At 37.5% G+C, this 71,374-nt stretch overlaps 1 protein-coding gene and 5 pseudogenes across 1 annotated transcript; all 6 read left to right on the top strand.

Moving 5' to 3' along the window:
* LOC127159969 (calcium-activated chloride channel regulator 4-like) overlaps nt 1–1,325 on the top strand; it is a 15,109-nt pseudogene extending 13,784 nt beyond the window's left edge.
* Nucleotides 1,326–6,700: 5,375 nt separating this feature from the next.
* Nucleotides 6,701–13,856, top strand: LOC127159968 (calcium-activated chloride channel regulator 3A-1). Its single transcript, XM_051102649.1, has 14 exons — nt 6,701–6,850; nt 7,022–7,159; nt 7,262–7,412; nt 7,538–7,643; nt 7,719–7,887; nt 9,943–10,173; nt 10,319–10,543; nt 10,642–10,822; nt 10,933–11,039; nt 11,134–11,349; nt 11,524–11,788; nt 11,969–12,133; nt 12,268–12,492; nt 12,637–13,856. Exons 1-14 carry the CDS (start codon nt 6,701–6,703, stop codon nt 13,140–13,142), a joined length of 2,835 nt encoding a protein of 944 aa, XP_050958606.1. The 3' UTR covers nt 13,143–13,856.
* Nucleotides 13,857–19,398: 5,542 nt separating this feature from the next.
* On the top strand, nt 19,399–21,900 carry LOC127159973 (calcium-activated chloride channel regulator 4-like; annotated as a pseudogene).
* A 4,775-nt stretch (nt 21,901–26,675) lies between these two features.
* On the top strand, nt 26,676–31,650 carry LOC127159971 (calcium-activated chloride channel regulator 3A-1-like; annotated as a pseudogene).
* A 9,024-nt stretch (nt 31,651–40,674) lies between these two features.
* Nucleotides 40,675–46,931, top strand: LOC127159970 (calcium-activated chloride channel regulator 4-like; annotated as a pseudogene).
* A 7,017-nt stretch (nt 46,932–53,948) lies between these two features.
* On the top strand, nt 53,949–62,148 carry LOC127159967 (calcium-activated chloride channel regulator 1-like; annotated as a pseudogene).
* Nucleotides 62,149–71,374: the final 9,226 nt, after the last annotated feature.

Here is a 71,374-nt window from a genome sequence, read left to right as displayed (position 1 = left end):
ATAAAGCTAATTATAAATAAATAAATACATACATACATACATACTGATAATAATTCAGGTGGTTCCTCTAATTTCAATTGTAGTGCAGCTGAACCCACTTGAGGTTAAAAACTTCACCAGAACAGACACCGGAGAGAGTTTTGTGGTGACAACTTCAGGTACTCTACCGAACTTCCCTCCTAACAGGATCACAGATCTGAGTGCTGAGATCCAGGAGGACACTGTGCTTCTCAACTGGACAGCTCCTGGTGAGGACCTCGACCAAGGGACAGGTAACACATAAAATTACTATACCAGTATTTAAACGTTTTTTCATTTGTTTAACATCTTCGCTGACTAAATAAAAGTTCTTTTAAAGTTACATCATGAAAAAATCTATCTTTAATTGTCTTGCACTGCATGTTTTTTTTTTTTCTTCTTTAAGCTAAATCCTACGAGATCAGGTGGAGCTTTGATCTCGATATGCTTCGATTCAACTTCAGCAATGGTCATGCAGTCAACACAACTGCCATCTCACCTCAGAAGGCCGGATCAGTTGAACAGCATTCATTCAATCTCAATATCACAATCCAAAATGGTACCACACTCTTCTTTGCGATTCAGTCAAAGGACAAGCTAAATGCAACATCTGAAACCTCCAACATTGCTCAAGCGTCAAAGATCATCCCTGGTCCAAAACCAATATCAAGCCAAGAAATCAATTTAATAGTTATTGTGAGTTCTCTGTGTGTGGGAACTGTGGTCATATCCTTTACTACTGCTGTAATCATATGGGCAGTGAGATGCAAAAAACGCTCCACTAAAAGTGATAAGGCATCAATAATCACAAATGAATTTCAAATAAATTCTTTTGCCTAATTTAAACATAACTATATACATCCAACAGCTTTAGAACATTTCTTAAAACAATCAATTCTATCAAACAGAATTTTTAGTTTCTGTATATTTTTGCAGCATGTGTAATCAAATCCTCTTTAATAATCTTTTTAATAATCTGTCTATCATGCATGGTTTTCTGATTGACTAGAATTTCATGATTATTCAGTTGTTTGTACAATTGTCCACTGCAATATTAAAAAAAAACCCTGAACTCTCTTCACATCAATGATTAATTCTGCTTTCAAGCACCACTGGTGGAAAACAACCAGTTTATGTTTAGGAAATAGTAACCTTTGCTGCCTCGTGAGATTTCTGCTCCTGCTTGTGGTTGAATAACATTTAATTGTGACCTTGTTACCTAGTGTACTACCTAGTGATGAATCCCCCCATCCCCTGCCCCATCTCAGTTCTGTTTTTCTTTAAATAATGGTTTTCTATATTTTTCTTTAAAGATCACCTTTCAAGTCATTGTTTTATGTAGATGTGCAGATGTTACAGTAGGATTATGAAAAAATAAATAAATGAATAAAGTGCATACTCTCTCAAAATGCCTCACTTGCTTTTTGTTTTGCTGTACTGGAACAAAAGCATCGTTATATAATGACATTTAATGTCATTAGTTTATGATAAATAATATGTTGTGAAATGTCCTCACATTGTCCGTTCTTACATATTTTTTGGCGTTCTTACCATGTAAATTGGAAACCAGTTCTCCAATCTCTCTTGAAACAGAGAACAGCTCCCTTCAATGTCCCTTGCAATTTTATCAATTTCTGGGCGAAACAGTTAGGCAAATAGTATGACTAAATAAAATGACTGATGATCATAAACTACCAGACTTTAAAGTTGTTCCAATCACAACAAACTAATGCAGAAACGTATGCCTTGTTGCTATAGGAGATGCTTGACAAATGAAACAACTTGTGTTCTAAAATTGCTAGAAAATATCAAGCATGTTTGATCTCCTCCAACTGGGTGGAATCAGAGTCTAAAGCTAAAAAATCTTTCGACCATCATTTTCTATGGAATCTGTCAACCTAAATCTACAGGCTGGCTCTGACTTTCAGCAACTTCAGACCCCACCGTTCAGGATGTGATTCGCAGATTAATATGCTAATTTACACCTTCAAGCTATTTAAAACTTCAAATAGCTGTTCTTGCACACACCCGAATCATGCACAAGCACAGAGACATTCATCTTGATTCATCTTTCATGTCTCCCTGTGTTTAAAACACATACAAGTGCATCTAAATAAATTAGAATGTCGTGGAAAAGTTCATTTATTTCAGTAATTCAAATCAAATTATGAAACTTGTGTATTAAATAAATTCAATGCACACAGACTGAAGTAGTTTAAGTCTTTGGTTCTTTTAATTGTGATGATTTTGGCTCACATTTAACAAAAACCCACCAATTCACCAGTCTCAACAAATTAGAATATGGTGACATGCCAATCAGCTATTCAACTCAAAACACCTGCAAAGGTTTCCTGAGCCTTTAATATGGTCTCTCAGTTTGGTTCACTAGGCTACACAATCATGGGGAAGACTGCTGACCTGACAGTTGTCCAGAAGACAATCATTGACACCCTTCAGAAGGAGGGTAAGCCACAAACATTCATTGTCAAAGAAGTTGGCTGTTCACAGATTGCTGTATTCAAGCATGTTAACAGAAAGTTGTGTGGAAGGAAAAACTGTGGAAGAAAAAGATGCACAACCAACCGAGAGAACCGCAGCCTTGAGAGACTTGTCAAGCAAAATCGATTCAAGAATTTGGATAAACTTCACAAGGAATGGACTGAGGCTGGGGTCAAGGCATCAAGAGCCACCACACACAGACGTGTCAAGGAATTTGGCTACAGTTGTCCTATTCCTCTTGTTAAGCCACTCCTGAACCACAGACAACGTCAGAGGCGTCTTACCCGGGCTAAGCAGAAGAAGAAATTGACTGTGGCCCAGTGGTCCAAAGTCCTCATTTCAGATGAGAGCAAGTTTTGTATTTCATTTGGAAACCAAGGTCCTAGAGTCTGAAGGAAGGGTGGAGAAGCTCAAAGCCCAAGTTGCTTGAAGTCCAGTGTTAAGTTTCCACAATCTGTGATGATTTGGGGTGCAATGCCATCTGCTGGTGTTGGTCCACTGTGTTTTTTGAAAACCAAAGTCACTGCACCCGTTTACCAAGAACTTTTAGAGCACTTCATGCTTCCTTCTGCTGACCAGCTTTTTAAAGATGCTGATTTCATTTTCCAGCAGGATTTGGCACTTGACCACACTGCCAAAAGCACCAAAAGCTGGTTAAGTGACCATGGTGTTGGTGTGCTTGACTGGCCAGTAAACTCACCAGACCTGAACCCATAGAGAACCTATAGGGTATTGTCAAGTGGAAAATGAGAAACAAGAGACCAAAAAATGCAGATGAGCTAAAGGCCACAGTGTCCGCAGTGCCACAGACTGATCACCTCCATGCCACGCTGAATTGAGGCAGTAATTAAAGCAAAAGGAGCCCAGCCAAGTATTAAGTACATATACAGTAAGTGAGCATACTTTCTAGAAGGCCAACAATTCACTAAAATTTTTTTTTTTTTTTTCTTTTAATTTGTTGAAATAGTGAATTGGTGGGGTTTTGTTAAATGTGAGCCAAAATCATCACAATTAACAGAATCTTAAACTACTTCAATCTGTGTGCATTGAATTTATTTAATACACAATTTTCCCAATTTGAGTTGAATTACTGAAATGAACTTTTCCACGACATTCTAATTTATTGAGATGCACCTGTAGCTACGCTTGAGGGTTACGTCACAATATTGGAAATATTTCTGTTTTAAACCACAAAGGTGAGCCAATGGATATCACACAAGCAACGTGCAAATTTTGAGCAAGTTATGCCGGTGAATGTCTTAACTTCAGTCAATTCACTATACAGAAAGTGAAAGTAAAAAATTAAAAGTAATATTATTAAAAAAAAAAAAAAAAAACTTGCTTCCCTCATATTTATATTCCAGTGAAACAGGAGGTCATGGGTGGATAATTTCATGTACCTAGTCACCCTGGTGTGCTAAAAGAAAAATGCAAATATGAATGTGAATATACTTCAGAGATATTTTACTAATAAGACTTTCTAGAGGTGCCAATAAGGAGTATATTAGGGGTGTATTAAAGAAAAACAACAAACAAACACTCCTTGGTAGAAAATACAAAATAGGAAATCCAAACTGAAAAAGCTGTCTTTAAATGTCAGGCCAGAGAGAAATCCAAAATATGGTTGCTCTTTAGGAGTTAATACAGGTGTGAGTGCTACAAGTCTCTAACAACAAAGAAGTGATCTAGGGCAGAATTTGTGCCATCCAGTGGTGAACCCAGGGAGTCTCAGGCATAACACTATGAACATATAAACATTCTGTATACTTATGTAGCAAACAACATTTGAACTAATGAGCTGATGATCTGTATCAGGTATGTTTGATTAAGGAGACATGGAAAATGTGCAGTGTTGGGGGACCTCCAGGAATGTGGTTGGGAACCACTGCTGTAGACATGCAGTGTTTTGGCGGAAATGTATAGTAACACTTTACAGTTAGGTTCATTAGTTACCATTAGTTAATTGTAAAACGTGCCAAATCGGCTGTGCGGATCACTCCGCTGTGGCGACCCCTGATAAAAGGGAGCAAGCCGAAGGAGAAAGAGAGAGTTACCATTAGTTAATTACTTTAGTTAACGTTAACTAAGAATGAACAGTAATTCTACAGCACTTATTAGTTAATGTTAATTTCAACATTTACTAAGGCATTATTAAAATTGAAAGTTGTGTTTAACATTATGGAATGTTATTGTGTTACCAAATGTATTTATAAAAATGTTGCTATTATTACTTAAATATTAGGGAATATAAATAACTTTTATAGAGGGTTTTTTTCATAGTTTACACTAAAAAAATAAATAAAAATTAATTAAAAAAATAAAAAGTTTATTAGTATTTGGAAACCTGTAATGAGGAGCATGGTGTCATGTTTTGTTTCTATGTGCCATGTGATCCTCTGTGCAACATATGCTCATTTGAAATATGTGCTTTCATACATTTTTGCAATACTGAAGATAAAAAAACAAAACAAAACAAAACAAAAAACATACCTATATGTACGAATCACTGCAGTTTCCAGTTGAAATGAACACTAGAGGCAGTAAAACTCTAACAACTTTTATTTCTTTTTACACAAGAAGCCTAATTTTACACATTTTATTTCCAGAATATTATGTTATGACTTCAAAACAATTTTAACATTCTGCATGATTTGAAAACTGATGCTTTTGAATGTTGCCGTCATATAAAAAGCTTCATGTGCATCTGTTTTCTAATTCAATAGGTTTGCTCTGTGGCTCCGGTACAAACCCTGTGAAACTATGGTGCAGAAAAAAACAGCTGAAATCCGTATAAGGAAGTTATATTAAATAGCACAGCTGCATCAACAAATGCGTATTTATATCAATTTTGAATAAAGTAACACTATTGGGTAGGTTTAGGGTTGGGTTTGGGTTTGGTGTGAGGAATATTTTCAACATGATAGAGCAGGGGTCACCAAACTTGTTCTTGGAGGGCTGGTGTCCTGCAGAGGTTACCTCTAACTTTCCTCAACACACCTACCTGGAAGTTTCAAGTATACCTAGTAAGACCTTGATTAGCTGGTTCAGGTGTGTTTGATTAGGGTTGGAGCTAAACTCTGCAGGGACACTGGCCCTCCAGGACCGGGTCTGGCAACCCCTGCAATACAGCATTAACCTTTAGCAACACTTCCCAGATATTTGACTTCTGAACCGCGATACATACCTCAAGCAACATCGTAAAAATGCAGCATATTTTCATAAGCCTGGGTTGCCGCTATCAATTGTCTTAACCCTGCCCTTTTTGTTACCTGAATTGGTTAAATTGCCTCACCTGCCCTTCCTCATTACCTGCCTCATTTTATATGCTATTTATTCCTCTTGTGTTCTCGGTCCAGGGCTGGTTTTTCTGTGGATGGTTTCCTGTTGTGGACCGTTTCCTGGTAGGTGTTGTTGTATATTGTCTTGTTTTGCAGTGCCATGTGAGCTCCAATCCTGCCACTGCCTGTCTGGATGTCTATCTCATTCCTTGTAAATGTTGTTTGTTTGTTTTTGAACTCTAATAAAAAGCCTGCTAACCTCTGAATCATTGAGTCATTTCCCCCTTGCTTCACCTGACAGTAAAGTAGCCTAAAATATATTCAAAATAAATGTGTTTTCCAAAAGTTAATTTTTTATATCCCATATAGTTATCAAAAACATATTTTGCATACACTTCATTTGTTCTATGTAGAATTCATACTAAGACCTTTTGACACATATATTAATGACATATGACACATATGCCTAATGACTAAGACATTTTGTATATTAATAATTATATGAGACAAATATTTTTAAATATGTATACATAACTGTATATATTATATAGTATACATTTATGTCAATTTTTGAAATTGTTCCAATTTCTAATAGGTTTCGTATAGAGCTGTACATATATGTACATTCATGTTTTTACTCTATGAGCATATATGCATATACTTATGTAAAAAAAAATAATGTAATGCAAGACTGATAAAATGATAAGTGTCGTAAGCATGCTGCGTTATGCCTGTGATGACATGTTGTTTCCTGATTTCCTGTTTCCTGACAGAAATTTTATTGTTACCATCAGTCCATGCCAGTAAAGCTTCCCTCTTATCTATAACATTTAAGTTAATTTTTGACTTAATATTGTTTAAAATGGCTTGGGAGTTGCTGTTCATCAACACTTGACACTGCAGCTATGGACTCACGGACAGTGTTTGTGTCATTATGGATGTTGCTGTCATCCACCGCCAGTGGAATCAGACTAGATGGAAATGGTTATGTTGACATTGTCATTGCAATCGGTTCAAAAGTACCACAGGATGACACACTCATTGATAAAATCAAGGTGAATATGTACTTTTTTGTCTATTTATAAATTTCATGTACTTCAAGGTTTAGAGGTCATTTATTTATTTATTGATCAATTGATTGGTTGATTGTGGAAAAAAACAACATACGATTTGTATTTGTATATTCAGAGTTTTCTCATTTTACCTTTTCACTTTCATTCTGACAGGAGATGGTCACAGAAGGGTCGTTTTACCTTTATGATGCACTGGATGAAAAGGTCTATTTCAGAGAAGTTACAATACTAGTACCACCTGAGTGGAACGGTACGGACTTTACCAGAGCAAGAACAGAGTCCTTTGGAAGGGTAATTATGCCACGTAATCTTGCCTGACAAATATTACTGTTCAAAAATGAATTACTTCACTTGAATAGGATGTTTCTCCAACGATTTCTATGTGAAATGCAGGCCAAAATAAGAATTGATAATGCTAATCCATTTTATGGTGTTGAACCCTACACTAATCTGTATGGAGAATGTGGAACTGAGGGAGAGTACATTCATTTCACCCCAGAATACCTCCTGAATGATGATTTAATTGAGCTTTATGGAGCAAGAGGTGAACATTGTTTATCTTCCTTCAACCTTTATTTACTTTATATATCATAAAATAAAAGAGAATAGAAAGGTTTATTAATGCAGTAGTCTGGTTGTTTTATTAGCAGTTTGCTTGTGTGTTTGCAGGAAGGGTCTTTGTGCATGAATGGGCTCATGTGAGATGGGGTGTATATGATGAATACAATGGAAAACAGCCATTTTACCACTCTGATGGCCAAATTGAAGCTACAAGGTGATAAAAAAGAAAGCATATGATTAAAATATCTTTTGAAATGATCTTAACCATTGGTTTCCTGCTTATCCTTAGGTGTAGCAAAGACATTATAGGACAATTCCGTGAAGTAACTGCTGAAAGATTTCTTCGACCATGCCTCATTGATCCACAAACTTCACTATATACCGGAAACTGTACGTTTTTTCCAGACAGAAATCAAATCACAAACAGCTCCATTATGTACTTCCCAAGTCTGGATCCTGTAAGTACTGATTTCACATCTATCCACAGATTCCACACATTAATATTTTTTACCAGTAGTAGTAACAAATATCATCAAACTGTGAGTCATACATACATAAGTTTTGGTCATGGTGAGAGGAGGCAGATCCAAGTCCAAAAAAAGTTTAAAGAAAACAATCTAAAAGTAATAAACACAGAGAAACCAAGAAACACATATCAGGTGCAGCTACAGTGTTACACAACACAGGGGAAAACATATATATATATATATACACAGAGTAATTGACTGACAAGAAACACATGGGAACAAAAAAACTACAAACTGACTACAAAAGAAGCAAATTCCTATGGAAGCCAGTTTCCACCATTGAATAAAATTGTATCTCACAATTCTGCCTTTTTTCTTGCAATTCTGCCTTTTTTTGTTGTTAGATTTTTTGTTGTTGTTGTTGTTGTTTTATTCAGTGGCAGAACTGGAAACAACTTTATATCCCACAATTCTGACTTTATGACTCACAGTTTCAAGTTCATATGTCACAATTCTGAGAAAAAAAAAAAAAAATAATTCAAATGTAAACTCACAGTTGTGAGGGAAAAAAGGACGAATTGTGAGATAAAGTCATAATTACCTTTTTTTATATTCAGTGATGGAAACGTGTTTCCATAGATTCCAGATGATCAAATAAATAAACCTCTAAACAAAGGTCCAGGAGGAAGCAGAGAACCAGGGCAAATCTGAAGGCCACAAAGGCAGAGAAGAGCTCTAAAATCGGAGCTCATATCATGGAGGAGCTTGAAGCCATAGCCTTGACAGCAGCCTCCTTGGTCATGACAGGACAGGCAGAGGTTTCAGAGAAGTGGTCTCTGAAACCTCTGCCTGTCCTGTCATGGCCAAGGATATGTTACTGCCAGATTTGGAATTGCTGAAACCACTGGACTTGGGGCCACCAGATTTTGAGCACTGGAACTCATGGTGGGCCAAACTCCATGACCACTGGAGCCTGAGGTGCATAGCCTTCCCCCACTCCCACTGCTTAACTGGCATAATCCAAAAACTCAAACAATGACCCTCGAGGACAATCACAGGAAAATTGTGTCTGGAAATTATTATTTAGTCCATGGCAATAGAAATAAATGAAAAAAGATAAGTAATAAGAGGTCAGTAAGATAAGTAATGTTCAAACAGTTTCTGGTGTGGTCCTGAAAGGAATGACTAACTGGACTAACCTGACTGCCGGATCCATAATTTGGTCAGTTGTTCTGTTATACTAGGGCAGAGGAAAGTGAGAGGAGGCAGATCCAAGTGCAAAAAAAAAGGTTTATTAAGGAAAATAAGTTAAACAAAGTAATAAGCACAGGGAAATCAGGAACAAAATCCAACCAGGCACCTCAAAACAAGAGCAACTACAGTTGAAACAACATCGATTGACAAATGAACAAGGGAAAAACAGGGGTGTTATGTATAGTAACCGACAGACAAGAAACACCTGAGAACAATGAAGGGCAAACTAACTGAAAAAATAAAACTACAAACTGACTACAGTAGTAGAATGATGGTGGCAGCCGTCACAACATATTAACTAAAAGAAGTGCTCACCATCATACCACAGGTCTAAAGAGAGAACAAATGCACCAGCACGAATACCACGAGTGAAATAATAACAAGAAACAGAAACACTGCATAATCTGCATGATTTATTCAAGGTGCAGTTGTAGTCCAGATACGATTTAGACTCAATTAATCTGCACACTAACAAAGATAACCCAGAAATTATACGCGTTTTAAGATGTAGATGTATGTAGTCATTAATTATATTCATATTTGTTTATGCATTACAGGCACTTAGCAGTACCTGATTTTTGTTTGTTTCACTTGTGCACATTTGTTTACATTGGTTTTGCTGTTAAATTAATGTTCATACATTATTACTGCATGTGGGTGCTTGAAATAAATTGTGTTGTATAGTATTTATAGTAAGAGAGAGAGAGAGAGAGAGAGAGAGAGAAACTGGGCCCATCTTGGGGTATTTGGTGGCATTTATATCTCATTTATAAAAGAAATCCCTATTTTCAGGTAACTGCATTTTGTCAAGAAAATGAGCACAATAATGAAGCTCCAAACATGCAAAATAAAAAATGTGCCAACAAAGCAACATGGACTGTAATATTTGAGGATTCTGTGGATAAAGACGCACTTCGTTCTCTGAAACCACCGGAGATCCCTCCACCACCACCGTCTTTCCGAATTGTGCAGCGAAAGACACGGGTTGTTTGCCTCATCCTTGATGTCTCAGGAAGCATGCGGGTACTTAATAACAGACATTAACTTCATTTGAAAACAAAAATGCTACCATGATAACATTTTAATGTTACCAATGCTTTGAAATGAGTTTGATAAATAATTTTGAAACTGTAAGAAACAAATGTATTTTTTTTCACCTATTATCTAGGGTCCTAGAATATTGCAACTGCAACAGGCTGCCACACATTTTCTGCGAAACATCTTTGAGGATCAAGCCAGAGTTGGAATTGTAACCTTTAGTACTTTTGCTTCCACTCTGAGTCCCTTGACTACTATTGACAGTGACACCACAAGAGAGAATCTTATAAAATTGTTGCCAAAAGCAGCAGATGGATGGACAAACATGTGCTTGGGCCTTAGTCAAGGCTTACAGGTATCATATTAATTGTACAAGTATGGATGTTTAGTATAGATGTTTGTGATATATGAAGTATACAGTTTGTTCTATGCCATTGATCCTTTTTTCTTCAGGTACTTCGAGGGGACAATGGGAATGTATTAGGAGATGAACTGATTTTTTTGACAGATGGTCAGGCAACGGATGACATTCGCAGTTGTGCTCCAATCGCAATAGAAAGCGGTGCCATTATACACACACTAGCTTTTGGTAACCGTGCAGATCCTGTACTAATAGAAATGTCGGATAAAACTGGTAAGTGACATAAGCACTATTGATAACTTTCTGTATCTGTCTCAGTGTATATCATATAATATAAGTACCATATTATTATTCAATGCAAAAATGTGTCACGTTGAAAACAGGGGGAATATTTTTATTAGCCAGTGATGATGTCACATCTAACCAGTTAATGGACGCATTTGCTTCGCTTATATTATCAACTGGAGATTACACAAAAGAACCAGTTCAGGTTTGACAAGTGATCACACAATACATTTATTACTCTGAGAGGGTCATGAATATTATGAATATTTTAATCATAATCATTTTTGTTATTCCTTTAGCTGGAGAGTGCTGGAAAAACAACATCTGACTGGTTCAATGGGACAGTATCAGTGGATCAGACTGTTGGAAACAAAACCAGCTTTGTAATAATCTATGGAATAGGTTTTCCTAGCATTTACATACAGTCACCAAGTGGCTTAGTCTACACTCAGACAAATATGAGTCATGATAGATTGCTAAAAACAATCACTTTGAACATTCCAGGAACTGCAGAGGTATGACAAGCTTTATGAACCAGTTATTTATTAAGTTTATAGCTCAAATCATAAATATGTAAATATATTATTGTAACACAATAAAAGGTGTCAAGAGTTTTAGATAAACATTCAACAACAATTCAGACTAATGACTTTAATACTGATCTGCTTTTGTTTTCTTTCGTTTGGTAGCCTGGGGACTGGAAGTACAGTATCCAAACTACAATAATTCAGTCTTTGACTATAACAGTAACAAGTCAAGCTTCACATGATGATGTTAACCCTATCATTGTCAAAACACACATGAACCAGCAGTCCAGTGACGGCACTAAACCCATGATAGTGTTTGCGGAGGTTAGTCATAATTACAGGCCTGTAATAAATGCTGAAGTGTGGGCTACTCTGGAGTCAGAAACTGGGTCCGTACATACATTACAACTCCTGGACAATGGGGCAGGTAAATTACCCAAAATAATAAATAAATAAATAAATAAATAAATAAATAAATAAATAAATAAATAAATAAATAAATAAATAAACACATACATACATACATACATACATTCAAAAAGAAAAATTAAGTGTAAGGTACTTTTTTCCAACTTTGGCAAATAAATCAGAGATCCATCTTTTCCAGGAGCTGATGCTTTCAAAGATGATGGAATCTATTCCAGATATTTTATACAGCTGGAAAATGGGAGAAACAGCTTGAAAATAAGAGTGACAAATCAAGAAGGACAAACCAGATTTGCTGCCCAAAAACAGAGTGGCGCCCCATACGTACCTGGATATGTGCTAAACGGTAAATGGTCCGATCAAGTTGTATACATGTATAAATGTAACAGTTGTAGAAATGGTAATACAATTAACTATGAGCTGTGTGGAGGAAAACATTCAGGGAAAAAAAAAATATTTTGGTGGTTCCTCTAATTTCAGGTGTAGTGGAGCTGAACCCTCCAAAGCCCCCAGTTTCTGTGGAACCACTTGAGGTTGAAAACTTCACCAGAACAGCCACCGGAGAGAGTTTTGTGGTGACTCTTTCAGGCACAACTCCACCAAATTTCCCTCCTAACAGAATCACAGATCTGAGTGCTGAGATCCAGGAGGACACTGTGCTCCTCAGCTGGACAGCTCCTGGTGAGGACCTCGACCAAGGCACAGGTAACACATGGTTACTATACCAGTATTTAAAAGGTTTTTCATTTGTTTAACATCTTCACTGACAAAATTCATTTTGTATTAAAATTCTGTAATGAAATGATGTATCTTTAATTGCCTTGCATGGCATATGTGTTTCCCTTTAAGCTAAATCCTATGAGATCAGGTGGAGCTTTGACCTCGATATGCTTCGAAACAACTTCAGCAATAGCCATGCAGTCAACACATCTGGTGTCTCACCTCAGGAGGCTGGATTAGTTGAACAGCATTCATTCAATTTCAGTTTCCCAATTCAAAATGGCACCATACTTTTCTTTGCGGTTCAGTCAGAAGATGAACAAAATGCAAAATCTGAAACCTCCAACATTGCTCAAGCTTCAAAGATCCTCCCTGCTCCAATACTTCCAGTAATATCAACCCCAAAACCTACAGGAATATCAACCTCAAAACCTACAGGAATATCAACCCCAAAACCTACAGGAATATCAAACCCAAGACCTCCAGGAATATCAAACCCAGGCATGAATTTGACAGTACTTGTCATTTCTCTGTGTGCGGTAACTATGGTCATATGTTTTATTGTTGCTGTAACCACATTGGCAGTCAGACGCAGAAATCTCGCTGCTGAAAGTAAAGTAGCATTAACAGTCTGATGCAAACAAATGTCAAATCAATTCTTTTGTCTAATTTGAACATAACTATGTACATCCAACAGTTTTAGAAAGTTTCTTAAAACAATCAATTCTATCAAACAGAATTTCTTTGTTTCTGAACATTTTGCAGTATGTGTACTCTTGCAAAGATTATTAAGAAGAATTTCTGTTTTGTCTATAATGTGGAATTCTGTGGACTGAATATAGTTTCATATTTATTGAGTTAGTACAAACTGTAGTACAAAACAAATTCTGAACTCTCTGTTCCTCATTGACTGATTCTGCTTTCAAGCAGCCCCCTGGTGGAGGACATCAAATTTCTAATTAGAAAACAGTAACCTTTGTTTGTTGTCTCGTGCAATGTCTGCTCCCGCTTGTGGTTGAATAACATTACAATGTGACTTTGTTACATTGTCTCATAGTTCCATTTTCTTTCTTTCTTTCTTTCTTTCTTTTTTTTTTTCAAATAAATGAATGCCCATCTATTTTTTTTTTTTGTTTGTTTGTTTTTGTTTTTGGTATCCTGTCCCTGACTGAAGTTGTCCCCAAAATGTCTACTTTGTGTGTATGGTAATTTCTAGAACAGAACAGAACAAGAATTCGCCCAGACACTGATGTGCCCAGACTTGAAAAACTATAACTAGATGTCATGTTATGAGATTTTTGTTGTACTTCTACTTTGTTATCCTTACTATGTATTGTACAGTATGTGTATTAAATCATTGTGCATTTCTTACAAAGTTATTGTCATAATTTTATGTATATAAGTTTATAGCTGAACTATTTGTATTCAAAAATATACAAAATAAAGTGTATATAAAGTGTAAAATGCCTCAGTAGAAGTTACTCTTGAATGCATTGTTATAAAAAGAGATTTAATGTCTGCTTTGAAATTGAACAGGGGACTATATAGCATGCTATATGCACACCATATATAAAAACATTTTAGCGCAGTGTTTTGAAAAAATGTTACATTATTCCACTATAGGATCCTTTGAAGACCTAAGCAGAAAATACAATGGCCGATTCTTATACAGGACATCCCATAGCTATTATACCCACACCACATATGAAAATGTCCAGCGTTTTGTAGATATATAACATTATTGAACTTCAGATGTCTATAAAGACCCCAAGTGAGGGGCCGAGAAGTCAAGAAAAAGGAACATCAATTTTTAACAAACCCAATTAATTAATTTTACACAAAGAAAACTTACACTCAAACTTGTTGCAACAAAACAGAGAAGAAGAAAAAATAAATAAATAAGAAATAAGATCAAACAGCAAGCTGACAGACAACAACTGACTAACCAAATGAAAGCAAACAACTTATAAAGGAAAAGATGGGCCCATTAAAACACAAAAAGGGGGAAACAAATACACATTATATTAAACACCTAACACTAAACGAACAAAACGAAAGTCAAACAATAACATTGTAAACTAACTTCAAAGAAAAATAAATCTAATCAAGAACCATAAATCAATAAATAACTAAAGAAATCAAATTAATAAAAAACTCCAGTTTCTCGACTCCCCCGTGCCAGCTCAACAAATGGAATGTCAGAGCGGAACCAACAACGCTTAAATTCTTTGTTCCTGCCCGGACTCCAATTTCTGACTCCATTTCCGACTATCTCGTCTGCAGCTAAACACCACTCCTCACCAGTAAACTTCAACTCAAATAGAAACAGGTATAAATAACAAATATAACGCAACCCATTTGTGTGTACTTCAAATAAACAGCGATGTAAATAAGGATGCTATAAAGATATGCAAACCAAAATAAAGAATAAAGAACATCTAATTGTTTTGTGTGGTTACTATAAACTACCATTACTCTTGGAAATTAAAAGTTACCAAATTACTAAATTTATGTAAAATATATTTGTATGTGTATGCATGTGTGTATGGTTGGCTGTGTGTGTGTAAAGGTGCAAATAAGAGACACAAGTGTGTTACCTCTACCGTACATTACCACTCCTGTCTAATAAATAGAACAAATAGCGTCCAATTTCTTGTAGGATATGTCCCATACTATATGCATACCTCATATGAAACCATTATTACACTTTATATGACTATAAAGACCCTTTGAGAAATATTTGAGAATTTAGTTGAATTTGGATGAATGCTATCAAATTGCCACAGTACACAGACTTCATATAAGTTGTGCTTTTAGTGTGGCACACACTTTTTTTTTATCACAGCTGGCTTGACCATGTGTATTTTTAAACTGCGACAGGTTTGAAGCTAAAGGGGAAAGCTAACCTGAAATCAGTGAGGCCCAGGTCATGAGGCTGGAGAAGGCAAATGTTGTTCAACAAACATTCCAGTTTAAGCCAGGCCTGTATCTGGGCCAGTTTAGGAACTGTCCCCAGGAAAGTGATTGGCTGAATTGATCCTGTGCACAAGATGCTCCAAGTGACTGAGAAGCAGAGACCTGTGGGCACAAAGCTTGTGCTCCAGCTGGGCAAAGACTAACCAGTCATTGAGGGAGTTCATGACACGCACTCCCTTATGTCTCAGAGGGGAGAGGGCCACACCTATGCACTTTGTAAAAGTGTGTGGTGCCAGAGATAGCCCGAAAGGGAGGATTGTATACTGGTCAACCACCCCTTCAAATGTGAATCTTGAGAATGGTCTGTAACGAGGGGCTATCTGAATATGAATAATAAGCATCTTTCAGATCCACCAATGAGAGCCAGTCCCCTGGGCAAACCTGCATGAGGAACTGATTCAAAGTCAACATCCTGAACAGCTGCTTCGTCAGGGCATGGTTCAGGTGAATGAAACTGAGGATGGCCCAGAGTCCACCATCATTCTTTGAAACAAAGAAATAGCAGCTGTAGAAGCCTAGCTCATTGAGCACTGACAAGATCATTTCCGTGGCGCACTTTGCCAGCAGACACTTTACATTGGATCAGAGAATGTGAGCATCATTGCCCTGGACCAAAGTTTGGAACACACTCCTAAAGCGAGCATTATTTGCAAGCGAATTGGAGTGAGTAGCCTCATTCTATAGTCTGCAGGACCCAGCATGATATGCACAAAATTGCTTGCCAAGAATGAAGCTGGGCAGCAAGGGGTCTGAGTCTCTCGAATGGCAGATCGCTGCATGCAGGGACAGGAGGCTGACATTCATGTCATTGCAAAGAGGAGAAATGAAAAACAAAAATGAGATAATGATACTGAGTGAATGCTCCTGACACATAGTATATGTCCAACAAATACTTTTACTTCAAACTTGCTCAATTCCAGCCTCAGCCCAATCAGAAGTACCAGTACTTACATAGAAACCTATACAAAGTAGCCAGAGAGAAATGCAAATTTTAAAGAAATACATAAGATGGATTTAGAGGCTTTTGCATCTGAACTCTTCATATTTTATAATGTGAGATTTCAATTATATTTTGTATGTCCAAATTCATATGTGACTAGAACAGTGCTGTGACCACTGTTCTGCAGAGTTTATCTCCAACCCTAATTAAACACACGAGAGCCAGCTAATCAAGGTCTTACTAGGCATACTAAAAACTTCCAGGCATGTGTTTTGAAGCAAGTTGGAGCTAAACTCTGCAGGACATCAGCCCTCCAGTTTGGGCATCCCTGGTCTATATAGTCAAACTGTTAAATGACAATGATTATGCCATCCAAGGGAATTCAAGGAAATACACAAAGGAACACAGTTTTAGTGGCACTGTCACATCTGCCAGCTGGAGTGCCCTTAATGAGGAGTGCACCTCTGGCAACTTAGTACAGAGTTGACGACTGAACAATAATTCAGCAGGGCTGCAACCAGTAACATAGTGTAGTGTGGAGCGACAGGCCAGCAAGAATGTGTACATTTCCTTCCACCAGTCTTTACCTTCGGAATGAGCTGCTTGTATGGCTTGGCACAGTGTTCTGTTTTGTCTTTCGACTTCGCCATTTGCTTGAGGCCAATATGGTGTGATGCGTCTGTGTTGAATTGCATTGAGCGCCAAGAATGCTTTGAATTCAGCCCCTGTAAACTGTGTAAAAAGTGTGGCATTGTTGGAAATAATTGTCTCTGGCAATCCATGAGTGGCGAATATCCGAGTCAAACACCTGATGATGTTGCTAGCAGTGATGCGGTGAAAGACTCTCACCTCCACCCATCTTGAGTAATAGTCGGTTACGACCAGCAAATGGTCGCCTGAAGGGAATGGCCCACACACATCAATGGCAACAATTTGCCAAGGTTTCTGTGGCAGTTCAGTACGTGTGACTGGAACAGGTCACCCCATTTATCCCCCATCGCCATGTTGCTGATATTTTCCTTTTTATATACTTCAAAATCTGAAGAACAAGCCACATTAAAGTGCCTTCACCCAAGAGCTTTAATCAGTGGTGGGCAGTAACAAAGTAGTTGTACTACTCATTGAGACAAGTAGTTGACAACTCATTGATTCAAATGATCCATTTAGAGCGGGTCTCCAGTCAACTGAATTCACAAGTAAGAAGCGGGAGATCTTGTGTGCGTGCGACTGATGCTGCGAAAAGTAAGTTACTAATGTCGAATTTTAGGATTAATTATTATAACCGAAAATCATATTTAGGTCAAAGCTGTCCATTGTTTGTGAATTACATCTGCTGTAAAAGGTGATCTGTTTAAGCGCACTGAAATGCTTAAATTCAGACACAGCAAAAACGAAAAATTTAAATAACAGCATGTAGCCCTACGTGACGTCTGTTTTTATATTGTTTAGCAACAGTATAAATTTTTATATTGTTTGGCTCAGCTAAAGTAGACAGATATAAATGTTTATTCTTAACCATACTGGAAATAAGTAAATATTGTTAGTTGATGCTAACTGTCTACCCGCTTGCTGGTGCTAAGTTGAGATAATTTTTAGATATAAAGTCCACTTATTTTTATTCAACCACCTAGATAGATTATACATGAAGGAACAAGAAAGGATGTGATGTTCAGATCATGGTAACTATAGTAATTATCAAAGTGGAAAGTGATGCCCTCTGGGGGCATTTGGCCAGGGGTGTTTTTACACAGACAATATTTGAAAGGAAAAAATCATTATGAAAATATAATTATATTTTCCTTAAAATGTTCTTGCTAACTTCAGGCCTTATTCTCATGTCACATATAACTGTGACGTTATACAAAACAAGTTTTAAAACACTTTTTTCTTACTGGTGAAAATTTGTTGGTCAAATCTGTTTTCTCTCAGGTACATTGCAGTGTAAGCTTCACATTGAATATTACTACATCACTCTCGTCAACATAGTCCATATCAACAACAAAAATGTATTTTTTAGGAAAATCCCAGGTATTTTGAGCAGTAGGATTATAAAAATATATGTGCTAATATAAAATTCAATTAAGTGGCCTACATAAATTTGCAAAATAAATCTATCAGTACCTTTTTACTTAAGTACATAAAAAATCGGGTACTTTTGTACTTTCACTCAAGTAAAATTGAAAGAGGAACACTTTTACTTTTACTGGAGTAATATTTTATTATATGTATCTGTACATTTACTCAAGTACTCAACTTGTGTACTTCGTCCACCACTGGCTTTAATCCTCGCCAGATGTAATGTTTATCTTATCATATTTACACATTCATAGACGCACACTCTCGTAGTGGAACATACTTCTTTATTGCTCTTCCTATAAACATACACATTCCACTCCTTTTCCTCTAGCTCCCCCTAATGGTCACTATCCTACAACAATTGAAAAAAAAAAAAAAAAAACACAGAGAGAAAGAAAGAACAAAGCAACATGGACCGTAATATTAGAAGATTCTGTAGACAGTGCCGCCCTTCGTTCTTTGAAACCACCAGAGTCCCCTCCATCACCACCATCTTTTAAAATTGTGCAGTATCAACAGGTCGTTTGCCTTATCCTTGATGTCTCATCAAGCATGGCAGTATGTATTAACATACATTAACTTTATCTGAAAACTAAAATAATACCATGATAACCTTTTTATGTTGCCAATGCTTTCAAATTAGTTTGAGAAATATGTTATTTTAAAAAAATATTTTCTAGGGCTCTAGAATTCTTCTACAGCAACAGGCTGCCAGACATTTCCTGACGAACATCATTGAGGATCAAGCCATTGTTGGAATTGTAACCTTTAGTACTTCCGCTTTTACTCTGAGCCGCTTGACTACTATTGACAGTTACACCACAAGAGACATTTTGAACTGATTTCATTTATTTAATAAGACACTGTGATTAACAACAAAACAGGTCTTTTTAGGTGAGATGAACACGGCCCCGACAACATTTCCTTTATCCAATAAGACTTCAATTAAAAAAGGTAAGCTTTTTCAGTGGAATATTTGTCTGTAAATCCAAACTGCTGTAGATGAAGCAACTGGTTGGACTTTAAATGTCTAAGTGTCTCCAAAACTTTTAGATTTGAAATGATGTGCTAATTATTGGATGGACTCAATGGAAAAAAAAATAAAAAATAAAATAATAATAATAAAAAAAAAAAAATTAAAACATTTGCAATAGCCTTATTACAATGAATCAGAATATTGGTAACTTTTTTACTTTTTTATTACTAAGTAGACTATTATGTTGTTGTTTTGTTCAGTTATTTCCATTTCTGTGATTCTTTCATCTTCCAACAAGTACTTCAAGAGGACAGTGTAGATGTATTAGGAGATGAAATCATTTTTCTGACAGATGGTCAGGCAACAGACAACATTGATGGTTGTGCTCCAGAAGCAATTCAAAGTGGTGCCATTATAAGCACAGTAGCATTTGGTAGGAATGCAGCTAATGCATTGTTAGTAATGGCAGAACACAGAGATAAGTGATATCAGCATTAACTTACTATATGTGTCCCACAGTATATCTTATAATATAAGCACCAGTTTATTATCCAATGCAAAAATGTTTTGTGTTGAAAATAGGTGGAAAATGTATATATGCCAGTGATGATTTGACCTCCAACCAGTTAATGGACGCATTTGCTTTATTTACATTGTCAATGGGAGATTACATTGCCCATGATATATTTATAACTCTAAAAGTGTCATCAAGAATGGGAGAGAAAGTGGTTCAGTGGGACAGTATCAGTATCAGACTGCTGGGAACAAAACTAGCTTTGTAATGTATGAAAAAAGTTTTCCTAGTATTTACATACAGTCACTAAGTGGCTCAATCTACACAAATATGATTCATGATGGATTGCTGAAAACAGCCACCTTAAATGTTCAGGAACTGCAGAGGTATGACAACCTTTATCAAGAGTTATTTATTGTGTTTATACTGTAGTTAAGACCATAAACATGTTCATGTTCAAAAACAACTTCAGATTATCGCTGATGATTCAGCTAATACACTTAATACAAACCCTTATTGATCTGCCTTTACTATCTAGTGTTTGGTAGACTCGGGACTGGAATTACAATATCCAAACTACAATAAATCAAGCTTTGACTATAACAGTAACAAGTCAAGCGACACGTGCTGAAGTTCCACCTATAAACCCGCATGAACCAGCCATTCAGTGACGGCACTAAAGCCATGATAGTATTTGCTGAGGTTAGTCAGAATTACAGGCCTGTAATAAATGCTGATGTGTGGGCTACGCTGGAGTCAGAAACTGGGGCCGTACATACATTACAACTGCTGGACAATGAAGCAGGTGAATGGCTCATAATGACTCACACTTAAAATATAAATAAATAAACAGTAAAATACATTTCCAACTTGTGCCCAAATAAATGAGAGATACAACTTTTACAGGAGCTGATGCTTCTCAGGGTGATGGAATCTATTCCAGATATTTCACAAATATTGTAAATGGAAGAAGCAGTTTGAAAGTAAGAGTGAAGAATCAAGATGGACAAACCCGATTTGCTGGCCAAAAAAACAGCAGTGCCCTATATGTACCTGCATATGTGGTAGATGTTAAACTATTGACATCAGTATTTTGGAATCCCAATGCTGTCAGACATATCTAATATAACTGAATTATGTTTATTTCCATATTAACTGCTGTATGGAGGAAAGACATTCAGGCAGAATCAGGCAGATTAAGCTGGTCCCTCTAATTCCAGGGGTAGTGCAGCTGAATCCTCCAAAGCCTTCAGTTTCACCAGAACAGCCATCGGAGAGAGTTCGGAGGTGAAACTTTCAAGCGCAACCCCACCAAACTTCCCACCTAACAGAATCACAGATCTGAGATCCAGGAGGACACTGTGCTCCTTAGCTGGACAGCACCTTGTGAGGACCTCGACCAAGGGACAGGTAAAATACTCATTAACTGTACAGTTTTGAAATACTTAGTTTTTTTCATCTTCACTAATAAATTTAAAGTTGTTGCAAAGTTATGAAATAATATATCTCTTGCCTTGCACAGCACATTTTCCCCCCCCTTAAGCTAAATCCTATGACAGGTGGAGCAATGACCATGATATGCTTTGAGACATCGTCAGTCATGTTCATGCAGTCAACACAACTGATGTCTCACTTTGGGAGGCTGGATCAGTTGAACAGCACTCGTTCAATCTCAGTTTTCCAATCCAAAATGGCACCATACTCTTCTTTGCAGTTCAGTCAGAGGATGAACAAAATGCAAAATCTGAAACCAATATTGCTCAAGCTTCAAAGATCCCCCCTGCTTCAAAACCTCCAGTGCCTCACTGGCATTGGCTACCGGTCATGGCTTGCATCAAGTTCAAGACATTGATTCTTGTGTATAGAACAGCCACAGACTCAGCAGCTTCCTTCTTCCACTCACTCTTCTGAATCGACATCCCCTCCAGAAGCCAGAAGATCTACAAGGGTGCGATGCCTCATGCTACCATCACAGAGAGGCACAAAATCGCTTTCCAGAACATTTTCGTTCACCATTCCTGGCTGGTGGAATGATCTTCCCACCCACATCGGGAATTAGGTAAATTAGCATTTAGCATTGACACAGGTAACTATAACTGAACACAAAATACATTTCTTTATGTAAGTAATTATGCAGGAAATATTAAGCATGGACATATATCTGGAATTAGTATCAGAAATTGATTTGGATATACCATAAATATTACAAAACAAGCCTCTGTTGAAATTCAATGTTTATCATCTTGGAAATAAAGCTTCATGCCTTAAAAGTATGCATCGTATGTTGTCAGCATTATTTTTCTGAATGGTGTTATGATGTCGGTCTTCAAAATTGCAAAAAATTGTTTTAGTAGCATTACAGTTTCCATTGATGCAGGTGATGCAGCCACGAAGCAGAGATTTTGGGTCCTTGCAAAAACTGCAAACATACCATTAAACTTTGTAACTGGTCTGCCTTTTCCATTATGCTCTTGGAGGTTCAGCACCATGGACAGCAGGCGGTTCTTTGCTAGCAGAAAGAAGCTGAGTGACCATGGAAACTGCACACAATGGAAGTCAAAACTTTTTGACCACCAAAATGCGACACCCCATATCTTTGAGTGAAGTCTGCCATCAGTGCCAAATACTACAACATTTGTAGATCTGTTGCGGGACATAGATGTGATTTTGCGGGACACGTGTGAGACAGATACATTTACTACTGTTATGCTATGTAAATACTGATTTACATCCATTGTTTACGTACATGCGCTGATTTATGCTTGCCATTTTGATGCACTCTTGCATGTGCTCTGGACATTTGTCATTAAAATAACGCCATAGAAACTTCCTCAAACTAGCTATTAAAATAAGAAGAAAGTCATGTCTGAACGTTGCATCGTTTTTTTTTTTTAAATTGGTTAAAATTAATGGAGAATATCGTGTTTTTCCGTGTGCGCTCGACCATTTCCGTCGGTGGGGCTAGATCGCTTGATGAGGTCGGCAAACCCTTTGCACAGAAACTACGCCGCAAAAAGAATAACTAATACGTTTTCCTAAAAGGCAAAAGAACGCATGGACGTTTTCCTAATATGATAAGTAAAAACCAACAGACTGATGAAAATGCGGGACAAGGGGTGAAAATGCTGTGCGGTACAACGCAAAGCAGGACAGGTGGTCACCCTACTTGTAACTGGTAAATGCTTGGCATAAAAAGTCTCTGTACGTTCTAAAGATTGTGTTGTGTGAAACTATTTTACTGCACCGTTGTAGAAATACATACCATATTAAACGTTACAGGGCTATAAAGACCCTATTTCTAGTAGAAGACATGAATGGCCAGTTCTTATAGGGGCTGTCCCATACTATATGCTTACCTTGTGTGAAATCATTTTACTGTAGCACTTTGTAGATATATGATGTTATATTCCATTTCAAACACCTGTACAGACCTCATTTCTAATAAGTAGAAAAAATCATGGGCAGTTTTTATCAGGGACATAATTTTAGACAGTTATACACCATTATCAGCATATGTTGAAGTATATTTGTCTCTTGTCGTCTCTGAGAGAATATGCGTAGTGAATGCAGCATTATTACTTTCACTTTTTGTATAATGAATTGACTGAAAAGACCTTCACCAGCATAACTATTGTGCAGAGTTCGCACGTTGCTTGTGTGTTATCCATTGCTCGCCTTCGTGGTTTAAAACAGAAATATTTCTAATATTGCGACGTAACCCCCAAGCGTAACTATGTATCTTAAACGCAGGGAGATGTGAAAGAGGAATCAACTCTTTATGCTGCGCTGTCTAAAACACGTCTCTATGCTTGTGCGCGCTTTGGGTGTAAGTAATGAATTGAGTTCTGTTTCATTTCTTCTTCTTGTGGTTTTAAATAACTTGAACGTGTAAATTGGCACATTAATCTACATACATATCACGGATCAAATGCGATCCGTTTAAGCCCTAATAGGCTATATGACAGATCAGAGCAATCTTTTAATTACTAATTTTACATGAAGTCAAATTGCTACTCCATATCAGTCGCATACAATGAAAGTACAGAAATAAGAACAATCAGTTACCCACAATAAATAACAGAGAGCATCATATCTATACAAATTTTCTACCGATCTCGCGACCTGGTAGAAATTCTTCTACGGCCAGGTAGTGGTTCGCAACCCAGTGGTTGGGGACCTCTGATTTAATGCTTGTGCTTCGACTGGGCCAAGACATGACATGCACTCTTCTGTCTCAATGAACTTTGTAAAAAGTGTGTGGTGCAAGACACAGCCCGAACGGGAGGACTGTATACTGGTAAATCACACACTCAAATATAACTCTCAAGAATGGTCTGTGATGAGAGGCTATCAGGATATGAAAATAAGCTTCTTTCAGATCCACTGATAAGAACCGGTCCCCTGGGCAAACCTGCATGAAGATCTGCTTCAGAGTCAACATCCTGAACAGCTGCTTCATCAGGGCATGACTCAGGTGCCCACTATCATCAGGTATGTCCACCATCTTTCTTTGAAGAAAGGGGTAGGAAATAACACCTGTAGATGCCTGACTTGCTAAGTGCTGGTGGGACCATTTCCATGGCACACTTTGCCAGGAGACACTCTACTTTGGATCAGAGAATGTGAGCATCATTGCTCTGGTCCTTAATTTGAACCATACCCCTAAGCAGGGATGTCTGCAGGATCCAACTTGATACACCCAAAATGACTTCCCAAGCCTGAAGCTGGGCGGCAAAGGGTCTCAAATGGCAGACTGCTACTTGAGGGCAAAAAGTTGCAAAGAGAAGTGCTCTTTTTTGTCATTTGGTCCATTATAAAAGTGGTAGTTTGCATAAGCATGTACATAGTGAGTGGGAGAGGCATAGGGTCTGCAGTAAACACAGAGCCTTCAATGCCCAAAACTGAATGCGGGATTGGAAGGCAAGCACAAGACTTCTTAGAGAGAGTTCTGGCCACAGCAGGACCTATCCCTCTCCTCTTCATTCCAGATGCATCAGGATGGCTTCTCTGGCTCAGAGAACTTGGGCCAGGGGCCCTGACACTTGGGAAAGGGATAGCTCTTGGCAGTCTGGTGATGTTGTCAGAAGCTGATGCCGAGCGGGCAATGGTGGAGGCTTTGCAGGCTGTAGAGTCGGTGGAGCTTTCTGGCAACTTAAAACAGCTGCAGAGCTGGAGCGTTTAGTGAACCAATCCACAGCAGGGCCAAACAGACTGTTTGGGGAGACTGAGAAGTTGAAGAAGGCAAAATGAGCCAAAGCTGTCGTTCAAGCCCATCAGACCAAGGCCAGTGTCCTGTCTGATCAGCAAGTGTAGTGATCCGCGAGCATAGCGAGGCAAGACATGCTTTCGCTGTAAGAGAAGACCATCTCTGTGAGCGCTGCCAAGCAAGGACACCCAAAGGAATACATAAAGTAACATTTTTTCAGTGGCACAAAGAAAGGACAGAGACGCTGAATCTGACTGAACACACTAACAAATCTATTATCACAATAACAATATCAAGAACTTACAGGCTTAAAAGGGACACTTCTCCATACATTAATACAAAGAATAACCAAACTGAAAACCACTCTCACAAGTCCTGATAATTTTTAAATGTCACCCACAATAGGTAGATTCTTAAACCCTAGTGCTCCAAACTCACAAGAGTGTGCACGCCCAGGTGACTAGCCTCCTCTTCAGCCTTGGCACGAACTAAAAGAAGAAAATGAATTGAAAACAAATCAGTGGCTCTGGGCTCTATACAAGTAATAAACAATTGATCACTCAAAGAACAAAAATTGAAACTCAATTCAAATTCAAAGTAATAAAGCAATATTTAGTTATACATACTCCAAAGTCCAAGGATAAAGAAATGACTTTATAAGCAATACTAAAATCAACGACTACTGTCACCTACCTCAGCTACCGCGACACTGGAAACCAGAAGAGGGGTGATTATGACAAAAGTCTACATTGCCATGCTTCTTTCCGGAGCATTTAAATACAGTGGCACTAATTATTCCAAAAGGAGACAACGAAAGGGAAAACCCATCCCACACCACTACACAACAGTGGGTGAAAACTACCCAGATGACCTACTACTTCTGCTGAAATTTTGAAATGTGCCTCTGATTTGCACTCCACTATCCCATAAGGCCACAGGAGAGGATTTGTAAATGGCAGATATAGCGCTTCTGAATTTCATTGATACTACCCATATTCATGCTATATAAAACATACATTTTTAATGGTTGTAAAATAGGGTTCAAACTAGACATACCTAGTATGCCGTTTTGTTATAGTTTCTTTAGGTTATAGTATAGTTTATTTGTCATTTGCACAAAAAAGTCACATATAAATTGTACATTGAAACGTTTGTGTTTACATTGAAGTGCTTGTATTTCAGCCACAGCCATAGACTTATGAGAGCCGTATTTTATGGACTTTGATGGGAGCAGCACTGTAGGTGCTTTCCTGTGCAATGATGCAATGTAAAGTGAAATAAACAGCTGCTGACAGCTGTCTCCAACATGCTGCCCCTTGACACTGTAATAATGTGTTGTTTCATAATAGCACCTAATTAGATTTATATCATTCAGTGCATTTCAGTAAAGGAAATTCTATCTATGATCTGTAGGTTAATTATTGACTTGATGTTGTTCAAAACAATAGCAGGAGTTGCTGTTCATCTAAACGCTGCAGCTATGGCCTCAAGAATGGTGTTTCTCTTATTATGGATGTTGCTGCCGTTCACCTCCACTGGAATCAAACTAGATGGAAACGGTTATGTTGACATTATAATCGCAATTGGTTCAAAAGTTTCACAGGATAATAGGCTTATCGATGCAATCAAGGTGAATATGCATTTTTTTGTATTTAACTTTTGGTGCATGAATGTTTTTGGTGTCTTTTATGTTAGATATATAATACAGATATATACAGCATACAGTCAAATTTTGTTGACAGTATTTGTGAATTAACAAAAAAAAAAAAAATACTTTTATATTTGCGTACATTCATTCAGGGTGTTTTCTCATTTTTGACAGGACATAGTCACTAATGGGTCGCTTTATCTTTATGAAGCATTGGATAAAAAGGTCTATTTCAAAGAAGCTACAATACTTGTCCCATCCCACTGGACCAGTAAAGATTTTTCTAAAGCAAGAACAGAGTCTTTTGAAAAAGTACTAAGCATTATGGCATTTTAACTTCTAAAATAATAATTTCTAGTCACTTCATTCACATATGATGTTGCTGACACAATTACTATGTAAAATGCAGGCCAAAATAAGAATTGATCATGCTAATCCAGCATACGGTGTTGAACCTTACACTAATCAGTATGAAGAATGTGGAGCTGAGGGAGAGTACATTCATTTCACCCCAGAATACCTCCTGAATGACACAGTGATCCAGCTTTATGGATCAAGAGGTTACTGTCATTTATCTTTCTCAACATATACTGTATATGTTTATCATGAAGTGATGAAAGGTTTGAATGTCCATTAATGCAGTAATCTGTTTGGTTGATTATTTGCAGGAAAAGTTTTTGTGCATGAATGGGCTCATATGAGATGGGGCGTGTATGATGAAACCAGTGACAAAAAAACATTCTACCACTCTAATGGCCAAATTGAAGCTACAAGGTTATATAAACTGTTGATCAAATGACATAAAATTATTACAATTTCTTTGGAAATTACAATCACTGTTGATATCTTGCTTATCTTTAGGTGTAGTAAAAATATTAAAGGTCAGTTTTATGAGGTTACTGCTGGAGGATCTCTTCAACTGTGCTGCATTGATCCACAAACTTCACTATTTACTGAGGATTGCAAGTTTTTTCCAGACAAAAATCAAAACCCAGACTGCTCTTTAATGTTCATACCAAGCCTGGATTCTGTAAGTATACCGGTAGATTTTACATGTTTCTATACATTCCACAAAATTATTTAAGTAACTAGTTAAACTTGCGCATGAGTTGTCAACATTTTAATAAATGAATTTATGGCCTGGACCAAAGAAGCCGCAGACTATTTTTTTCTGTTTGCATTAAATTATGCCATAGTATAATTCCAATCCATTAACATATTTATTGACATATAGGAAAGTCGAAAGTTTGCAAATTTTAAAGTTTGAATTGTTATTTTTAAATTTGTTATGCATTACCTTGTGATTTGAGAACAGAGTTAAAGATATTCAAATTATTACTCTTTTTTTCTTAAGCTATAAACTTCCTTTGAGTTTTATCTCCCTGCCTGGGTCTCATGGAGCTATAATCTGTCCTTGAGTATTTGGTGATACCTGCAATTAAGCAGGGAATTTTGTTTTTAGGTAAACACATTTTGTCATGAAAATGATCACAATTATGAAGCTCCAAGCATGCAAAATAAAAAAATGTGGCAACAAAGCAACATCGACTGTAATATTCGAGGATTCTGTGGATAAAGAAGCACTTCAGTCTCTAAAACCACATCAGCCCCTTCCACCACCACCATCTTTCAAAGTTGTGCAGCGAATGCAACGGGTCGTATGCCTTATCCTTGATGTCTCAGGAAGCATGCAAGTACGCAATAACCGATATTAACTTAATTTGAAAACAAATCAATAATAAACATATAATTACAATAAATAATTTCACAATCAGAGGGATTTTTTTTTTTCACTCATTTTCTAGGGCTCTAGAATTCTTCTACAGCAACAGGCTGCCACACATTCCCTGCGAAATGTCATTGAGTATCAAGCTAGTGTTGGAATTGTAACCTTTAGTACTTCTGCTTCTACTCTGAGCCACTTGATTACTACTGACAGTGACACCACGAGAAAAAAAAAAAGTCTTATCAATTTGCTGCCAAAAGTAGCAGATGGGTCAACAAACATGTGCTTTGGTCTTAATCAAGGCTTACAGGTGCCATATTAATTGTATTACTATGCATCTTGTATGTTTGTGGTATATGAAGTATATAGAGTTTGTTCTATGCCAGTGATCTTTTTTTTTTCTTCAGGTACTTCAAGATGACAATGAAGATGTATTAGGAGATGAACTCATTTTTCTGACAGATGGTCAGGCAACAGATGACATTGATGGTTGTGCTCCACCCGCAATACAAAGTGGTGCCATTATACACACACTAGCTTTTAGCAAGAGTGCAACTAATGCACTGAAAGTAATGGCAGAAAGCACTGGTAAGTGATATCAGCTTGATTAATAACTCACAGAATATCATACAACAGCCGGTAATTATTTTCCAATGCAAAAATGTTTCATGATGAAAATAGGAGGAAAATTTATATTTGCCACTGATGACTTAACCTCCAACCAGTTAATGGACGCATTTGCCTCACTTACATTATCAACTGGCGATTACACAAAGGAGCCAGTTCTGGTTTGTCAAAGTTTTGCTCGTTGTCTATTATACATTATTCTGAAAGTGTCATAAAGATTATGAGTATTTTAATTGCAATCCTTTTCATCACTCCTTTAGCTAGAGAGTGCTGGAGCAAGAACATCTGATTGGTTCAATGGGACAGTATCAGTGGATCAGTGGATGGACTGTTGGGAACAAAACCAGCTTTGTAATAATTTATGGAACAAGGTTTCCTAGCATTTACATACAGTCACCAAGTGGCTCAGTCTACACTCAGACAAATATGATTAATGATGGATCGCTGAAAACAGTCACTTTAAATGTTCCAGGAACTGCAGAGGTATGCTAACCTTTATCAACCAGTTGTTTTTTTTTAAGTTTATAGTTCAGATCATAAACATGATCAAATGTATTATCGTAACTCAGTAAAATGCATCTGGACCAAGTACTTGCCTGGAAGTACTTTAGCTGTGGGTTTTCCTAAAAATAATTGCACACTTTAGAATGTTCGTCAGCCAATCAAATTCAAGCATCCATCAGCCTTGTAATATAAACTGAAATGATACATTAAAAGAAAAAAAATCATCTAACCACTACCTTAACCTTTATTTTTCGTGTTTTTGGTAGCGTGGGGACTCGAAGTACAGTATCCAAACCACAATACCTCAGGCTTTGACTATAACAGTAACAACAGTCAAGCGGCACAAGATGATGTTCCACCAATCATTGTCAGAACTCACATGAACCAGCAGTCGAGTGATGACACTAAACCAATAATAGTGTTTGCTGAGGTTAGTCAGAATTACAGGCCTGTAATAAATGCTGAAGTGTGGGCTATACTGGAGTCAGAAACTGGGTCTGTGCATAGATTACAACTGCTGGACAATGGAGCAGGTAAATTAATTATTGTAAAACATAATTCTTGTTCCAACTGTTCACTCAACATAACATATAAATAATTAAACAGTAAGGTACTTTTCAAACATGTGCCCAATAAATCAGAGATCCATCTTTTACAGGAGCCGATGCTTCTCAAGGTGATGGAATCTATTCCAGATATTTCACAAAGATGGTAAATGGGAGGAGCAACTTGAAAGTAAGAGTGAATAATCAAGATGGACAAACCAGATTTGCTGTCTCAAAAAAGAGTGGTGCCCCATACATACCTGGATATGTGGTAGATGGTAAAAGCAATATTTTGGAATAATCTGAATGACATCAGATACATCTAATATAACTGAATCATATTTATTTTCATATTAAATGTCACTGACCAAAAACCACTCAATTAAGTGCTTTCCAGTACTATTTATATTAATTAATTTAATAATAAATTTATATAAACAAATGCATATATTATATACTAAGTGTTTATTCAGTTACTCATAAAGACGTGTTTTATTGATGTAACCTGCAGAAAAGTGCCTGAATTAATGCACAATCTGAACTAAATAACTGTTGTATTAATGGCAATATAATTAGCAATAAAGCTGTATGGAGGAAAGACATTCAGGAAGAATCAGGCAGATTAAGCTGGTTCCTCTAAATCCAGGTGTGGTGCAGCTGAACCCTCCAAAGCCTCCAGTTTCTGTGGAACCACTTGAGGTTGGAAGCTTCACCAGAACAGCCACTGGAGAGAGTTTTGAGGTGAAACTTCCAGGCACAGCTCCACCAAACTTCCCTCCTAACAGAATCACAGATCTGAGTGCTGAGATCCAGGAGGACACTGTGCTTCTCAGCTGGACAGCTCCTGGTGAGGACCTCGACCAAGGCACAGGTAAAATTCCCAATAAAATACTATTTTTTTTATTTTCATCTTCACTGAAGAAATAAAACTTGTTGCAAAGTACATCATGAAATAATGTATATCATCTTGCATGGCACATTTCTTTTTCTTTAAGCTAAATCCTATGAGATCAGGTGGAGCGCTGACCTCGATATGCTTCGAGACAGCTTCAGCAATGGTCATGCAGTCAACGCAGCTGCTGTCTCACCTCAGGAGGCTGGATTAGTTGAACAGCATTCATTTAATCTCAGTTTCCCAATCCAAAATGGCACCATACTTTTCTTTGCAGTTAAATCAGAGGATGAACAAAATGCAAAATCTGAAACCTCCAACATTGCTCAAGCTTCAAAGATCATCCCTGCTCCGAAACCTCCAGGAATATTAAACACAGGCATAAATTTGACAGTTCTTGTCATTTCTGTGAGTGTGGTAACTATGGTCATATGTGTTATTATTGCTGTAACCACATGGGTAGTGAAACGCAAAAAAAACTCTCTTCTAAAAGTAAAGCGAGATTATGTTTGATGCAAAAGAATGTCAAATTAATCCCTATGTACATCCAACAGAACATTTCTTAAAACAATATCAAATGAAATTTCTTAGTTTCTTAATATTTGTGCAGTAAATTTACAGATTATCAAGACATACTTCAGTTTTGTTTATCATATTCAATCTGTGGACTGAATATAATTTTCTAATTATTTTGTTTGTTATAGCCAGCATGTTATTCTCTCTCTCTCTCTCTCTCTCTCTCTCTCTCTCTCTCTCTCTCTCTCTCTCTCTCTCTCTCTCTCTCTCTCTCTTTCTTTCTTTCTTTCCCTGAACTTTTTCCTAAAATACAATGCAAACAGCCGGATCAACAGCCTGCTTGGTTAGCAGAGCAATCGTGCAGTGATTATTTTCACCAGCAGAGGAGGCTGCGAGATACTCTGATTGCAATATAATTTAACCTATGTTTTCATATTATTTTGTAATTTGGTTTTGTAAAGTCATAATTTTGTTATATTATTGTACTTACATGTTTTCTGATTGCAATGGTTACTATTTCTCAGAGTATGATTGTCACAGTGTAATTGTTCATTGTGTTAATAGTGTGGGTTTAATAAAAAAAAAAAAAAAAAAAAAAAAAAACATGCTGCATTAATACACTTTTAAATGTCTTAGCAATTCATTTATAAATGCTAAAGAAAAACTAAATGATATTCACCTCTTGATCCATTGCATTAAAGCGGTGGTGTGTTGTATTAATACATTTAGAGTCAGTTTTACATTTTCATAAATATTAACTATAATGGAACATGGAATACACAACAATTTAGCTAGTCAGCACTACTAAAGACGGCTGTCAATTGTCAGCTCCAGTGGTGCAGAAAATAAAGTGTGCATTCTGTATTTTCGACGCGATTGACTGGGGTTTGAATCCACCTTCTGGCAAGCTTTTTTATCTCTCTTTTCAAATCTCATATCGGTAAGGCATTTATTTTCAATAAAAAATTAAGGAAATAATTGGAAAAGTTGAAAATAATGTCAGTTAGGGTAAGTTTATTGAGGGCTCATTGTCCCAATAAAGCAGCATCCATTTAATAAATTGAATTAAAACTATGGTTTATACTCAATACGTAATTACAGCATACTGTTTTAATGTACTACAATACTGAGGTGCAGATAATTGCATCTATTTATAGTATTATAAATAGCAGAACATTCTGTAAATAAATAAAATTGCTATTTACACTTAGCGTAAATAGCATATATTGATATTTGCACTTAGTGTAAATAGCCTCTATCGCTATTTACAATTAGTACAAATAGCTGCTGCCAACTGATAATGCTGCACATGATGATGAACCCTTCACTAAAGGGTCAGTACAATCATTTCACCCCAAACTACCTCCTAAGTGACACAGTCATCCAGCTTTATGCATCAAAGGGTGAATGGTGTTTAACTGATTCAACATTTATTATGAGATTTAAAATGTCCATTAATGCAGGTGTCACATCGATTCACAAACTTCACTACCTACAGAGAAGTGCAAGTTTGTTTTTTTTTTCAAAACAAAAATCAAAATACAAATAGCTCTTTAATGTTCCTGCCAAGCCTCGATTCTGTAAGTACCAAGTACCACAAATTTATTTCAGTAACTAGTAAATGAACTTTTAACTTGGACCAAAGAGGTCAAAATCAGTTTTCTTCTATTTCCAATGTAATTTAGATGTTATGTCTCACAATTAATATCTACATCAATTAAATTGTTTAAGAGCTGCTTGATTAGTCATATTTGCAATATATAAAGTTTCAATTGTTAATTTTAGTCTGTCAAGTCTTACTTTAAAATAAAAATTTAAAAATCAGTGCTTTGAGGACACAAATAAAATAATGACTTTTTTTGTTAAAGGGGTCATCCGATGCGAAGTTCACTTTTACATGTTGTTTGAACAATAATGTGTATTGGCAGTGTATGTACACATGTACACATCTACCCTATAATAATAAAAAATCCATGCAGTGGTTTTTAATTAATCTGTAAAAATAATATCCCCTTTTTCACATCGAGCCATTCTCAAATGCCTGTTGGTGTGCCGTCACACCAACAGAGGCCGCTCCCACGATAGTTGATTGACATGAGCGTCTTACCTCAGACCCGCCTTAAATCAGCTGTAACAGTCCAGTAACCTCCGTTTCGATGCCAGAGCAGGGATGTAAGTTAGACAAGAATATCTCAGACTGAGCAATTGAGGTGTTGTGTTACTGGATGTAATAATGAACATAGTGCTCGTCATTTACTACCGCGAAACATCTGAGCTGCTGAAGATGAAGTGGATTAAAGTTTGTGATAGTGTTTGTGAAGGGAATGCGCCTCCTGATCTACATATATCCGTCTATGTTCGCACAAATCATCCGTGATCCAGCTTCACTTACAGAGGTAAGTATAAGGGTTTTTTTTATGAATCTTTGTGATTGCCTTTCCTAATAACGTGCTACTTAGCAAGTTTAGCAGCTAAACACGACTAAATGCGGCTAAAGTAAACCCACTTGTCACTCCACAGAGAGAAGAGAGGGGCGGGGCGAGCAGAGCTCATTAACATTTAAATCAACCTCAACCAGAACAGGATGAATTTTGCAGAGCTGATTTTGGCAAGGTAAAAAGAGTGTTGTTTTACACTACCATTGGGAATTTTTAACCAAAGTATATTACAGACTTTTGATTAAGACCCTAAAGAATCATATCAACTTTAATCATATCACCCCTTTAACACTCCCTGGCCAGGCTGAATGGAGCTATAATCTGTCCTTGAGTGTTTTGGTGATCTCTGCAATGAAGCAAGATTTTTTTTTTTTCAGGTGAGCACATTTTGCAGTGAAAATGAGCACAATTATGAAGCCCCAAACACGCAAAATAAAAAAAAAAAATGTGTCAAAGCAACATGGACTGTAATATTTGAGGATTCTGTGGATAAAGAAGCACTTCTCCAAAACACCCAGGAATATCAAACCCAGACATTGACTTGACAGTTCTTGTAATTGCTGTGTGTGTGGCAACAATCATATTCTTTATTATTGCTGTAATCACATGGACAATGAGTCGCAGGAATTCCTCTGCCTGAAGCAACAGCTGGCATCTACAATCTGATGCAAACATATGTCCTTAATCAATCCTTATGCCAAATTTTAACATAACTATGTACATCCAATAGCTTTACTGTTACAAAGGTAGTGCAAAGGCACGTTCTAGTGGCGTTCTCATTGTTGAACGCGACGGAAATGATTGCGCACGTGAAATGCGCATGACAAACAGTTGCCTTCATCAGAAGATGGTGCCAGAAGTGGCGTCACAGAGTTGGTGGTAATTATTACGAATGGTGTGCGTCCATTAGAAAAAAGTGAGTTTAAATCATGCCATACTTGTTTAAGATTGATTATATATGTGTAGATTTAGAAGTAGTGGAGTGATTGGTTTGTACATCCACTCGAAAGAAAGGATGAGTAATGGCTTGTAGTTAGCAAACAATGATCGTCATACGGAATGACACTGCATGATATTTGTAGGTGATTTGAATGCTTGAATCTTTGAAACAGATAATTCATTATTTGTTCTGTACAAATTCATATGTAAAAGAATAGTGATTTATAACTTATAATTTTCCCGTTAGGATATTGTGTTGTGTTAGATATTATGTTCAACTGACAAACTGTTTAAATAATGGTGTCAGCTATGTGACATTTGGTATTTTGTCTGTTTGCAGGCACATACACCTACACTATAGTACGTAGATCCACCACACTGCAATTACTATGCTGTCTAATGTATGTCTGTGCTGCAGAAGAAACTCAGTAAACTGTTGATTCCTGCCTCCTGTCCTACGTTCTGACCGACGTTCCAGGTTGAGAACTATAGCCTTCTAAGCGCCTGCAGTCCTTTCTCCAAAACATTTTGGACATACAAATGAATAAAAACATTTATGTACCACAAAAGGCATGTACTGAACTTGCATTGTGATTATTCAAAGTACATTTAAAACACTTTTAGGTTAATTTGTTTTTTTGGATTTCAATATTTATGCCCTGGCAAATCTGCATAATGCAGATAATAATACAGTTATAATAATAATAAATAAAACTGTTCTATAACAAGCTGTTTGTATTGATGGAGTTTGTTGTTGTAGCTACTATACATAAACATAAGGGGGAGCCACTCTGATGTTTTACATTCATCAGCTACAGATCAACAGCTCCAACAATCAGCTTCTTCATTTTCAGTTATTTAAAGAAATGTGCATGACAATTAAAACACAGACCAGACCATTGTTTGCATGTTTATTAATTATTAGTGAATGGCAAGATACCTATATCACAATGAAGCGGTGTTTGTTAAAATTATAAAATGCTGCTTTGCTTTCTGAAAAGATGACATAATCCTTAAAGGAATAGTTCACCTGAAAATGAAGTGTTTTACTTCATCAAGTTAATTGATGGACTGGAGCCATGTGGAATACTTGTGGATTGTTGTGATGTTTTTTTTTTTTATAAGCTGTTTGAACTCTCACTCATTCTGATGGCACTCATTAATTGCAGATAATCCATTGGTGAGCAATTGTTGTAATGCTAAAGTTCTTTAAAGGGGTGCTATTATGCCTTTTCACTTGAACTTGAACTTTAGTCAGTGTGTGGTGTGTATCTTTGGGCATAAAAAAAAGATCTAAGTTCAAATCAAAGTTACAAACCTCAAAGACCACTCCAAAAGCAGATATTTCGTTTTTAAAAAAATCCCTTTTTAAGAACTACAACAAAAGGCTCCTTTGTACTACAATGTTTGGCGGGTATAAACACAAGCATTGACTAGAGTGGCCACTTCAGAGCTGTAATGCGCCGCAGACGTGTGCAGTGTGTGGTAAGTGATTTATTCATCATACAGTTTAGACAGCTTTACTTATAACTGTCACGGTACAGGGTGAATGCCTGGCTCATCCTGCTGTTTGTTTTGTCATGCCTTTTTCGGCAGCTTGTTATCTGTTCAATCAGCGCTGATGTGGGGCTGAGGCTGCGCAGATCACAAGCTGCTTCTCCTCCACCCGTCTCTCAATAACTCCTCCTTATATTCTCCTCTGACTAGTCCTTGTTGCGAGTTGATTGTTTTGTGTTCTGAGCTCTGTATGTTCCATGCTCTAGCACTGCACTTACCTTTGTTCTTACCTGTACCGCAGGATGTGTAGAGAAAAGGACTGCCTCTCTGCCTCACACTTCTCTTACGTTGCTGGTCCTGTGTTTCCTCAGGTCTTGGGCTGTATTGAGCCAGTCTAGTCTGCACTACTCTGCTGACCGAAGCTGGATTACCCCAGAGACTTGTTTGCTATTTGGTTCATTTGATTTGTTTTGTCCTCATTTGAGAATAAATCTCTATCTGCATCTAACCCTCTGCATTTGAGTCCTCTGTTCTCCTCGCCCTGTGTCAATAACGCAAGTGTTTTTGTTTTTTTTAAATGCACTAGAAACTTGCACTAGCTAGGCTAATCAGTGATGATGTTCTTTGATCATGTTAAGCTGTTTTTAGCCTTATGCTGGAGCTGATTTCGGGCAATGACACTAAGTATGTAAATAATTAAATACATTAGTACGATAATATCATGTATTGGCGATCTCGCAGGCTGATGATAAGACCCAACACTACTGTAGCGTATTATTTACTCACCCTCCATGCATCCTAAGTATATATGATGTCCTTCTTTTAGACAAATGCAATCAGAGTTTTATTAAAATTTATCCTGGCACTCCCAAGCTTTAGAGTGGCATAGACAGGTGTTTCTCCTCTGCCGTCCAAAACAAGTCCAATAATATGCATCCATCCATAACAAAAAAGTACCTTACATGGCTCTGGTGGGTTAATAAAGGACTCCTGTAGCGAATTGATGTGTTTTTGTAAGAAAAGTATCCATATTTAAAACGTAAGAATCACTTTAATCTAGCTTGCGCACACGAGACTGGCTTCTTTGGCAAGGGGCGTGGCAGTACTGAAATACCGTTTAAGTTGTTCGCCAATCGCAACGCAATGGGACAGCTAACCAATCACAACACATTCTGTTGTCATTAAACCCAGAACTAATCGAGCCTTATGTGCCAGGCTGGGAGACATGTACTGCAATAATGTAAATGTAAAAGTAATGTAAATTATGTTAAAAATAATGCGTTTTTCGAACCACCAAGCATGAAAGCATGTTCTAGTACACCCCCAAAACAAAATCAAGAGCATAACAGGACCCCTTTAAATCATCATCTGTTCCAATATAGAAAATTATCTACATCTTGAATGGCCGGTTTTGGGTGAACAACTCTTATAAGGCCAATGAATTTATTTTAAAAGCACTAGATTTGCACCATCAGTCCATAAGAGCAGGGGTTTGACTAATGTTTTTTGTTTGTTTTCACTAGGACCTTTTTTTCTGTTTCTTTTTGAAAGTGCAGTGGCAATTGATTATAATATTTCACAAATACTACATGTTGAGTATTAATTATTAGCAATGAAGACAAAAGCCAAACAATACATAGAACATACACGTAACAGAAAGTGGGTCATAACTGACACTTAATTTTTTTCACTTTGAACCTTGTCACGGCAATAATGACAAAGACAGTCAAGTCAGACAAGATATAGGTCAAGATTACATTTTATGGTTGTTTTCAAGTGCTGTGTTTTAACTTAAGTAATACACACACATTTAACCTGTGATGGTGGTGAGGCAACAAAACCACTGAAGAGTTAATTTCCTGTTTTACATTCGCTCTTTTAGCCCATATCAATATACAGGCCTGCTCTTAACAGTGTAGTTACTAAGTAAACTAATTAAGAGTTAGCCTTATATTTTTAGCCTACATTGTGTAGCTACAGACCAGTCAGAGTTCCCATTATCAGTGGGCACATAAGGGGGGGCATGGAGCACTGGAAGAGAGTTGCCTTGTCTGATGAATTGAGTTTTCTTTTAAATCAGGTGGATGGTCCATGTGCATCATTTACCTAGAGAAGAGCTGGCAGCAGATGAATAAGGCTGGCTGTCAGAAGCAGTGTTATGCTCTGATCAATGTTCTGCTAGGAAACCATGTGTCCTGCATTCATACCACCTACCTAAAGATTGCTGCAGGCCACGTAAACCCCTTCATTTCAACAGTGTTTTCTGATCCCTTTCTTTTGCAGCAGGATAAAGCACCTTGCCACATTGCAAAACATTGTTCAGGAACCAATTGAGAAACATGAGAAAAGGCGCTTTTGCAACACATAGTTCCTAAAGAACCAATTTCCCGTTTTCCTGGTTGCATCCACACTGACAGCAGGAACTCTGAAGCAGCCAACAGCAATACTTAGGCAGGGGGTTTTAGTATTGTGGCTGATCAGTTCATGTACATATATACATTATATTTTAAATGGACAATTCAAATTGACCTTAACCCATATACCCACTTATCACTGATCAGGCCCTTTAAGATCAATGTGACATTGTTCAAAACAAGGTTCGGGGGTTACAGTTTACCTAAACTCTGTAGTAACATACATCTTTGGATGCTTCTCCTTCAGTCATTTTGCAATGACTGGAGCCTTTAGCCAGGAGGATGCCCTGTTAAAAAAAACAGCATATGCTGGTAGGTATGTTTTGATGCTGGAATGCTGGTTAGGTAGGTTTTGATGCTGGTTTAAGCTGGTCCTTTGCTGGTTTATGCTGGTCCTTAACTGGTTTATGCTGGTCCTTCTGTATCTGCCCTGGGCAAGCACGGTCTTACATCCTGACAAGTTGTGTGCCATCGTTTCCTTTTGCCCACAGGGTTACCTTTCACCCGCTCTTGGACGTGGGTCATTCCCAGACTCTGCCTTCCCGTGCACGGTGCACCGATGATGTCTTGCAGCTCAAGAACGGTGTTTTTCTTATTATGGATGTTGCTGTCGTACACTTTTTTTTGGTCTTCTAGATTGATCTTAGCATGAAAAAATTTGAAAAACTAACAAACATCAAAGCAAGTGTAAAAATTATATACAAATTATGCTAGAATGAATGATCTCAGAATAAACTTTTTGAGTCATAATAATAACTTTTAACTATTAGATAATTAGGTGGAAAATTTATCACAGCTGCTGTGCTACTAAATAGATTTTCCTCACTATACTGAAGATCAAACAAAAATAAAAATTGTATTTGGAACCCACAACGTTTTTTTTTTTTTTTTTTTTTTTTTTGATAAGATAAGATAAGATATATCAGATTTCAACGATATCTTGCCACTGAACTAGAAAATGTCCACGCTTTCCAGTTCAGGAATCTGGTCATCTAAAAAATAGTTCACATTTTAGCACAAGTACCTAGACACAATGTAATTTCATAGCTAGTTAATGAAATGTAATGGCTTATGAGAGCCTTATTTTATGGACTGTGATGGGAGCAGCACTATAGGTGCTTTCCTGTGCAATGACGGTCACATAAAGTGAAAAAAAAAAAAAAAAAAAGTGTTGATAACTGTCTTCAACATGATGACCCATGACTCTGCAATAATGAGTTTATCAATTTAACTCAGTTATATTTGGTATCATTCAGCCAATTCCAGTAAAGAATGTGCCATCTGTTATCAGGCCCATTAAGTTAATTGTTAACTTGACATTATTAAAAACAGGGTTCGCTTGTTGCTGTTGATCTAAACTCCACAGCTATGGACTCAAGAACGGTGTTTGTCTTATTATGGATGTTGCTGTCGTCCACCTCCACTGGAATCAGACTAAATGAAAATGGCTATGTCGACACATAGCCAGGGTGGTTACCAATGATCCTGGAGTGTTTTGACCCTTAACCATAACACTGTCCTATTGGACTACTACTCCCACTACTCACTCTCTCCTGGCTGCCAGCTCAACTTCTACCTCCTGCTCCAAATCCAACAAGAGACTCTCTCTGCTGCCGCCCCCAGTCTTCGTATTGCCTTCTTTCTCTCAGTCTCTCTCAATCCAACGTCTGTCATCAGGTTCCAGGCTGACTGGGCTGGGAAGCCCCTGCATCCCACCTCGACTGGGTACAACCATGTCTGCCAGCCTTTGTCCCTGCAGTCCTGCACCAGGTCTTTATAGTGTTCAGACTTCCTTTCAAATGCCTCCTCCCACCCCTCTTCCCAAGGCACTGTAAGCTCCACTAGGATGATCTTCCTTCCTTCTGTGAAAAAAGGACTGCATACTTAAGGTAGTATGGACGACATCTAGGACTAAAGCCTTCTCTTCAGGCCTACCCTAAGCTTCCATTCTTGGGCAGACTGCAGGAGGCTTGCCCTGGATTTATTGGGTCCTGGTAGCTTTGTCCCCTCCTTAATGAATGTTATACCAGTATCTGTATCTGTCCACAGAGATTTAAAAGGTCTATTAATCCAGTACCTGTTTGTTTTATTAACAGTTTGATTGTTTATTTTGCAGGAAAAGTGTTTGTGCATGAATGGGCTCATCTGAGATGGGGCGTCTTTGATGAAACCATTGACAAAAAACCATTCTACATCTTTAATCGCCATTGTGAAGCTACAAGGTTATAAACTCTTAATAAAAGAAAATATTATTAGAATGTCCTTTGAAATTGGAAGTACTATTGATATCTTACTTATCTTTAGGTGTAGCAAAAACATTAAAGGTGAGTTGCATGAGATTACTGCTGGAGGATCTCTTCAACGGTGCAGCATGGATCCACAAACTTCACTACCTACAGAGAAGTGCAAGTTTTTTTCCAAATAAAAATCAAAACACAAACAGCTCTTTAATGTTCCTGCCAAGCCTGGATTCTGTAAGTACTGAATTTACATGTTTCCAAACATTTCACAAATTTATGCTAGTAACTAATAAATTAACCCTCTGGTTGTGTTTAGATTCCTGTCACACTTGTGGTGTTCCCGGTCAAAAATGACCGGACTCCAAACAATTGCTTATAAATCTGTCATTATGCTATATTATCACTAAAGATTGGATTCATTCTTTTTGTCAACTTGTTTTCTTTCATTTAGGACTGGTTTTTGATTAATCGTAGGCCTCATTTATTTGAGAGAAGGTACCTAGTTTTTTTGAGTGAAAAAAAAATAAATTATGAATAATTTTCACAATATCAGATAAAAATTATAAAAATTTACACGGTTTCTCACACAAATGTGCTTGAATATTTAATCGGGAAGTTTGACAGATTTATAAGCAATTGTTTGGAGTATGGTCATTTTTGACCGGGAACACCAAAGTGTGACTTTTTGCAATTTTGTACAAAATAAAAGCATTTAAAAGCAAACTTCCTGATTAAACATTAAAGCACACTAGTGTGAGAAACAGTGCAAATTTTTTATACATTTTTATCTTATATTGTGAAAATTATTCACAAAAAAATGCTTTTTTCACTCAAAAAAATAAGGTGCCTACTTTTGGATAAATGAGGCCTACAATTAATCAGATGCAAATAGAAACACAAAACCTAGTCCTAAATGAAAGAAAACAAGTTGACAAAAATAATGAATCTAATCTTTAGTGACAATATAGCATAATAAGAGATTTAAGAGCAGTTGTTTGGAGTCCGGTCATTTTTGACCGGGAACACCACAAGTGTGACTAAGTGAAATAAAAGCCACAAAAAATTATGAAAATTCAAAAAAAAAAAAAAAATTGTGAGATGTACTTATACCCTGTGTGAACAAAGTTTGAGTCCAATGCGATAACGTTAACTAGTATTTTCGGGAAAAAGAAAATATTTTCCGGGTCAATTTGACCCGAACACAGCGAGAGGGTTAATTTCTATCTTGAACCAAAGAGGTCACTCTGTTTTCTTCTGTTTGCAGAGTAATTTAGATGTTAAGTCCCACAGTTAATGTCTACATATTATTTTTTACAGCTGAATCAGTCACATTTGCAAAATATGAAGTAATTGTTCATTTTAATCTGTCAGAACTTACTTTAACAATTTTTTTTACACAATTTAATTTAAGGAAGGTCTTCATTTTTTGTTAACTATCCCTTCACGAGTCCCATAGAGCTATAATCTGTCCTTGAGTGTTTGGTGACATATCTGCAGTTAAGCAGGAAATTTTATTTTCAGGTGAGCACATTTTGTCGTGAAAATGAGCACAATTATGAAGCACCAAACATGCTAAATGACAAATGTGGCAAAGCAACATGGACTGTAATATTTGAGGATTCTTTGGATAAAGATGCACTTCATTCTCTGAAACCACTGCAGTCCCCTCCACCACCACCGTCTTTCAAAGTTGTGCAGCGAAAGCAACGGGCCGTTTGCCTCATTCTTGATGTCTCAGGAAGCATGCAAGTACGCAATAACAGATATTAACCCTTCTGGGTTCTGAGGGTGTTTTGGCACCATGGAGAAGTTTTGACATGCCCTGACATTTTCGCTTTTTTCAGTATCTTAAAAACATTTTAATGGCTAAAGTCTGATTAAATTGTAATCAGCACAAACTGGGCTGCAATAATATGCAAGCAACATTAATGTACATGTTTGTGTTTTTGAGAAAACTACGTTTATGCATGGTTAGTGAAAAACTAAAATTTTTAAGTTACTGAAATAAGGCCATGAAACACATATAGAACATTAGTTCACAAGACTTTTGAGAACTGGATGTGGTAGGCTAGAGGTTTTTTTTTTTTTTTTTTTTTTTTTTTTTCTACAAGATGATGTGAAAATCATCTCATTCACTCTTTTACAGAAAACAATATATTGATTTAAATTTTCTAAGACATGTTTTGTGATCGAAAGGGAATATGTGAGGGAATGACAATGGCCATGAATATTTAATGATTCACACCTGAGAGACAAAACGCCCTCCCCTAATGGCCCATCAATGAGATTAATTTTATAAAATATTAATTAAATATTAATTAAATAAAATATTAATTTTATATCCTATTGTTATACAATAATTAAATAAATTTGATTTCATAGTCATTTGAACACAAATCAATATTAAATACATAATTTCAATACATTATTTTGAAACCAGAGGAAGCTGTCTTTCTTTCATTAATTTTCTAGGGTCCTAGAATTCTTCAACAGCAACAGGCTGCCACACATTTCCTGCGGAACATCATTGAGGATCAAGCCAGAGTTGGAATTGTAACCTTTAGTTCTTCTGCTGCTACTCTGAGTCCCTTGACTACTATTGACAGTGACACCACAAGAGAGAATCTTATCAAATTGTTGCCAAAGGTAACAGGTGGATCGACAAACATGTGCTTGGGTCTTAGTCAAGGCTTACAGGTGCAATATTAATTGTACTACTATGCATCTTGTTTGTAAAGTATGAAGAGCTTGTTTTATGCCAGTGATCCTTTTTTTTCTCTTTAAATCCATCAGGTACTTCAAAAGGATGGGGATGTATCAGGAGATGAACTTATTTTTCTGACAGATGGTATGGCAACAGACAACATTGCTGGTTGTGCTCCATCCGCAATACAAAGCGGAGCCATTATTCACACAGTAGCTTTTGGTAACAGTGCAGATCCTGCACTGACAGAAATTGCAAATAAAACTGGTAAGTGATATCAGCACAATTAAAAACTTACTGCATCTGTCCCAGTGTATATCATATAAGTATTTATTTATTTATTTTTTTTCAAAGCAAAACTGTTCTATGTTGAAAATAGGGGGAATCTTTAAAATAGCCAGTGACAGCATTGCTTCCAACCAATTAATGGATGCGTTTGCTTCACTTACATTATCAACTGGAGATTACACAAGTGAACCAATTCAGGTTATTCAAGTGATTGATCATTGCCCATGACACATTTATCACTCTTTAATCAATATTAAGAGTATTTTATAGTTTTTTTAGGCTTAGTCTACACTCAGACAAATATGATTCATGATGTATCACTGAAAACAGTCACTTTGAACGTTCCAGGAACTGCAGAGGTATGACAACTATTATCAATCATTGAATCATTTTTATGTTTATATTTTATAGTTCTGACCTTAAACTTGAAAAATGTATTATTGTTACTCAAAAGTCATCTGGGCCAAGAGATATGATATTAAAATAAGTTCAACAACAACATAAGACTAAGAGGAAGTTTCTCATTTATAATTTAACTATTTTTTACTTACATATTTACTACATTTACTACATTTAGCTATAATATACTTACAGAAAACCCTTATTGATCTGCCTTTACTATCTTGTGTTTGGTAGACTGGGGACTGGAAGTACAGTATCCAAACTAAAATACTTCAGGCTTTCACTATAATAGTAACAAGTCATGCAGCACAAGCCAATGTTCCCCCTATCACTGTCAAAACACACATGAACCAGCAGTTCAGTGATGGCTGTAATAAATGCTGAAGTGTGGGCTACTCTGGAGTCAGAAAATGGGCCTGTAAAAACATTACAACTGCTGGACAATGGTGCAGGTAAATTACCCATAATTCTTGTTCCAAGTGTGGCCTTTCCAACTTGTGCCCAAATAAATCAGAGATCCATCTTTTACAGGAGCTGATACTGCTCAAGATGATGGAATCTATTCCAGATATTTCACAAAGATTGTCAATGGTAGAAGCAGCTTGAAAGTGAGAGTGAAGAATAAAGATGGAAAAAACAGAATCGCTTTAAAAAAATATAGTGGTGCTCCATACGTACCTGGATATGTGGTAAATGGTAAATCCTGCTATCAGTATTGGTCGGTTTGTATATGTACATTGATCAATATTTCAGGTGTCCTAAAACCAAAACAATACCTGTTCTTGTCTTAGGGCAATTCTGAGAGAGAGAGAGAGAGAGAGAGGTTGTAAAACAGCAAATACTTGTAATTGTTTTCATACACAGTTATAATTACAGCTCCATATGTTTCACTATCCAGACATACCAAGCTTGCTCAGTAGCTCATCTGGCATCCTGTGATAAACATGACTCACAATGAAGGAGCAAAAAGATGATAGATTGAAAAACAAGCTAAAAAGTATGCTTGCTATTGTGTTTTTACATCTCATTCACTTTTGTTGATACAGTGCAGTTGGTATGTTATTTTAAAACATCACAAAGCATTACTGTTATGGTGCCACTCATAGACATTTCAGCTCAGAACTGCAGTGACGTACAAAACCAACATCACATAAAACATACCATATGTACGTTTATCTGTTTCGGGGAGAAAAAAAAGAACACTCATTTATCACTTAAAATATCACTCATTTATCACTTAGCTTACTACTTTCAAATAACATTTTTTATTAATTGTAATTAATTATATACACAAATACATTATGCAAACATGTGGTCATTTCTATTATAATTATTCACATACTGTAAGTACATTATGCCATCACACCTCAAATTTTTGATGAGTTGGACAGTGTCCCAAATGAACACATTTTGTCACGTGAAGTGAACTTCAGCAGATATCCTGTGTTTAGTGAATAGGACGTAGTGAACACTGTAAGTAACAATTCAGTTACTTACTCATTAAAACACTTGTATCAACAACAGAAAGTGTTACTGAATTAATTCACAAACTGGGACTAAATGTTTAATGAATGGCAATATAGTTCACTATAAAACTGTTTGAAGAAAACATTTCAGACAGAATCAAGTGGATTCAAGTGGTTCTCAAACATTTTCTTAACAAATTCATGGAAATGTACTCAAGTGGTTCCTCTAATTTCAGGTGAAGTGCAGCTGAACCCTCCAAAGCCTACAGTTTCTGATGAACCACTTGAGGTTGGAAGCTTCACCAGAACAGCCACCGGAGAGAGTTTTGTGGTGACTCTTTCAGGCCCTCCACCAAATTTCCCTCCTAACAGAATCACAGATCTGAGTGCTGAGATCCAGGAGGACACTGTGCTTCTCAGCTGGACAGCTCCTGGTGAGGACCTCGACGAAGGGACAGGTAACACAAACAATTACTATACCAGTATTTAAAATACAAGATTCATTTCTTTAACATCCTTACAGACAAAACAGAAGTTGTTTTAAAGTTTGATCATGAAACAATGGAACTTTAATTTTCTTGCATGGCATGTTTCTTTTCCTTTAAGCTAAATCCTACGAGATCAGGTGGAGCTTTGACTCCAGTATGCTTCGAGACAGCTTCAGCAATGGTCATGCAGTCAACACAGCTGCTGTCTCACCTCAGGAGGCTGGATTAGTTGAACACCATCCATTCAGTCTCAGTTTCCCAATCCAAAATGGCATCACAATTTTCTTTGCAATTCAGTCAGAGGATGAACAAAAAGCAAAATCTAAAACTTCGAACATTGCTCAAGCTTCCAAGATCCTCCCCTGCCCGGACCCAAACCCGAATTGCATTGTGATGATTTAAAACACATTTTGAACACTGTTTAGTTTATTAGTTGTTATAATAAAATAATTATAATAAATAAAACTGTCATGTAACAAACCATTTGTATTGATGGATTTTGTTGTTGTACCTACATAAACATAAGGGTGAGCCATTCTGATATTTTACATTCATCAGCCACAGATCAGCAGCTCAACAATCAGCTTCCTCATTTTTGATTCTTTAATGAAATGTACATGAGGATGAAAACATAGAACAGACCATTGTTTGCATGTGTTTTAATTTGTTAGTTAATAGCAAGATAACTATCACATTGCAACAGTGTTTGTCGAGATTATGAAATACTGCCTTGCTTCCTGAAAAGTTGACATAATCCTTAAAGCAATAGTTCACCCAAGAATGACGTGAGTCTTGTGGATTACTTGTGGGTTATTGTGATGTTTTTATCAGCTGTTTGGACTCTCATTCTGACAGCACCCATTCACTGCTTCCACTTTTAAAAACATAGTGGCAATTGGATGTAATGTGTAATGGCTTTAATACTATGCAAATTTTACATGTTGAGCTTGTATTGAGGAGCATATTTTTGTTTATTTTGAAATACAATGACTGACTTCTTTTGGAAGTCATGTGAATGTTGGTTATACAGCATGACTGTCACTTCATTTTAGAACCTCTGAACCTTGTCATGGCAGTAATGACAAGGACAGTTACAAGAAAAATAACAGATAACATTACATTTTATAGTTGTTTTCAAGTAGTGTATTATAACTTAGGCAACACAAATAGATTCAGCCTGTGATTGTGGTGTAGTGGACAGCACATTCCAGAGCCCAGTTTATGGCAAGGGGGCCCCCCATTTTTTCTTTTTTCGAAATATTTACAATACACTATAAACATAGGCTAGGCTATTTTAGTTCCCCTCACTCCACAAAAAAATCCTTTCAATTTAACAGTATTTAGAAAAGAACAAGAATGAAAAATATAAGAAGCTAGGCGACAAGCCAAAACGAACCCCCCCCATGTTTGGCTAATTGTGTGTGCGTGTGCGGCGTAATGCTACCTGTCAGATTGTGCTACCAACACTGTGTTTTTCATACTGTAATGTTATGTTTAGGGTTGGGGTAGGTGTACACGTTAATAAAGCCTCACACAATATTAATATCATGCTGGAAGCAAAATCTGATAGGTAGCAGTTTTCACTGTCGAATTATGCTACCATCTGTTTTAATGGGAGGTAGCAAAATCTGACAGGGTAGCACAGATTGTCAGAACACCGGCGCAATCACTTGATTTTTTTTCCTTCTAACAGGGGAAACGACTCTTTACAGATAATCAAAACTGTAAACGGTTTGCTGTTTGTAAAATAAAGAAAAATAGGATGCCGCTTTCAGCCGTCTTCATTTCGCGCAGCACAAAAATGAACGAAAACTCTGCAATTCTGTTCTGCTCTTTCTGACCGCTGAGCACTGAACATCATTCAGTGACAAATGCTAATCTATAAAAGATATATATATATATATATATATATCTGCAAATGTATATCGAAATATCGGAAATGGGTTTAAAAATCATATCACTGTTATTGAAAAAAATTATATCGCGATATATATTGATATCGAATTATTGTCCAGCCCTAGTTGAAATGTTAAATTACAATGCTTACCATCATCTTGGAAATAAAGCTTCATGACTTAAAAGTCTACATCGTATGTTGTCAACATTATTTCTCTGAATGGTGTTATGATGCCTGTCTTCAAAATTATGGTGTTTTACTAGCATTACAGTTTCCACAGAAGTAAAATAATACAATAATAAAATAATACAAACCTGAGGTGGTGATGCAACTAGTGATCGACCGATATTGATTTTTTATAACTGATACCGATTATTTGCATAATTATGTCCCCGATAACCGATATGCAGAACCGATATTTATTTATTATTATAAAGTCAATCAGTGACTGAGTGAAGTAAGTCCATACTTCACTTTGGTTTTTCCTCCTTTCAGTCATCTTTAAAAGAGTTGAAAATTAGCAGTCTTTCATGTTAAATTTAAACTTCATATTACAACAATAAAAACATTTTATTTATAAAACGCATCAGCTGCAACACTAATAAGCAAAATAAATGTAGAATGTACACTGTTTTCAGATGGAGAAAATAAATAAAGAACAGGAGTCATATCAACTTTGTTTTAAACTACAGTTTATAAGTTGTTTAAGCTGTCTAAAGAGTGAAGAATTCACTAGATAATGTTAATTCACTAAATAATATTCTCTGGAATACTGGAATATAACAAACAAAACATCATATTTTATTGTATTTCACAGCTGGTATGTTATATCAGAATCACTAATATTGTTTTTGGCGTTCTATTCTGAAATGTCTGCTGACAGCATGGTTTATCCCTGCATTTACATAGAAGTAGCAGGCAGAAATAAAAGCAAATAACCACAGCAGGTGGTTATTTGCTAACAATAGTTTTTGGGCAGAAAGTAGCTGAGTGACCATGGGAACTGCATACAATGCAAGTCAAAACTTTTGACCTCCAAAATGTGAGACCCCATATCTTTAAGTGAAATCTGTCATCAATGCCAATTACAAAACTTTTTTTCCCTTGCAACTGGGAAATGCCTGGCATAAAATGTCTTTGTATGTTCCAAAGGTTGTGTTGTGTGAAACCATTTTACTGCACCGTTCTAGAAATACATACCATTATTACACTTTAAAGGGCTATAAAGATCCCATTTCTAGTAAAAGACATGAACGGCCAGTTCTTATAGGGGCTCTCCCGTACTATATGTATATGCATACCTTGTATAAAATCATTTTACTGTAGCACTTTGGAGATGTATGATGTTATTCCATTTCAAACACCTATACAGATTTAATTTCTAATGAGTAGAAAAATCAATGGGCAGTTTTTATCAGGGACATCCAATACTACTTGCACACCTCATATGAAACTATTTTACTTTCGCATTTGTGAAATTAATTCACTACAGAGGCCTATACAGACTTTATTTTTAATAAGTAGAAAAAAAAAAGAATGGTCAGTTCTTACGGGGGACATTTCAGATCAAATGCACACTTCATATGCAGCCATTTTACTGTATCACTTTCAATTAACCATGTTATTGTTTCATTTAAAGTTATAGAACCGTAAAGTTATATATATTATAAGTTAAAAAATTAACAACTTATTCTTTGTAATTTAATGCTTGTGCTTTAATTGGGCCGAACCATGACATACACTTTCAGAGAAGAGAGGGCCACATCCATGACCTTTATAAAAGTGTGTGGTGCAAGAGACAGCTTGAATGGGAGGACTGTATACTGGTAAACCACCCACTCAAATGTAACTCTCAAGAATGGTCTGTGATGAGGGGCTCTCAGGATATGGAAATAAGCTTCTTTCAGATCCACTGATAAGAACCGATCCCCTGGGCAAACCTGCATGAAGATCTGCTTCAGAGTCAACATCCTGAATAGCTGCTTCATCAGGGCATGATTCAGGTGCCTTAGACTGAGGATGGGCCTAAGTCCACCATCTTTCTTTGAAACAACGATATAGCAGCTGTAGAAGCCTGACTTGCTGAGTGCTGGTGGGACCATTTCCATGGCGCACTTTGCCAGCAGACATTCTACTTTGGATCAGAGAATGTGAGCATCATTGCTCTGGTTCATAGTTTGAACCACACCCCTAAGCAGGGATGTCTGCAGGATCCAACTTGATAGGCCCAAAATGGCTTTCCAAGCCTGAAGCTGGATGGCAAGGGGTCTGAGTCTCTCAAATGGCAGACTGCTATTTGAGGGAAAAGAGCTGCAAAGAGAAGTACTCTTTTTTTGTCATTTAGTCCATTATAAAAGTGGTAGTTTGCATAAGCTTGTACATAGTGAGTGGGACAGGCATAGAGTCTGCAGTGAACACAGAGCCTCCAATGCCCAGAACTGAACGGGGGATTGGAAAGCAAGCACAAGACTTTTCGTAGCGAGTTCTGGTTGCAGCAAGACTCATCCCTCTCCTCTTCATTCCAGATGCATCAGGATGGCATCTGTGGCTCAGTGACCTTGGGCCGGGAGCCCTGACACTTGGGAAAGGGATAGCTCTTGGCAGTCTGTGGACGCTGTCAGATGCTGACGCTGAGTGGGTGACGGTGCATGCTTTGCAGGCTGTAGAGTCGGTGGAGCATTCTGGCAACTTCTGGCATCTAGTGAACCAATCCACAGCAGGGCCAAACAGTCTGTTTGGGGAGACTGGGAAGTTGAGGAAGGCAGAAAGAGCCAAAGATGTCACTCAAGCACCATCAGACCAAGGCCAGTGCCCTGTCTGGTCAGCGAGTGTAGTGAAGACCATCTCTGTGAGCGCTGCCACCCAAAGACACCCAAAGGAATACATAAAGTAACATATTTTCAGTGGCACAAAGAAAGGACAGAGACGCGGATTCTGTGGTTTTGTGAAATAAAGAAAACAAACAGGGTGTGCAGTCTGCTGTGTTGGTCTCTGTGAATGTCATTTAGACAAGTGCTACTAAAATGAACTGAAACTCAGCGAATAATCGACACAGAGACATGAGCGATATATCTATAGAAACTTGACATGTCTACTTTTAAATTAAAGAAGTCTTATATCCTGTGTTAAAGTAATCTGTATGAAACCAACGCCATGTCCAGACTTTCTTGTCAGACCTAATTATTTTTAATTTGATCATGCCCACAAGCTACTTTCACTTTTGAGACTTCACAAGCTACTTTCACTTTTGTCTTCATTGTTCATCTCGGCTACTTGCATCTTGTTTCTGGAAGAAGACGCGCTGTGAGGAGTAAGATTTATATTTCCTTCAGAGGAAGAATGCGATGCGACACACTGCGAGATCCACCAAAGGAGCAAGTCTTTCTTTTATTAGCCTACTTACATTAGTTGTTGGGTTACTGTGACATAACTTGTGAAACGTTATGAAGTATGTTTCATTTCATTGCATCGAAATGTATTACGACGCTAGGATGTTTTTAATGTTCTATAAAATAAAATGACACAATATATAAGTAAAATGTTTACACTGTAACACTGAATGACAGAGTCTAAGAATGTTTACTGTCTACTGTCATACACTCTGTTCACAAATAGATGCTTATGACATGCTTAATAATAAATTAGTTTCTCAGACGTATTGTATAATACATACAAAGCATGCTTATGTTTATGACTATAAAATAATATTTATTTATTTATTGTATAACAATAGGATATAAAAGTTATATTAGTTTATTATTAATACTCTGTTCATGAATAGATGTTTAACATGCTAAACAATAATAATTAGTTTTTCAAAAAAATGTTTATTTTTTTTTACGATAGTACAAAGCATGCGTGTGTCTATCACTACAAAATCATAATAAATGTATATATTACAGATGCTCCTGATATTAACATGCTCACAGATTTTTTTTTAGTGATCTGATACCTGCACCACAGATGAATGCTATATGAATGCCACATGAAGAGTGCTGTACCAACATCAGATGTTCAACTACACTGATATTTTATGATAAAACAAGTTCCTGGACTACCGATGGTGAGTTTTGTTTCTTGAATCCATGGAAAGAAGCAGCAATCACTTAAATATCAGGTATGATTTACTTGTTTCACTTGTTGAATAGAATTCAGAAAACAGTTTTCAGGAATGCTACAAAGTCTGTTCACGTCTCTGTACATCTAACATCAGTGTGGTCAATAATGTGTCTTTGTCCTTCATTATGTATGTTTTGATTAGACTGCATTGTAAATAAAATGCAAATAAGCGAACACTCCATTCTTCCAGTCTTCTCACATTGTTTCTACCTGACAGTCACAGTCTCATTGATGGGCCATTAAGGGAATATGCGACCTTGCATATTCCCTTTCAATCAGAAAATGTCTTTAGCCATTAATGTGTTTTAAGATACTGAAAAAAGCAAATGTCAGGGCATGTCAAAACTTCTCCAGAGTGCCAAAACACCCTCAGAACCCAGAAGGGTTAAATGTCACCCACAATAGGTAGATGTTCTTAAACCCTGGTGCTCCAAACTCACAAGAGTGTGCACACCCAGGTGACTAGCCTCCTCCTCAACCTCAGCATGAACTAAAAGAAGAAAAAGAATTGAAAACAAATTAGTGGCTCTGGGCTATATACAAATAATAAACAATTGATCACTCAAAGAACAAAAATCGAAACTCAATTGAAATTCAAAGTCATAAAGCAATATTTAGTCATACATACTCCAAAGTCCAAGGATGAAGAAATGACTTCATAAGCAATACTAAAAACATTGACTACTGTCACCTACCTCAGCTACTACAACACTGGAAACCAGAAGAGGGGTGATTATGAAAAAAGTCTACATTATCATGCTTTTTTCTGGAGTAAATGCAGCGGCACTAATTATTCCAAAAGGAGACAACAAAAAGGAAAACCCATCCCACACCACTACACAACAGTGGGTGAAAACTACCAAGATGACCTACTACTCCCACAGGAGAGGATTTGTGAATGGCAGTGATGTGACACAACTGACGCTAGTAGGTTACATAACCGTAACAACAATGGCAGATATAGCGCTTCTGAATTTCATTGATACTACCCATATTCATGCTATATAGAACATGCATTTTTAATGGTCATAAAATAAGGTTTAAACCAGACATATCTAGTATACAATTTTCTTATATATTTTTTTAGGTTATAGTATATATATATAAATGCTTGTATTTCAGCCATAGCCATAGACTTATGAGAGCTGTATTTTATGGACTGTGATGGGAGCAGCACTGTAGCAATACTTTCCTGTGCAGTGATGCAATATAAAGTGAAATACAACATCCAACATGCTGCCCCTTGACACTGTAATAATGTGTTGTTTTATAATAGCACCTAATTAGATTGATATCATTTAGTGCATTCCAGTAAAGGACATTCTATCTGTGATCAATAGGTTTTGACTTGATATTGTTCAAAACAGGATTTGGGAGTTGCTGTTCATCTAAATGCTGCAGTTATGGACTCAAGAATGGTGTTTGTCTTATTATGGATGTTGCTGCTGTTCACCTCTACTGGAAGCAAACTAGATGGAAACGGTTATGTTAACATTATAATCACAATTGGTTCAAAAGTTCCACAGGACAACACAGTGTTACAGAATACAGATATATACATCATGTAATCAAATTTTGTTGACAGTATTTGTGAATTAACAAAATAAAGCATAATTGCTTTTGTATAAATGTATACATTAATTCAGGGTGTTTTCTCATTTTTGACAGGACATGGCCACTAACTGGTCGCTTTTTGAAGCATTGGATAAAAAGATCTGTTTCAAAGAAGCTACAATACTTATCCCATCCCACTGGACCAGTAAAGATTTTTCTAAAGCAAGAACAGAGTCCTTTGAAAAAGTACTAAGCATTTTGGCATTTTAACTTCTAAAATAATAAGAATTGATCATGCTAATTCGGGATACGGTGTTGAACCTTACGCTAATCAGTATGAAGAATGTGGAGCTGAGGGAGAGTACATTAATTTCACCCCAGAATACCTCCTAAATGACACAGTGATCCACCTTGAAAAGGTGACTGTCATTTATCTTTCTCAACATACACTGTATATGTTTATCATGGAGTGATGAGAGGTTTGAAGGTCCATTAATGCAGTAATCTGTTTGGTTGATTATTTGCAGGAAAAGTTTTTGTGCATGAATGGGCTCATATGAGATGGAACGTTTATGATGAAACCAATGACAAAAAAACATTCTACCACTCTAATGGCCAAACTGAAGCTACAAGGTTATATAAACTGTTGATCAAATGAAATAATATTATTACAATGTCTTTGGAAATTTCCATACTCATATTACTTGACCTTAGCTCAGCTTTTGACACTGTCTCTCATAAGCTACTACTCATGCGCCTCTCAGAGATTGGCATCTCAGGAGCTGCGCTAGCCTGGCTTTCCTCCTATTTGACGGATAGACAATATTATATCACCATGCATAACTACAAACCTACCATTGTCCCTCTTAAATTGGGTGTCCCACAGTGCTCAGTTCTAGGTCCATTATTATTTATTATTTACATTATGCCCCTTGGACAAATTATTCGTAACTATGGTTTTCAATACCACTGTTATGCTGATGATATTCAGATATATACTTCTTGCCGACCTGATTCTATTCACCAGACTACTGCGCTAGTGTCATGTGTCGATGAGCTAAAAGCTTGGCTTAGCTCCAACTCTCTAAGCTTAAATCTGACAAAAACAGAAATTTTAGTTGTCTGCCCCCCAACTGTAACAAAAAACATAACTAATCCCCCTAGAATTGACCTTGAAGCTACATCCATTCTTTCTTCTGCCACCGTCAAAAACTTAGGTATCATCCTTGACTCTTCACTAAATCTCAACGCTTATATTAGCAAACTGTCCAAAGCTGCATTTTTTCAATTACGGTGTATTGCCAAACTCCGTACCTTCATGAGTCCAAAGGTTGCTGAATCACTAGTACATGCATTTATCACATCTCGCCTTGACTACTGTAATGCTCTTTTTTCTGGATTACCTGCACGCTCTATCTCCCGTTTGCAGCGTATTAAAAATTCTGCTGCAAGACTGTTAACGTATACCAAACAGTCTGATCATATTACTCCTATTCTTTTTAACCTCAACTGGCTTCCTGTTTCTTCTCGCATCACTTATAAAATTCTTCTGCTTACCTTTAAGTCACTCCATTGTCTTGCACCTTCTTATCTCTCTGACTTACTTTCTTCATATATTCCTTCTTGTCTACTTCGATCGTCGGGAGATGCACTACTTTTTGTTCCTAGATCTCGCCTTGCATCTATGGGAGGGAGATCGTTCTCTGTTATGGCTCCTAGACTTTGGAACTCATTGCCCCTGTGTCTTCGATCAATAACCACACTGCATGAGTTTAAGTCTAAACTCAAAATCTGTTTAACCAACATTATCATTCATTATCTGTTTCTTCTTAACCTATTATGGTTTAATGTTGTACCTGTTTGCCTGTTGTATTTTGAATGTTGTACTATTATTATGGTTTGCAACTGCAATCACATGTTTTGGACTTGGCAAATGCCTACTGTCCATCTATGTATGTATTGATTATATTGCCTGTTATTGTTAAGAGTCCTTGAGCTCGGGAAAGGTGATATACAAATTAAACTTATTATTATTATTATTATTATTATTATTATTAAATTACAATCACTGTTGATATCTTGCTTATCTTTAGGTGTAATAAAAATATTAAAGGTCAGTTTTTTGAGGTTACTGCTGTAGGATCTCTTGAACGGTGCATTGCATTGATCCACAAACTTCACTATTTACTGAGGAATGCAAGTTTTTTTCGAAACAAAAATAAGGAAAGGAATGAAAGGAAAGGACGTGATGTGTGGCCAAGTATGGTGACCCATACTCGGAATTTGTGCTCTGCATTTAACCTATCCAAGTGCACACACACAGTAGTGAGTAGTGAGCCAACTCACGCACACACACACACACACCATGAACTTACACCCGGAGCAGTGGGCAGCCATATTGTTATCACTGCGGCAACCGGGGAGCAGTTGGGGGATCGGTTCCTTGCTCAAGAGACTCATCTCAGTCGTGGTATTGAGGGTGGAGAAAGCGCTGGTTATTCACTCTTCCCACCTTCAATCCCTGCCGGACCTGGGAGCAATTATCTGTCCTTGAGTATTTGGTGATATCTGCAATTAAGCAGGGAATTTTGTTTTTAGGTAAACACATTTTGTCGTGAACAAGATCACAATTATGAAACCCCAAGCACGCAAAATGAAAAATGTGGCAACAAAGCAGCATGGACTGTAATATTTGAGGATTCTGTGGATAAAGACGCACTTCAGTCTCTAAAACCACATCAGCCCCTTCCACCACCACCATCTTTCAAAGTTGTGCAGTGAATGCAACGGGTTGTTTGCCTCATCCTTGATGTCTCAGGAAGCTTGCAAGTACGCAATAACAGACATTAACTTGATTTGAAAACAAATCAATAATAAACATAATTACAATAAATAATTTCACAATCAGAGGATTTTTTTCACTCATTTTCTAGAGCTCTAGAATTCTTCTACAGAAACAGGCTGTCACATATTTCCTGTGAAATGTCATTGAGTATCAAGCCAGTGTTGGAACTGTAACCTTTAGTACTTCTGCTTCTACTTCTACAGTGACACCACAAGAGAGAATTTTATCAATTTGCTGCCAAAAGTAGCAGATGGGTCAACAAACATGTGCTTGGGCCTTAATCGAGGCTTACAGGTGCCATATTAATAGTATTACTATGCATCTTGTATGTTTGTGGTATATGAAGTATATAGAGTTTGTTCTATGCCAGTGATCTTTTTTTTTTTTTTCTTCAGGTACTTCAAGATGACAATGGGGATGTGTTAGGAGATGAACTCATTTTTCTGACAGATGGTCAGGCAACAGATGACATTGATGGTTGTGCTCCATCCGCAATACGAAGTGGTGCCATTGTACACAAACTAGCTTTTAGTAATAATGCAGCTAATGCACTGAATGTAATGGCAGAAAGCACTGGTAAGTGATATCAGCTTGATTAATAACTCACAGAATATCATACAACAGCCAGTAATCATTATCCAATGCAAAAATGTTTCATGATGAAAATAGGAGGAAAATTTATATTTGCCAGTGATGACTTGACCTCCAACCAGTTAATTTGCCTCACTTACATTATCAACTGGTGATTACAGAAAGGAGCCAGTTCAGGTTTGTCAAAGTTTTGCTCATTGTCGACTATACATTATTCTGAAAGATTATAAGTATTTTAATTGCAATCCTTTTTATCACTCCTTTAGCTAGAGAGTGCTGGAGCAAGAACATCTGATTGGTTCAATGGGACAGTATCAGTTGATCAGACTGTTGGGAACAAAACAGCCCTTTGTAATAATTTATGAAAAATTATTTCCTAGCATTTACATACAGTCAATGCTATGTTTTAATTCATTATTCATTATTCATTCATAAATTCATAAATCAAATTGCTATTTACACTTAGTGTGAATAGCATCTATCAATATTTGCACTTAGTGTAAATAGCCTCTATCGCTATTTACAATTAGTGCAAATAGCTGCTGCCAACTGATAATGCTGCACATGGTGATGAACCCTTCACTAAACAGTATGTTAAATGTGGAGCTGAAGGTCAGTACAATCATTTCACCCCAAACTACCTACTAAGTGACACAGTCATCCAGCTTTACGCATCAAAGGGTGAATGGTGTTTAACTGATTTAACATTTATTCTTATATCATGAAATGATAAGAGATTTAAAATGTCCATTAATGCAGGTGTCACATCGATTCACAAACTTCACTACCTACAGAGAAGTGCAAGTTTTTTTCCAAACAAAAATCAAAACAAAAACAGCTCTTTAGTGTTCCTGCCGAGCCTGGATTCTGTAAGTACTGAGTTTACATGTTTCCCAACATTGTACAAATGTATTTTAGTAACTAGTAAATCAATGTACAACTTGGACAAAAGAGGTCACATACTGTTTTCTTCTATTTGCAATGTAATTTAGATGTTGAGGCCCACAATTAATATCTACATCTTAATCTTTTTATCATCTTGCTTGATGTCACATTTGCAAAATATAAATTTTGAATTGTTCATTGTAATCTGCCAGACCTTACTTTGAGATGAAAAGTTCAATGCTTTGAGTACACATTTAAATATAATGAAGTTCTTCAGTTTTTGTTAACCCTCCCTGTACGGGCCTCACAGAGTTATAATCTGCCCTTGATTGTTTGGTAACAATTCAGCAGGAAATGTTCTTTAAGGTGAGCACATTTTATAATAAAGCACAATTCTGAAACCCCAGACTTGTAAAATGAAAAATGGACTGTAATATTTGAGGATTCTGTAGATAAAAATGCACTTCGTTGTCTGAAACCACCACTGTTCCCTCCACAACCACCGTCAAGTCTAGGAAACATGGCAGCAGTTTGCAAATATTTGCATTATTTCAGTCTTTTGACTACTATCGACAGTGACACAAGACAGGATCTCATAAAATTGTTGCAGACAACAGCATGCAGATCGACAAACATATGAAAGCCTCAATCTAGGCTTACAGGTGCCATGTTTTTTTTTTTTTTGTATTTATGTACAGACCGTTTTATGACATTGTTCTCTTGTTCTTCAAATCCCTAATGTATTTAAAGCAGGCAGATGTGTTAGGAGATTAAATAATTCTTTCTGACAGATGGTGAGGCAACCAACGTTAATAGTTGTGCTCTGAGCGAAGCACAAACTGATGCTATTACACGAATAGTAGCTTTAGGTCCCAGTGCAGCTAATGCACTGAAGGTAATGCCAGATAAAACTAGTAAGTAAATAAATAAATTACATATCTATTTCTGAATAAATCAAATTACATCAGTGTCAGTTTTGTATGTAATGCATAATTGTTCCATGTTGAAAATAGGGGGAATATTTTATTTTATTTTTATGGCCAGTGATGACATGACCTCCAACCAGTTTGTAAATGTGTTTACTTCACTTACATTATGAGCTAGAGATTACACAAAAGATCCAGTTCAGGTTTGTCAAGGTTTTTCTCATTGCCCATGATGTATTTATTATTCCAAAAGAGTGTCATCAATATATTGTGTATTTTAGCATTTGATTTTAATCACTCCTTTAGCTAGAGAGTGCTGGAATAACAACATCTGATTGGTTCAATGGGGCGGTATTGTTACGAGGTTGCTGCGTGCTGGATGGAACGAGACGAGAGACGAGATAACAAGCAACAATATATTTAATATAAACTTCTGGTAGCATAAGCTGGAACAGGCAGGAACACAGAGCGATAATCCACACACGTAGAACTAACAAACGTTAAAGACCGACAAGGGGCTAAAGACAAAGACAGACTTATAAAGGGTAACTAATAATGACAGACAGGTGAACCAAATAATGCTAACAAGGACAAAACCAAATCAGACAGATCAACGGGGGGAGACAATGGGAGAAACCAATAAAACAAACAGACAGAACTGTAACATTACGCCCCCCTCCGAATAGGCGCGTCCTCGCGCCGTAGAAAACAAAACAAAACAAAACAGACTAGGAGGCGAAAAAACAGAAAAACCAGAGTCCATGGGGGAGGAGGCTTCGGCGGAGGACGGAACCCCGGAAGGGGGACAAAAACCAGAGTCAACAGAGTCCAAGGGGGCGACGAAGGTGGGAGGAGCCAGGGAGGAAACAGGAGGGACCCGGAGCAGGAGAAGCAGAGGGAGACCCAGACCGCAGCCATGATGACCCACGGTGGAGCCGATGGAGGGAGGAGCCATGGTGGAGGAAGGGCTGACGACTCCAGGGGGCCGACCGACAGAGGCGGAGCAGCTGGCGGAGGAAGGGCTGACGACTCCAGGGGGCCGACCGACAGAGGCGGAGCAGCTGGCGGAGGAGCCCGAGGCGGAGACGGAGAGCCGAAGATCCAGGGCGACACCGAGGTTCCGGAGGGCCAAGGCGGAACCAGAGGCTCTGGCAACCGAGGCGTAGGCGGAGATCCAGAGGTCCGCGGCGGAGCCGGAGCGACAGAGGATGAAGGCTGTGCCAGAGGGAGGGAGGAGGTCCACAGAGCCGGTGGGACGGAGTGACGAGGCGCAGCCGTAGGAACAGAGTCCTGAGGTGATGAAGGGCCGACGACCGACCAGGGCGGAGCCGGAAAGACGAGGGAGCCCGGTGGAGCTGGTGGACCGATGGGCGACGATGGAGACAAGGGCGCTGAGAGCCGTGGTGGAGCCGCAGGGTCGGAGGGCCGAGGCGGAGTTCTGGACTCTGAGGCTGGAGGCGGAGATGAGGGATCCTCCAGCCCTGACGCCGATGGAAGCTGGCAGACCCGCGGCGAGCCCACTGCACAGGTAGTGGGCTGAGGGTGAGCAGAGGGGCTGTCAGGGGACAGGGGTGACCAGACAGACAGAAGAGGGGGGGGTGGGTGGGAATTCCATACCGACAGGTAGATCATGACAGGTAGGTATATCCGTAGAAAAGTCTATTAAATCTCCAGAGTTAGTTTCCAGAACTTCAGTAAAGAAGTCAATCAAGTCCCCAGAGTTCAGTTCAAGCTCACCCCCAGCGGTGGTGCAGTGGGCAGGGCTCTCCATAGCCCTCTCTTGCTCCACGCAGCACTCCACCTTTATGGTAGTTTTAGCCGGCTCTCGCACCTGGTCGGACGTGTTGGCCTCTGGCTCTGTGGCGATCCTTTGCTCTGTCGCTCGTGGCTCTGGCTCGTCATCCGCGGTGGGCTCGGGCTCATACTCCGCGTGTCGGGGTGATGGTTGGCTGGGCTCTGGGTCTTGAGTGGGGCTGACGTCCTTCTCGACGATGCCGACAGTCCATGACGATCTACAGGACGCCAGCACCCACTCGATGTAATCGGCGATGCTCTCTCGAGGACCCTCCCCGGACAGCTGCGCCTTGATGGTGGGGTTCAATCCCACCCGATAGAACGTGCACAAGTCCGGGTAGTGTGTGTGTGGCACGAGGTGCATAAAGTCTCTGGTGTGGTCCTCGAGAGAGCGATTCCCCTGCTCCAGGATGATGATCTGAACGGCAGGATCCATGAAGAAAAATCAAAAACAAAACACTGAGAAAAAGGACGAAAAAATAAACGTAGGGGAATCACGCCGGGTAAACTGTTTTGGTCGGTCTTTCTGTTACGAGGTTGCTGCGTGCTGGATGGAACGAGACGAGAGACGAGATAACAAGCAACAATATATTTAATATAAACTTCTGGTAGCATAAGCTGGAACAGGCAGGAACACAGAGCGATAATCCACACACGTAGAACTAACAAACGTTAAAGACCGACAAGGGGCTAAAGACAAAGACAGACTTATAAAGGGTAACTAATAATGACAGACAGGTGAACCAAATAATGCTAACAAGGACAAAACCAAATCAGACAGATCAACGGGGGGAGACAATGGGAGAAACCAATAAAACAAACAGACAGAACTGTAACAGGTATCAGTGGATCAGACTGTTAGGAACAAAACCAGCTTTGTAATAATTTATGAAAAGTTTTCCTAACGTTTACATACAGTCACCAAGTGGCCTAATCTACACTCAGACAAATATGAGTCATGATGGATTGCTGAAAACAGTCTTGTTAAACATTTCAGGAATTCCAGAGGTATGGGAACCTTTATCGAACAGTTATTTAATAAGTGTATAGTTCAGACCATAAACGTTTGTTATTATTACACAATAAAATGCATTTGGGCCAAGAGTTTTAGATAAGCATTTGCAAAATATGTTCATCAGCAAAATCACACTAAGGAATTTATCACTGATGATTCAGCTGATACATTAACAGTAAACCATTACTGATCTGCTTTTACTGTATTATGTTTGGTAGCCTGGAGCTGGAAGTAGAGTAAGAAGCAGCTTGAAAGTAAGAGTCAAGAATGAAAAAAAAGAGTGGCGCCCCATAGGTACCTGGGTATGTGGTAGATGGTAAATCCTGAGATGCACAAATCTCAATGCCACTATCATGAAAATGATCATAGATAAAAGACATATCTAATAAAACCAAACTGCATTTTCATAGTAAATACTGCAACAGACATTTGCTATTCAGTTTATGACATTTTTTTTTTTTTTTATTATGGAATTAATAATGCATTGCATAAATACACATGGATGTATTATATACACATTATATATTACACAAACTTATGGTAAATTATAACTACAGAAGTATGTCATCATATCTCAAACTCTTCATGTAGTATGTTTGATGACATTAAAGGGTGTCCACGAATTGTCATTTTGTCAAGTGCTTTAACAGATATCCTGTGCTTAGTGAATAGGGAGCAGTGAACACTATATAGGGACCATGTCAATTAGAACACAGCTTGCAACTCAAAGTTTTGTTCCAGAATGAATCTGTGTTTTGTCAGCTGGACTGCTCCTGGCTCCTTTTTGCAGCACATTCAAAACACTCCTAAAATACACTGCAAAAAGCCTGACTAACAGTTCTCATATTATCTTTGTAATTTTGTAAAGTCATAATTTTGTTATATTATTGTTCTGATCTGTTTGCTGATTGCAATGGTTACTAGTTATCAAAAGTGTGATTGTTCATAGTGTGATTTATAGTGTGGTTTTAATAAAACAAACATGCTACTGCATTCATAGACCTTTTAAATGTCTTAGCATTTCATGATAAATGTATAAATGCTGAAGGAAAGTTAAATGAAATTAACCTCTTGATACATTGCGTTAAAATGATGGTGTGTTGTATTAAAACATTTAGGGACAGTTTTAATCTCAAACATTTTCATAATTATTAATTATAATAATGTTACATGGAATACACAACGACTTAAAACAAAAACATACTAAAATTATATTGTCCAAGGGTTATTCATTCATTCATTCATTCATTCATAGGACTGATATCCCAAACACAGAACAGGAATAAATTTGATATTGTATACTAAACCAAAACGTTCTCACTCCCAACTCGTCACATACTGACACTTCGTCAGAACCCTTTGGCGCCACTTTTTAACACACAGGGTACCCCTTTAGTGCCATTTTTCGACGTGCAGGGTTCTTCATTGCTTTAAATAAGAAACCCTTGGCGTCATAATGCTGACACAAAGGCACGTGGAATTTTATCGCCATGATTAAATTATATATTGGGTATTAATATTGCCATTATTGCATATATGTTGGGGTGTGATTTTTCAATGTAAACAGTCACAAGTTTTATTTTCATTTCATTATTTACACATTTAAGGGCACGTAACCCAACCCCTGCCTCTAAACCTACCATTTGCCAAAAAAACACAAGATATAACTGGCAGATATAGCTACAGGCATACTTTATTCAAAAAGTATTAATATTCCTAGTCTTCCTAAGCAAAACGATTTATTTGTGAGAGGAATAGACACAATTGTCTCCGTTCGCCATAAGGCTTAGTCTGTTTGTGTGTAAATAAATTAAAAAAATGCCACCCGCAAGAAGAAGCGTTACATCAGCCTTGGTTGTGAAATGCCATTGGCTCTTGTGTGTTTTGTGACCAAATGCATCATGCTAATGTATGGGAGTATCTTTCAAATGAGATGCGAGCATGTTAACGAAGCAGGATCATTTTCAGCGATTAAAACCTTATGTCTTACCACGTCAGAGGATTTGTGAACACAACTGATGCTGGTATGTCACATGACAGTATCAGCATGGCAGATGTAGTACATCCAAACTGTACTAATACTACACACATTCACACTATATAGAACACACTTTTTAATGGTTTCAAAGTATGCAAGTTGCAATTTCAGTATGCAATTTCAGATACAGCACAAATAAGGTGTTGTAGGAATGACTTATCAGAGTCTTATTTTATTGGTTGTGAGCAGGTGCTTTCCTGTGCAATGATAGTCATGTGAAGTGAAATAAAAAGCTGTTGATCTAACAGACTGCCCCCATGACATATTGTATTGTTTCATAAGACCTAATTACATTGGTATTATTCAATCCATTCCAGTACAGGACATTCCATCTGTGATCAGTCATTTTAAGTTAATTTTTGACTTGACATTGTTCAAAATGGGGTTTGGGAGTTGCTGTTCATCTACACTCCAGAGGGAGAGAGAACAGCAAGCGGCAGATAACTAGGAGGCTGGACAAAACACTGGTAAACAGCTTGACAAGAGACAACTAGACAAGACAATATCAGATTTGACTTGATCCTAATAGAGCTTAAGGTTCAGGTTCACAGACAGATCGGTAGCGAAGCACAATAATCTGGCGAAAAGCCTAGGGACATGCAGAGAGAAATAGACAGGGAAATGAGCTTAAAGGTTATTATTCAAGTTAGCGGTTCTAAATACAAATAAATAAGCGGTAACAGTACATGCCATCGTGAAAATAGTAACGAAACATCTATAGAAAAAACACATATTAACATGGCTGCCTTCTTACTAGACCCCCAGCTTTGCAGCATAGTTAATGATATGCTAATGAAAGGATCCCTTGACGTGATTGGTTACTGAATTTTGTGATGCACCAAAAAAAGGGCTGTTTCATACCGCATTTCTGGGACAGCCTAGATTAGCACATGGTTTGGCACATGGTTTGTCTAAAAGCATATTAAAACACCACATAGTCGGTGCCAGATGCCTTGTGGTTAGTGCGTCGACATATAGTGCAACTATGCTCAAAGCGACTCAAGTTCAATTCCCATCTCTAGGTCCTTAGTTGATCCTGCTCCCCTCAGTCCACCCAATACTTTCCTGTCATCTCTCCACTGTCCTTTCACAATAAAAGGCAAAAAAGTTAAAATATAACTTAAAGAAAAACAGCACATAGACAAACAACATAAAAAAAAATATAAATAAAATATCACTCCTTTAGCTAGAGAGTGCTGGAACAAGAATTGGTTCAATGGGACAATATCACTGGATCAGACTGTTGGGAACAAAACTAGCTTTGTAATAATTTATAAGTTTTCCTATCGTTGTAAGTCAGCAAGAGGCATAGTCTACAGACAGACAAATGTGAGTTATGATGGATTGCTGAAACCAGGCACTTTAAACATTCCAGGAAACACAGAAGTATGATAACATTTATGAACGAGTAATTTAATGTGTTTATAGTTCAGACCGTAAACATTTATAACTGTAACACAATAAAATGCATTATCGCCAAGAGTGTCAGATAAACGTCAACAAAGTATGTTCATCAACAAATTAAGACTAAAGATTTTATCACTGATGATTCAGCTGATACACTTACAGTAAACCATTACTAATATGCTTTTACTTTCTTATGTTTGGTAGCATGGGGACTGGAAGTAGCCTACAGTATCTAAAATACAATACTTCAGTCTTTCACTATAACAGCAACAAGTCATGCAGCACGTGCTGATGTTTCACCTATCATTGTCAAAACTTGTATAAACCAGAAGATGAGTGATGGTACTAAACCCATGATATTGTTTGCTGAGGTTGATCAGAATTACAGGCCTGTAATACAGTTTTTTACAATCGCTAAGACACATTTCTCAGTACTAAAGTCACAAAACTCTTCACACAGTTCTCCTACCCACCTTTCAGTTTGACACAGCAGTTCATTTCACACACAAAATGCATTAAAACTACTAAAATTACACTTAATTAATGTCTCAAATCAACTCATTTATACAGAACATTAGCAAAGTTTTTCACTGACCAGACACACTTTATCACTCATAACAACCCAAAAAAAACCCACTAACAGCAGGTAGCACTATACAAGGATTTCTTTTGTAAAATGTCCTTACTGTTTATAATTGACTGCAGTATATGTTACATGGTCCATGTTTACATTACAGTACAAAATTATTCCTAAGTTTTTCCCTTTTGTACAGTAATGAACAAGCATTGTTCATTACTGAAACCACATTTTCAAATCTGTTAACACATTCAGCGAAACAGAAGTCTATATGCTGAACAATCTGTGAATCATTTTTCATTTAATTACAGGAGGGGTGCCCAACCCTGTTCCTGGAGATTTTAGATTTTACTTTCCAGCAGTGTTTAGTTCCAACCCTGATCAAACACACCTGTCTGTAATTACCAAGTGCTCCTTCAGATCCTAATTAGTTGCTTCAGGTGTGTTTGATCAGGGTTGGAGCTGAACTCTGCAGGAAGGTAGATCTCCAGGAACAGGGTTGAGCACCCCTGCTGTAATTGAATGAAAAATGATTCACAGATTGTTCAGCATATAGACTTCTGTTTCGCTGAATGTGTTATAGCTTGCGATGCGAAAGCTTGGAGCTAATTTTGTTTGGAAAAATGGATTATGGGCCAAGAGTAGTGATCTCTGCTGAGATAAGGGTCACAATTATTTGACCATGTTGTAAAGCAAGGTCTGTCTTTGAGAGAGACCAGTCTAAGGTGTGACCAAATCTGCACCGTTGCACAGTTGCACAACAATACGAATTTGTTTTGATGCTGGGATGCTGGTTAAGTATGTTTTGGTGCTGGTTTAAGCTGATCCTTTACTGGTTTATGCTGGTCCTAAGCTGGTTCATGCTGGTCCTTGAACAGCAACATAACCAGCATAAACCAGCAAAGGACCAGCATAAACCAGCTAAGGACCAGCTTAAACCAGCAAAGGACCAGCTTAAACCAGCACTGAAACATACCTAACCAGCATCCCAGCATCAAAACATACCTACCAGCATATGCTGTTTTTCTCACCAGGGTTGCTGTTACACAAACCACTCATTGCCCCCTACCATATACTTAAAACTGAAATACGTGAAAATTCATTAAAGGTTTTTAAGTCAGTGCGTTATGAATGAAATGCTGCTTTCTGAATGAGAATTGTTGGCAGTTTTATGGTGAAACAAGCTTATTTGGAGATATATATGAAGTGTTTTGATGGTCTGAGTGAGTTTTGGAGGTGAGTAACTGTTTGGCCAAGATTGGTAATGCAGACTGTATGAACTGTTTTGAAAATATTTCTTCAGTATTGAACAATGCTTGTTATATATATCTTTATATATATATATATATACAGTGGGTACGGAGAGTATTCAGACCCCCTTAAATGTTTCAGTCTTTGTTATATTGCAGCCATTTGCTAAACTCATTTAAGTTCATTTTTTTTCCTCATTAATGTACACACAGCACCCCATATTGACAGAAAAACACAGAATTGTTGACATTTTTGCAGATTTATTCAAAAATAAAAACTGAAATATCACATGGTCCTAAGTATTCAGACCCTTTGCTCAATATTTAGCAGAGGCACCCTTTTGATCTAATACAGCCATGAGTCTTTTTGGGAAAGATGCAACAAGTTTTTCACACCTGGATTTGGGGATCCTCTGCCATTCCTCCTTGCAGATCCTCTCCAGTTCTGTCAGGCTGGATGGTAAACGTTGGTGGACAGCCATTTTTAGGTCTCTCCAGAGATGCTCAATTGGGTTTAAGTCAGGGCTCTGGCTGGGCCATTCAAGAACAGTCACAGAGTTGTTGTGAAGCCACTCCTTCGTTATTTTAGCTGTGTGCTTAGGTTCATTGTCTTGTTGGAAGGTAAACCGTCGGCCCAGTCTGAGGTCCTGAGCACTCTGGAGAAGGTTTTAGTCCAGGATATCCCTGTACTTGGCCGCATTCATCTTTCCCTCGATTGCAACCAGTTGTTCTGTCCCTGCAGCTGAAAAACACCCCCACAGCATGATGCTGCCACCACCATGCTTCACTGTTGGGACTGTATTGGACAGGTGATGAGCAGTGCCTGGTTTTCTCCACACATACCGCTTAGAATTAAGGCCAAAAAGCTCTATCTTGGTTTCATCAAACCAGAGAATCTTATTTCTCACCATCTTGGAGTCCTTCGGGTGTTTTTTAGCAAACTCCATGTGGAGAGGCTTCCGTCGGGCCACTCTGCCATAAAGCCCCGACTGGTGGAGGGCTGCAGTGATGGTTGACTTTCTACAACTTTCTCCCATCTCCCGACTGCATCTCTGGAGCTCAGCCACAGTGATCTTTGGGTTCTTCTTTACCTCTCTCACCAAGGCTCTTCTCCCCCGATAGCTCAGTTTGGCCGGACGGCCAGCTCTAGGAAGGGTTCTGGTCGTCCCGAACGTCTTCCATTTAAGGATTTTGGAGGCCACTGTGCTCTTAGGAACCTTAAGTGCAGCAGAAATTTTTTGTAACCTTGGCCAGATCTGTGCCTTGCCACAATTCTGTCTCTGAGCTCTTCAGGCAGTTCCTTTGACCTCATGATTCTCATTTGCTCTGACATGCACTGTGAGCTGTAAGGTCTTATATAGACAGGTGTGTGGCTTTCCTAATCAAGTCCAGTCAGTATAATCAAACACAGTTGGACTCAAATGAAGGTGTAGAACCATCTCAAGGATGATCAGAAGAAATGGACAGCACCTGAGTTAAATATATGAGTGTCACAGCAAAGGGTCTGAATACTTAGGACCATGCGATGTTTCAGTTTTTCTTTTTTAATAAATCTGCAAAAATGTCAACAATTTCATGTTTTTCTGTCAATATGGGGTGCTGTGTGTACATTCATGAGGAAAAAAAATGACCTTAAATGATTTTAGCAAATGGCTGCAATATAACAAAGAGTGAAAAATTTAAGGGGGTCTGAATACTTTCCGTACCCACTGTATATATATATATATATATATATATATATGTATATATCTGTTGAAATGTTGCATCGGAAACAGTATGCAAACACGTGCAAACTGGCTTGTTATAGTACATAAAGTTTTGGTGGTGCTTGTGTCGAATTGATAAAATAATTCATGTAATTCGACAGATATCATCAGTGAATGCATTTTGTGCCAAAGCAAAGATAAATGATTAACAGTTTAGTGCACCTAGACTGGGTTTGGAAAAAGCAACATGTATTAAGAAATGTGTCATAGCGATTGTAAAAAAACGAAAAAAAAGAAAACTGTAAATGATGGCATTTTTGCTGCACTGGAGCCAGAATCTGTTCCTGCACAAACATTAAAACTGCTGGACAATAAAGCAGGTGAATGGCCCACAGTTCTTGTGTGCACCCAACTTAAAACATAAATTAATAAACTTTAAGGTATGAATTGTGTCCAAATAAATCAGAGATTCATCTATTACAGGAGCTGATGCTTCTTAAGGTGATGGAATGTTTGCTGAGGTCAGAATTACAGGCCTGTAATACAGTTTTGGCTCTTTTGGCCAGGCTCAGGTGGACCTGTTTGTGACTCAAGAGACCTCCCACTGTCCCCTTTGGTTCTCCCTCACTCATCCAGCTCCTCTTAAACTGGACATGGTTGAGGCTTCATCTGTATGCCTTTCCCTCGATTGCTCTGTTCTTGGGAGATCTGGAGAGAGTGCGCCGGAACAGGGTCCATCTTCTCTTAGTATTCCAGTACTGGCCAGGCCAGGTATGGTTCTCTGACTTTATTTACCTTCTTGATGGCTCTCCATGGGAGATCCTCATCAGGAGGGGCCACCTCTCCCAGACAGGGAGCACCACTGTTCACCTTCACCCAAAGTTATGAAAACTATGGGTATGGTCTCTGAGAGGGCACAACTTACAGCTTCTGGTCTCTCAACTGAGGTAGTCCAGAGCTCCCTCTATGAGGAAACTGCACTCCTTTAAGTGGAACCTGTTCACTTCTTGGTGTGGTGACTGCAGCTCGACCCAGTTAACTGCCCAGTTGATCCAGAGTGCTGACATTCTTGCAATATTACAAGAACTGATTACAATATAATTTAGTATGTTTTTATATAATTTTTGTAATTTTGTATAGTCATCATTTTGTTATATTATTGTTCCAATCTATTTGCTAAATGCAGTGGTTACTATTTTTCAAAATGTTATTGTTCATAGTGTGATTTATAGTGTGATTTTAATAAAGCAAATAAAGCATTAATAAAGCATTTTTATGATATATTTATAAATGCTGAAGGAAAGTTAAATGTAATTCACCTCTTGATCCATTGCATTAAAACGATGGTGAGTTGTATTAAAACATATAGGGTCAGTTTTAATCTCAAACATTTTCATAATTATTAATTATTACAATGGTGCATGGAATCCACAACAATTTAAAACAACACATACAAAATTTCATTGTCCAAGGCTTATTTATTAATTTATTCATTTATTCATTCATTCGTAGATAAGAAGTCAGATTTCAATGATATTTTACTAGAATATGTCCCAGGTTTCCATTTCAGTTTTCTGGTCACCTGAAAATACAGTCTTTACATTTTATACTTAAAATAATTTTAAAAAGTATAAATAAATAAATACATTTCAAAATATGCATAATATTCATTTGCATAACAGTCAAATAACAGTGAAGAATTATTATGCCAATATTAGAGAATTACTATACAGCCATACAGTGCAAATTCAGTCAATATTAGTTAATAAGCTATGTGAGTGTTAGGTCGGGCATGTTTGGCATATCATATACTATTTTTCAAAGTACTATACCATATACTGTATGTAGGCTGTGCACAGTTGAATAGTCCTACGTCCCTACTATATAGAATTTGGAAGACAGTAGGTGGAAAGTACCCAAATAACATTGTATTTCAGCTGAGAATCTGAACTGCAAATTCAGTAGACACTTTAATACTAGGAGATGGTCACTGAAGGGTTGCTTTATCTTTATGAAGCATTGAATAAAAAGGTCTATTTCAAAGAAGCTACAATACTAGTCCCACATCACTGGAATACCACAAATGTTACCAAAGCAAGAACAGAGTCCTTTGAAAAAGTACTGAGCATTATGGCATTTTAACTTCTGAAATAATAATTTCCAGTCACTTTGTTCATAAATGATGTTTCTGATACAATTTCTATGTCAAACACAGGCCAAAATAAGAATTGATTATACTAA

Source organism: Labeo rohita, unplaced genomic scaffold (genome assembly GCF_022985175.1).
Source record: "Labeo rohita strain BAU-BD-2019 unplaced genomic scaffold, IGBB_LRoh.1.0 scaffold_269, whole genome shotgun sequence".
In the NCBI taxonomy this organism is placed as follows: domain Eukaryota; kingdom Metazoa; phylum Chordata; class Actinopteri; order Cypriniformes; family Cyprinidae; genus Labeo; species Labeo rohita.
The sequence above is the reverse complement of the archived record's forward strand: the minus strand, read 5'-3'. Positions and strand labels throughout refer to the sequence as shown.

Excerpts from the sequence above, each read along its gene's own strand:
- LOC127159968 (XM_051102649.1), top strand. The coding sequence starts at position 6,701 with ATGGACTCACGGACAGTGTTTGTGTCATTATGGATGTTGCTGTCATCC. Across the intron at positions 11,040-11,133 it reads ACACAAAAGAACCAGTTCAG|CTGGAGAGTGCTGGAAAAAC; the intron begins GTTTGACAAGTG and ends TTATTCCTTTAG. Across the intron at positions 11,350-11,523 it reads ACATTCCAGGAACTGCAGAG|CCTGGGGACTGGAAGTACAG; the intron begins GTATGACAAGCT and ends TTCGTTTGGTAG.